This window comes from Juglans microcarpa x Juglans regia, chromosome 2S (assembly GCF_004785595.1).
Source record: "Juglans microcarpa x Juglans regia isolate MS1-56 chromosome 2S, Jm3101_v1.0, whole genome shotgun sequence".
Classification (NCBI taxonomy): domain Eukaryota; kingdom Viridiplantae; phylum Streptophyta; class Magnoliopsida; order Fagales; family Juglandaceae; genus Juglans; species Juglans microcarpa x Juglans regia.
In genome coordinates, this window is record NC_054597.1 from 29,373,482 (window position 1) to 29,445,570 (window position 72,089).

The 72,089-nt window shown below is 35.2% G+C and overlaps 4 protein-coding genes and 1 long non-coding RNA gene across 5 annotated transcripts in view; 3 read left to right on the plus strand and 2 right to left on the minus strand.

The window, feature by feature from the left end:
* The window catches only part of LOC121251581 (probable polyol transporter 6), a 2,269-nt gene extending 397 nt beyond the window's left edge, over window positions 1-1,872 (plus strand). The window contains exons 1-2 of the mRNA XM_041150862.1: window positions 1-183; window positions 344-1,872. The exon at window positions 1-183 is cut by the window's left edge and continues 397 nt beyond it. Of these exons, the coding sequence (XP_041006796.1) occupies window positions 1-183; window positions 344-1,713 (1,553 nt within the window). The 3' untranslated portion in view covers window positions 1,714-1,872. The remainder of the gene's footprint in view (window positions 184-343) is intronic.
* Window positions 1,873-11,734: 9,862 nt separating this feature from the next.
* LOC121251582 (polyol transporter 5-like) lies at window positions 11,735-13,738 on the plus strand. Its single transcript, XM_041150863.1, has 2 exons — window positions 11,735-12,058; window positions 12,263-13,738. The coding sequence occupies exons 1-2, from the start codon at window positions 11,917-11,919 to the stop codon at window positions 13,654-13,656; spliced, it is 1,536 nt and encodes a 511-aa protein (XP_041006797.1). The 5' UTR covers window positions 11,735-11,916; the 3' UTR covers window positions 13,657-13,738.
* Window positions 13,739-22,189: 8,451 nt separating this feature from the next.
* LOC121251583 (transcription repressor OFP8-like) lies at window positions 22,190-23,327 on the plus strand. Its single transcript, XM_041150864.1, has one exon. It carries the CDS (start codon window positions 22,310-22,312, stop codon window positions 23,219-23,221), a length of 912 nt encoding a protein of 303 aa, XP_041006798.1. The 5' UTR covers window positions 22,190-22,309; the 3' UTR covers window positions 23,222-23,327.
* A 10,327-nt stretch (window positions 23,328-33,654) lies between these two features.
* Window positions 33,655-36,937, minus strand: LOC121251585. Its single transcript, XR_005938062.1, has 3 exons — window positions 36,924-36,937; window positions 33,951-34,080; window positions 33,655-33,754 (listed from the first exon to the last, which is right to left on the minus strand). It is a non-coding gene; the product is annotated as an uncharacterized LOC121251585 (long non-coding RNA).
* Window positions 36,938-41,540: 4,603 nt separating this feature from the next.
* Window positions 41,541-44,861, minus strand: LOC121251584 (indole-3-pyruvate monooxygenase YUCCA2-like). Its single transcript, XM_041150865.1, has 4 exons — window positions 43,772-44,861; window positions 42,688-42,936; window positions 42,401-42,523; window positions 41,541-42,296 (listed from the first exon to the last, which is right to left on the minus strand). Exons 1-4 carry the CDS (start codon window positions 44,453-44,455, stop codon window positions 42,132-42,134), a joined length of 1,221 nt encoding a protein of 406 aa, XP_041006799.1. The 5' UTR covers window positions 44,456-44,861; the 3' UTR covers window positions 41,541-42,131.
* Window positions 44,862-72,089: the final 27,228 nt, after the last annotated feature.

Genomic DNA, 72,089 nt, shown 5'->3' on the forward strand with positions numbered 1-72,089 from the left:
AATCGGCTTTGCCTGTGGGAAATGATCTGAAGAATGGAAGAAGAAGAGAAAGAGCCACTGAAAGTGAATCCCACAAATCCAAGCACCCGGAGGGTACTCCTGTTCATAGGAAGGCTTATCTGAACAAATTTGCTCTTTCTGGTGCCATTTTGGCTTCTACAAACTCTATTCTATTGGGCTATGGTAATATTTCTGCTTTTACATCAGTTATTTTGAATTTCCCCGGATCTTTTCTGAATTTTCTGCAAACCAAACCCTTCATAATACCCACAAATCTGAAAAACATTAGATCTTTAAAGTTTCAGTTTTTGTTTTGGAACTGGGAATCACTTTCCATGTGCAGATATTGGGGTGATGAGTGGCGCAGTGCTCTTCATCAGGGAGAATCTCAATATTTCGTCAACCCAAATAGAGATCTTGGTGGGTTCCCTGAATGTGTGTTCCTTGATCGGATCGCTAGCCTCAGGTAAGACCTCAGATTGTATTGGCAGGCGCTACACCATTGTTCTAGCAGCAGCCACGTTCCTTATAGGCGCAATCCTGATGGGCCTCGCACCATCATTCTCATTCCTCATGGCCGGACGGGTAGTTGCTGGCATCGGAGTCGGCTACTCGCTCATGATTGCTCCCCTGTACGTGGCTGAGCTCTCCCCAGCACTCACACGAGGCTTTCTCACCTCCCTCCCTGAAGTCTTCATCAATGTCGGAATCCTTCTCGGTTACATTTCCAACTACACCTTATCGAGCCTCCCACAGTACATGAACTGGAGACTTATGCTCGGGCTTGCAGCTTTTCCGGCCATTGCCGTTGCAGTGGGTGTCCTGGCAATGCCAGAGTCACCAAGGTGGCTGGTCATGAAAGGCCGTTTAGGCGAAGCAAAGCAGGTTTTGATTAAAATATCGGAAACTAAAGAGGAAGCTGAACTCAGACTTGCAGACATGGTGAAAGCCGCTTCTTTCTCCGGCCATGTTTCTGCTTCTTCGTCTTCAAGCAACTGGCATGGGCAAGGTGTTTGGAAAGAACTTCTGTTAACTCCATCTCGGCCCATCCGCCGGATTCTCATAGCTGCCATTGGTGTCAACTTCTTCATGCAAGCTTCCGGCAATGATGCAGTTATCTATTACAGCCCAGAAGTGTTCAGGGACGCTGGAATTCACAACAAGAAACACCTTGTGGGTGTTACAGTCATCATGGGAATTGCCAAAACATTCTTTGTTTTGTTGTCGGCCCTCTTCCTCGACCGGTTCGGTAGGCGGCCACTCTTGCTGTTGGGCTCAGCCGGTATGGCAATATCACTAGCTGGGCTCGGCCTAGGCTCCAAATTTCTCGAGTATTCCAACAGCAACCCTGACTGGGCCATTGCATTGTGTGTAGTTGCCGTGTGTGCAGCTGTTTCCTTCTTTTCAATTGGGCTCGGCCCCATTACATGGGTCTACTCGTCGGAGATATTCCCGATGAGGTTACGTGCACAGGGTTCAAGCCTGGCCATCTCTGTGAACAGGTTGGTGAGTGGAGTGCTGGCCATGACATTCTTAAGCATTTCCAGGAAGATAACATTTGGAGCCATGTTTTTTGCTCTTGCCGGAATGATGGCCGTGGGTACGGTTTTCTTTTACTACTACTTGCCGGAAACGAAAGGCAAGAGCTTAGAAGAGATTGGGGCACTTTTCGAGGATGAAGTTGATGAGAATCCCAAGGCGCTCCTTTCTTAGCACAACGTTTTGCCAATGATTTCCGAAGTTAATTATGTTTTGTTTGTCACTTTGAGGTGTCTTAAATACTTCAAAACGAATTAAGCATTTTCTCACTACCAAACAGTTTCCAAACCTATCGAATAATAGAATGGAGGAAACAGAATTCGAGTTTCTATACGTAATGCGTTACCACAAGAAGACGATTGGTTTCTTCTCTCTCTCGCCCGACTCATCTATATATCAAATCCAGAATTTCATCACTTTTATTATTATTATTATTATTATTAGCGGAGATGTAATACTCTAAGACCACCTTGATGTTGAAGGATTGAAGCTATGCCACTATAAGAAAATTGTATATTTGCGACTAGTTAATTTTAACGAAATGACTATTTACAATTAAAATTAGTTGCGAATAATCTTTTTGTTATAATAAATTGATCACAAACGCTCATTTTTCTTGTAGTATGCCAATAGAATCAAAAGCTATCGATGGATGATAATAATAATAGTTTTTTCCTCTCTAGGTTTCCGTGAGTTATCTACATCGTAGCCATACCATTACCGTCCATGCAGTTTCTGTTCTTTGGTTTGGATTAATTGGTGTTTATTGAGGAGTCTCAACGATCTCTACTAGCGCCTCTCATTGACTGAGAAGGGAAATGCGGATGTGTTGGTGGAACCAGAGAAGTTGGCGGATGCTCCTTTAAGTGTGGGTAAGTGCTTGATTATGAAGGTGTTCACTGAGAAATACTATAATAAAGATTTTTTCAAGAATACGATGAGGAAAGTATTGCATCTGAGGCAGGGGTGAAGTTTATAGACTTGAATTCCACTCTCATGCTTGTTGAATTCGAAGATATAAGGATAAGGAAAAGGTCCTCCGTGAGGGCCCTTGGTCATTTAATAAACACCTGGTCTTAATGTCTGAAGTTGACGGTCGGAGACAAGTCTAGCAAATCCAGTTAACATCGGCTACATTTTGGATAAGGCTTTATGATTTACCTTTAATGGCTCGTACTAAATATGTGGGTCACTTACTGGGTGGAAAAATTGGAGTTGTTGAGGAGGTGGATGCTAAGGAAGGGGAGATGGAGTGGGGGAATATTTGCGAGTTCGAGTTACTTTGCTCGTAGATAAACCATTGCTCAAAGGCTCAAAATTCATGATTGAAGGTGGAGAACCGGTGTGGGTTTGTTTCTCCTATGAGAGACTCCCAAATTTCTGCTACTGGTGTGGATGTTTGGGATATGGCGAGCAGGATTGTGCAATTGGTATTTGGGGATCTTCGATGCTTGCAGTGAAGGACTTTCCATATGGGATGTGGCTTTGTGCATGTAGTGGTTTTGGTACTTGTCCATTTGTAGAGAAAAATAGAGCTAATGGTCTACCAAAATCTTCTACTGCTTCTATTTCTCTGGTGATTAGGATTTACTTGGCAGAAGGATTTCAAGGGCAAGGCGGTGGAAGAGAATAGAACTAACACGGCAGTGGAATGAGGTGCATTTCTTCTGTCAAAAATTCAAACTGCTTCAATGGCATTTATGGCAAGTATGGGTGCTGATTTTTAGGAAAGTGAAAGTGGGAAGTCTGAGGTGGGTGATAGGTTAGGGGTGGTTACTAATGGGATGGATTCTTTGAATGAAACAGATATATCATCGAGTAAGGCTTGCAAGCCTCATGTCCATGGACCTGATGGGCCTCAATGGGAGACAATTAGCAATAAGGTGGACGGTTTTGAGAAGGTTGGTGTGCATAAGCTCGATGAGCTTAGTAGCAAGAAGTGGAAACACATGTCTACAATTCATGAAACGACATCACTTCCTTCTCTGGAATTGATACCTGGGCGAGATCTGTTGCGAGGGAGTTCCAAAAAAAGAAAGGGGATTTCAGAGGAGGGGATTTCGAAAGGAAGGTTAGTTAAGAGTATTCAAGTGGTACAATTTCGGGATGGTGTGACCTGTGATGCAGACTCTACGAGATCGGCGGTGGCTGTGGAACAACACCGCTAGGAGCCATGAATCTCCTCAGTTGGAATGCCCGTGGGCTTGGGAACCCACGTGGCATTCGTACCCTTTGTGACTTAATCAAGAGAGAAGGGCTCGATATAGTGTTTTTGCAGGAGACCAGACTCTTCACTCGTGAATTTGAATCCTTTAAGTATAAATTAGGTTTTCAAAATTGTTTGGTTGTTGGTTCATTTGGTAGAAAAGGTGGAATTGTGTTGTTCTAGGGAGTTGATGTTGATTTGTCTATCATTAATTACTCTGCTAATTATATTGATGTTGTTGTTAAAGATTCTAATTTAAGTATAGGATACTGGTCCTTAACTGCTATATATGGATTTCATGAAACACACTTGAGGCATAATACATGGCCTCTGATTAGATCTTTATATAGAGTTAATGGCAAACCTTGGTTAGTGATAGGTGATTTTAATGAATTGATGTACAATCATGAGAAGAGAGGAGGTCAACCTACGTTTGAAAAACAACTTTATGCTTTCAGAGTGGTTATTGGTGAGTGTAATTTGAGGGATTTGGATTTTTCAAGCCCAAAGTTTACATGGTCTAATAGGAGAGATAGGGATCAATGTATCAATGAAAGAATTGATTGATTTTTTGCCAATTCTATTTGGTGGGACAGTTTTCCTAGTGCACAAGTAACTCATGGTGTGGTAGCTTATTCTGATCATTTACCTATTTGGGTAAATTTTGAGGGTGCAACAGCTTTTCATTATATTCAAAAGTCTTTTAAGTTTGAGGCCATGTGAGTTGGTGAGAAAGAATATGAATATATGATTAAAGGTGTTTGGGGGAGGTGTGCTGGGCCTACTAATATGGAAGATGTTTATGATTTGCTAAAAGAATGTGGAACTCAGTTGTAGGGATGAAACAAACATAGTTTTGGGAATGTTCAGACTCAGCTCAATAAAGCACAGAGAGATTTGCATAGTTTAAATGAAAGGGGGCCATAATTAGTTTCTATAGAAGATTTGAATGTAGCAAGGGATGAAATGCATGTTTGGTTGGAAAGAAATGAGATCATGTCGGGACAACGTTCAAAGGCTTTGTGGCTTAAAGAGGGTGGACCATAATACTAAATATTTTCACATAAAGGCATCCCAGCGAAAAAGAAAGAATAAAATTTTAAAGATCCAAGATGAAGATGCACATTGGCAAGAAGGTGTTCAAAGAGATAGGGTTATACTTGGCTTGGAAAGTTTCTGATCAGATGAATCTGGATTTGATGAAGGTGTTCAATGCTGATGAAGTGAAGGAAGTTTTAAATCAAATGGATCCTACGAAGGCCCCTGGACATGATGGCATGTCTCTAATATTTTTTCAAAAATATTGGCATGTGGTTGGTGACAATATTACATCAGTAGTGCTTCAAGCACTTAGTTCAGGTTTTTTTTTTCCCTTTACGTTGAACCATACTCATATTGCTCTTATTCCCAAGAAGAAGTGTGCTGTTAAAATGGGAGATTATATGCCTATTAGTTTGTGTAATGTGGTCTATAAACTTATTGCAAAGATCTTTTCTAATAGGCTCAAGTCTGTTTTACCTAGTATCATAAGTGAGAGTCAAAGTGCATTTGTCCTAGGTTGACTCATTTATGATAATGTATTAATTGCTTAAGAGTTGGTTAATTTCCTCAAACACAAAAAGAAAGGTAAAAAGGGCTTTATATCCTTGAAATTGGATATGAGTAAGGCTTACGATTGTGTCGAGTGAGATTTATAAAGGCTGTTATGGAAGTAATGGGGTTTCATCCGAGGTTTATTAAGCTCATCATTTACTCCACTGGGTTTGTTTCTTTTTCTGTATTGATTAATGGTGCGCCAAGAGGTCTCATTGTGCCAACTAGAGGATTAAAGCAAGGGGACCCATTGTCCCCTTACTTATTTCTTATTTGCACTGAAGGGCTGATTTCCCTGTTGAGAAATACTAGGCTGGGAAAAGATATTTCTGGTATTAAAATTTGTAGAGGGGCACTAAATATAAATCATCTGCTCTTTGTAGATGATAGTGTTATTTTCTGTCGGGCAAATGTGGAAGAAAACAAAAGGGTACAAATGTTGTTGGAGAAATATGAAGCTATCTCAGGTCAAAGAATTAATAAAGAAAGAACTGTGACAATGTGAGTGTGGATATTCAGAATGAGATTAAGCACATTTGGAGCAATTATGAAGTACAACAATATGAGAAATATTTGAGACTCCACCTGTTGTTGTGAGGTCCAAACACCGGGCTTTTCAGTCTATTAAACAAAGGGTATGTCAAAAGGTTCAAGCTTGGAAAGAGAAGTTGTTGTCACAAGGTGGTAAGGAGATTCTTTTGAAAGCAGTTGCCCTATCCATCCCAACATATACAATGAGTTGTTTCCTTTTACCTTCTAGTTTTTGTGCTGAGTTGGAAGGTATGATGTCAAGATTTTGGTAGGGTCAAAAAGAAAATGAGAGGAAAATTCATTAGTTGAGTTGGAGCAAATTTTGTTAGAAGAAAACCCATGGAAAGATTTAAGAAATTTCAATCTTGTTTTACTAGCAAAATAGGGATGAAGATTATCTCAAGATGACAACTCTTTACTGCACAGACTTCTAAAGACGAAATATTTTCCACACACTAGTTTCATGAATGCAGGGTTGGGTAAATGCCCATCCTATACTTGGATGGGCATTTGGGAGGCATGAAAATAGCTTGTGGTAGGCTGTAGGTGGAGAATAGGGAATGAGAAATCTGTTAATATCTGGCAAGACCAGTGGATTCTAGGGCATAATTCTTTGATATCAGAAAGGGTAGTGGAAAGGGATGGTACTAGATTTGGTTTTGTTGATTCTTTATTTTCTGATAATGAAAGCATGTGGGATGTTCAAAAGCTAAGATCTCTCTTCAATCCAAATGTAGTCTTAGATATTCTTAAAGTTCCATTATGTTCTGATAATGTAGAATATAGAAGGTTTGGGCACATGAAAGAAATGAAATTTTTAGTGTGCGAAGCTGTTACATTCATTTATGCTCAACTTGGTCACCGGTGTGCTAAATCATCAAATATGCAGGCTCAACAAGTATTTTGGAAGCATTTGTGGAAAATGAAAGTGTCAAACAAGATTAAAACTTTTGCATGGCATGCAAACAAAGATGGATTACCTACTGCTATAAATCTGGTGAAGAAACATTTGCTTACTGATGATACTTGTAGATTCTGTTTAGCAATAAAGGAAGATATCACTCATGCAGTGGTTAATTGTGGTGCTGTTCAAGGTATGTGGCGGGTTTATCTACTTGAGTTAATGCTTGATAATAATGTGTCCTTGTTTGAGATGTCCAAGGTTACGCGATCGAACAGCTCTCCTGCCAGACCTTCTCGCCAAGGCTACACGATTGAGCAACTCTCCCGCTACATTTACATCGCCAGAGTTATGTGGTCAAGGCACTCTCCTGCTACACTCTCATCGCTAGAGTTACGCGGTCGAGGCACTCTCCGTTACACTCACATCCGAGTGTCTCCACTTGTTACAACTGCCGCTAGCTGGTCTTTGGGAACAAGCCTCCAAGCTCTATAACCATCTCACACAAGTGTCCTTCAAGAATGAGTCGACGGATTCAGCAACCACTTAAGATGGATCTAGGGAGTCGACGTGCATCCTGACCACTTAAGTGCGGGTTACTACAAACAAACTCTTACATCCACATCAAAACGAAAAAACACTAACAAAAAATCATAGCACGGCGCAAAATCCACTAAGGCCACCAAAAACCCAAAAAGATCACCGAGCATAAAAATATACGCATTTTACTAAAAATAAATGTTCACATACAATCATTACGTAAACGTTCTTACAAACAAACTTCACAAAGACCCATCCTTGAAGGCCCTTACTACAAATTTTACAATTTCTTCTTGAGGACTACTCATGGAGATCTCTATTGCATAACAGTGAAAAACTACGAACCAGCTACCAGAATTTCTTTTTCTACGGGTTACCTCCACTACAGTTGATTTGAAGATTCTCAAGGCCTTTTTGATAAACAAGTTGATTTTAAGAATCGAGGGCATCTGTTAGTGACTAAATTGGTTGGGTCAAACCTTTTGAAAACCTATCGTTAGGGGAAGAGATAAAGTCAAGAGATAAGGCATGAAAGAGATAAGGTAAAAAAGTTGGCTCAGACTCCTAAAAGTTGACTTCTATATAAGGAGCAGCTCCCCCATAAATTGAGGGGGCTCTCTCAATGCATTCTTTGCCAATTCTCTAGACACATCTCACCACGCTTAGACTAAATTTCTCCATTGTATTGAACGATATGTGAGGTTATGAGACATTATAAAATTATCATATGTTATAGTGGATTTTGCTCCCAACAATCCGTGGACGTAGGCTTTTATGCCGAACTACGTAAATTCATGCATTTCTATTTATTTATTTCTATCTAATTATTTATTATTTTATGGATGAATACGAAGAGCATCGTATCAAAATCCCAATCACTAACATGGGTTGGGAATTACTCATTCTCTATTTCCGGTCTCTTGTGTAATTTTTTACATTAACAATATATATTATTAGATTGGATGGATGTAATAATATGATATGATTGGTCTGTATATTAATTTATTTGTCCATCTGTATATATTTTATACATATATAAAATTAACATATATAATTTCATTCCACTAGGCGAACGTTCCCTGTACGTCGCCCCACTACTAGTAATATAATAAGTTGCTGTGAAGTTTGCTTCGGCTTGCCGTGTTTGCATGGTAATTGACACGTGGAAAAGAATATTGAAAGACGAATAAACTATATTTGAGTGAAAATTCGGATAGGATAAGACTGTTGCATTGCATACGTTGGACTTGCGAAGTGGGAGGAGGAGTACTACTCCTGAACAGACACGCAAGATTATCCAAAAAAAAAAAAAACAAAAAAAAGACTGGCGAGAAAAACCTATTAAATTTGGTGCATAAATGATAAAACTTGAACAATAGGAAAAAAAAATATGCAAAACTTGAACAATTAATGATAAAACAGATATGTCTTGTTTAGTTACACAGTTTAAATGAGATGAGATATTTCGTTAAAAGTTGAATAAAATATTATTATAATATTATTTTTATTTTAAAATTTAAAAAAATTAAATTTTTTATTATATTTTATATTAAAATTTAAAAAAATTGTAATGATAAGATGAGATGAGATAGCTTGATTTTGTGTGAATAAACCAACCTAAGGCTTATCATATGATCACACTAATTTCTTTAGTTAATATTTTCTTCACTTTAAATTAAACATGATAAAGATTTTAAATAAAATTATTCTCACGATATAATCAGGAAGCCCTCAAGAATAGCACTCTCTAGAAATATAACTTAACATACCATTTTATGATAATTTCCAGACAGAGAAATTGATATATATATATATATATATTTATTTGTAGGCCGGCAATCCAAATTAATGGTGACTCTATAGAATAACTGAACATACCATTTTATGGAGAAATTGACATATAGGGCAATCCAAGTTAATTAATTAATTGTGACATACATTGCAAAATATTAACCATGGCATCCCTCAAAATGTTCATTAAACCCCATTTAATGTTTACCATCATAATATCTAATTTTGAATTTGGAATTATGAAACTTTTTTGTTTAGAATTATAATGCACTCCAGCAATTAGAAAACATCTAGTTTTCAATCTAATTGTGTTTATGTAACAAACGTATACAATACTTAATTTCTCAAAAGAGAAAAAATAACAAATAAAACCGTCTGATCCATAGCTCCTTGCGACGATGTTTACGTGCCAAGTGCGAACTGCGCCTTATAAATGCCATCCTGTCGTTGACGTCATATACAATATAAAGATCTCTTTGTCTAATAATGAGATGAAATTAGATGATGTATAAATTAAATAATAATAAAATAGATTGAATTAATATATTTTATGGCATTTTGAAAAATGAGAGAGAAAAATGTGAATAAAAATATTATTATAATATAATTTTTGTTTTAGTATTTGAAGAAGTTGAATTATTTTTTGTATTTTGTTTAAAAATTTAGAAAATTTGTAATGATAAGATAATTATTATACGAAAAAGTTAAAAATCTAAAATTGAAAAATATTTTTATTTGGTATTTGGATTAAGGATGTGCATCCGAACCGGATTTTTTTCCGGTCTAGTTCGAAACCCAAAAATCTAGATCAATTCTAGCGGTTATCTACCCGGATCCCATTATTTAATTAGTTATTCGTAATTGGTTATTTTTCTAAACAAAAATGCTATATACAACCGTTCTGAGTAACTTTTGAGAAACCGTTGCACACGTGGATATGAAACGCCTCGTTTCATGTGATGACTCAAACGCCCCTCCCCTTCTCTTCTTCTTCTCCACTCCATTCAAGCAGATCCCTTCGTCTTCTCCACCCCCGGTTGTCTCCACGAAGCCACCATCGAAGACCACTTCATCATCTCCAGTCAGAAAAACTCCTTCTCTTCTCCACTTAGATCTGGTCTCCACGAAGCCACCATCGAAGCTCCCTTTGTCTTCTTCACAAACCCACGAAACTAACCCCTTTGTCTTCTACACTCAGAGCTAGTTTGCTCAAACCCTCTTCATTTCTCCACTCAGATCTAGTCCCCATGAACCCATGATAAAAACCATCAAAGCTCCATTCGATTAATCCACTCAAAGCTAAAATCTATTGAGGTGGGCCCCAACACCTAAGGAAGCCATAGTCACAGACATTTGTGATTTCTCTCCCAAAAAACTAAATAAAAACTCGGCAAAGCAAACCTAGGAATGAATGCTAGGAAGGAGCAAGAGGGTAGAGAGAAGCTAACAAAGAAAAGAACCCAAAAACGAAGAAGGATGAAAATATCGAACAAGAAATCTAACACAAAGAAGATGAAGATGAGGTAGTTGGGTCAGTGAGGTTTTTTTTTTTTTTTCAAGGCCAATTTTTTGCAGAAAGATTATCTGCAGCTAGCATCCATTCTTCATCTCATCTCCAACTTTCTTTTCATTTTATTTAATTTAATAGATTTTTTTTTTTTTTTTACTCTGCATATCATCTTGCATCCATTGTTTGTAATTTGTCTTCATTTGCATATATCTCATCTTCTGCCATAACAGTGTCGCGCTCAAACTTTTAACAAAAATAAATATATATATCGGCTGACTGTTTGATTTCCACGTGGGTAACGGTTTCCCAAAGGTTACTCAGGCAGCTGTATATAGCATTTCTGTTTTTTAAAAAATAAAATTTTTGTTTCAAAACAACATTATTTTTGTATTTGTAAAACGACGTCATTTTGCATGTACAAAAACTATAGTTAAAAAAAAAACTAGAGTTAAAATCGAATACTGGTTATAATACGGGTATTTGATTTTAGAACTGGATACCCTCTTAGTTTGTAACCTATTTTATCCGAACAAGTATCTGCTTGGTTTTAAAAATTTGGGTTCGGATCAGGATATTTATAGATATCCGGATCTGTATTCTGATATATACCCCTAGTTTAAATATTAAAATGAGATTGAATAAGATAAGATAAGTTAGAAAGATTTTACTATCCAAACCGGATGTTAGTTGTAAGGGAATTATTCTAAAATAATATGATAGATTGGAAGGCCTAAATTCGAGTTTCCATAAGATATCTATCATTAGGTACGAGACTCGTATCCATTATGTCTAGTCTAACCTTTATTACTCTAACCTTCTTTCTGTTTTGGTATTTTTTTTTCTTATTAGAAACTTGGAAAGAAAAGTAGGAAGGGATCACGATTAAGGGCTAAAATTTAGGAGGAACAAGATTAAGCATAATATCTACAAATAGTTACGAATTAATTTTAAGTTAAAATGTTTTTAAAAATATTTAAGAAAAGAGAGAGAGAGAGAAAATAAATAAATTTAAAAATGCCTAAAAATATTTAAGAACAGTGAATCCCCAAACGAGCCTAAAGGGCCACCTTGTTAATATCAGTGTGTAAACGTGTTACTCACTCGAGTCCTCAAAACATTTCATGCTATTTGCCTCTATCGATTAACCGACACAGCAAAACCCATTACTCCCACCTAACCGAATCCCTAATAATATTACTCCTTCCTTCAGCCTCTTTCTTCGCTCTCGAAAAACTACCTGATCTGAGTATTCAGAGCAGAGAGAGAGAGAGAGAGAGAGAGAGAGGGTGAGGCGGAGGCTCTCACATGGAGATAACTCATGAAGTCGGTTCCGAGTATAACCATGGACAAAGGTGTGATGTTTTCGATGATTCCGAGGCTCGCCTCAACAAATACACATTCATTTGTGCTCTTTTGGCATCCTCAACTTCCATTCTTCTGGGTTATGGTGAGTCAAATCGATTCACGCTGCTTGCTAGCTCTGTTTTCTCACCTGAATTAATGCACAAAATTCACACTCCTAGGCAAGGCTATTTCTGATCTGCTCATAACCAAAACCCACAAAAGCAAGATTATATATATATATATATATATATATATATATATATATATAACAATAATATTTGGGCTGAAAATCCGCATGTACATGCAGATATTGGGGTGATGAGTGGTGCAGCGCTGTATATAAAAGAAAACCTCAAAATCACATCGATCCAAGAGGAGGTTTTGGTGGGTACCCTAAACGTGTTTTCTTTAGTGGGATCTCTTCTTTCCGGTAGGACTTCTGATTACATAGGTAGGCGTTACACCATAGTCTTGGCCGCAGCAACATTTCTAATCGGGGCACTTCTGATGGGCCTTGCACCGTCGTTCCCGTTCCTCATGGCGGGTCGCATTATCGCCGGCATCGGCGTTGGATACTCTCTCATGATCGCTCCCCTCTACACCGCCGAACTCTCCCCCTCCATGAGCCGCGGTTTCCTTACTTCCCTCCCAGAAGTTTGCATCACTTTCGGCATCCTACTCGGTTATATTCTCAACTATGCCTTATCGAGTCTCCCACAGCACATCAATTGGAGACTAATGCTGGGTCTCGCAGCCATACCAGCTATAGCTATTGGCTTGGGCGTCATGGCAATGCCCGAGTCCCCTCGTTGGCTTGCCATGCAAGGCCGAGTGAACCAGGCAAAGGAGGTTTTGATTAAAACATCAAACACTTTGGAAGAAGCTGAGTCGAGACTGGAGAAAATAACCAAAGCTGCCTCAGTTTTAGTCACGAACCCAGCTGGTAGCCTAGACTCGGCCCACGAAAGCCATTGGAGTGGAAAAGGGGTTTGGAAGGAGCTTTTGTTAAGGCCCTCGAGGCCCATTAAACGCATGCTAATTGCAGCTATAGGAATTAATTTCTTCATGCAGGCTTCTGGGAACGATGCAGTTATATACTACAGCCCTGAAGTGTTCAAGGCTGCAGGGATACATAGTAAAAAACAGCTGTTTGGTATTAATGTGATAATGGGTCTTTCCAAGACGTCCTTTGTTTTGTTTTCGGCCTTTTACCTGGACCGGTTCGGGAGGCGGCCCCTTTTGCTTGTGGGATCGGCTGGTATGGCCATCTCGTTAGCTGGGCTGGGCCTGGGCTCGAAGTTTCTTGATCAATCCGAAAGTAAGCCGGTGTGGGCCATCGTGTTGTGCATCCTGGCGGTATGTGCCGATGTTTCATTCTTTTCAATTGGGCTTGGGCCAATCACATGGGTGTACTCGTCAGAGATATTTCCTATGAGGCTAAGGGCCCAGGGTTCGAGCCTAGCCATTTCGGTGAACCGGCTGGTGAGTGGGGTGGTGTCAATGACGTTTCTGACCATTTCCAAGAAGATAACATTTGGGGGAATGTTTTTTGTGCTGGCGGGAATAATGGTAATAGGCACCGTGTTCTTTTATGCTTTTTTGCCGGAGACAAAGGGCAAGAGCTTAGAAGAAATAGGAGCTCTATTTGAGAACAAAGCTAGAAAGATGGATAATAGGGGAGGGGAAATGGAAGTTGTGTAGCTAAAGTTAGGATTGTTTTGAGGCAAAAATTGCTTAAACGTTGTTACTTACACTAAAAACTCAATCAATACCAAGTTTGGAGTATTTGCATCATCTTGTAGGCTAAGTTATTCTATTCTCGAGCCAGTGTGAAGAACATCACTTAAATGGTAAAATTTAATTTGTAAAATTTAAAATTTAAAATTTATATTTTAAATCAAATTATGTCATATAAGTATCTTACTAGATGTGCTCTACACAAATTAATAGCTTGAGATCTATGTTTGTGTTTCTCCTTCTCTTTTTATTTCTTAAAGTGGTCTACCCTGTGTTTTTATGGTTGTTACAACCTTGAGAATATCAATTGCTTGTAGTTTATCTAATAATTAGAGAGAGGAACTTCGTACTTGGTTTTTATACGGTGGGTTTGATTGTTTTCTTTGTTTTGTATTTAAGGATTGGAATCTCATTCGGCTTTTCCTTTATCTGATTTTTAACTTATGGGCTTCGAATCCTACACAAGGGGAGCTGGGGCGGAATCAGAAAAGTTAATTTGAGGGGGGTCAAACCATATAAAAAATAATAATTTTTATAGAATTTACTTTATAAAAACCCCTTATATTTCATAAATTCTTTTCATCCCGAATAAGATCTTCCTCTTCCACCCAGAAACACTGAGGCTGCAATGCATCTAGCATTGAGTCGAGCTGCAGTGAACCCCTAGAAAAAAGATCTATATGGAAAGATAAGAGGCAAGATCAATTATTTTCTACTTGTATCATATATATATATATATATATATATATATATATTAATAATTGCAGTTGAACGTAAGAAAAGAACATGCATGTTATATGCAAAGAGCAGTGCTATTCTACTGCTCAGAGTAGCCCGCTGCAACTTACTGTTAGGTCAAAATTATATTTTCATTTTTTTTTAATTTTTTTATTCATATTTTTTTAATCATTCTAAAACATTTTTAAAGAATATAAAAAAATATATCAATATAATAATTTTCATATTCTTAACTACTAAGTAAAAAAATAAAATATATAAAATGTGTGTCAAAATAAAATATCAAAGTAGTATTTTTGACATGAAAGGTAAGTGCAAGATAAGTGTTGCAGTAGTTCACGGGTGCTGAACATGCTGGTGCTGGCATAGACTACTGGACAATGGACATGCATTGTAATGGTCCGACGAGTAACCTAGCTAGCTAGCTAGCTATATATTCAGTACTTTTTCCATGCATGGTATGGCCGCCAACAAATTCAGCCAAATCTTCCTTTGAAAAGCATCAACATGTATGTACTCGTGATATCAGTTATCATAAACATGAACGTACGGTTTGCAGTTTGTGATTTGTGTATGTGGCTGGACTACTAATCTTGCAATCTAGTAGAGCACTACTGTTAATCCTACGTATCTATAATGGTAATCATGTAAGAAGGTTGAAAGGTTTATGCAGACAAAATAAACACGACAACCCCACTTGAAAAGTGAAGTAGATAAACCAACCTTACCCAAAAGTCATGACTCAAATGTCAAAATAATTGCCTCTAAATTCCTTAATTGTTTAAGAAGCGGCCAGTTGGAATTGGTTTGAAATTTTCAGAGACTTTTCGCGCATAACAATATATAATATCCATCAAATCAAACAAATAATCTATGAGAGAATTATGTGGTTTTCTCCTCGTCGCTTATAAGCTAAATTCAACTTTGAAAGCTCAAGGAAAACGCCTAATTAATTGTCTGCTAGCTTTTGGCCGTGGGCGCATATTATATATATAGTGAAGTGCAAGAGATCATCTATCATGTATCCAGCTTTGTAGTTTGGTTTGTTTCGGTATTATTGAAAGCTTCTGTGACTTTGAGATGCTCCTGATCTGAGAGAGAGAGAGAGAGGTTTTTGGGTTGGAGAACTTCCTCCAAAGGGTTAGATATTCTGCTACACTTTGTCTTAAAATCGGTGGACGAGTTGTAGCAGACATGAGCACACTGACAAAATCATGTGTATGGGAATTAAACACATGACATCCAAAGATGAAAAAAAATTGACAAAATGAAACTTGCCCGTATCGAAACATAAAGAAGCCGACACTTTCGCCTTTGTCCTGATCTACTTATATATGAAATCGCATGCAACTCTCTCTCGATCGGTTATGTTTGCTATATATATATATATATATAAATATTTTCTGGTGTACAAGAAACATGCACGTTGAAATTAGAAGCATGCATACGATGAGATCAGGACCCCTTTTGATAAACTGATAAATTCATGACGTGCAAGGAAAAACCGAGAGAGAATTAAAAAGAACATCATGCAGACTGCCTTGTTTATTATTAAATACTTTTACACAAAGGGTAAGAAAGAACATTAATAAATTAGTAAAATAAACTTAATTGTAAAAGAAATTAAGATAACATAATATATAACATATATATTCATACATATATTGATCTCAAAACTCTTGATCATGATTCAAATTTCAAATAACTAAGAAATTTAATTAATTACAAGTTGTATTAGAAATAAACACATGTCAACACACACACACGTGTTAATACATGATAGCTTAGCAAGATTAGTTGATTAGTTCTTGATTTTCTTTGTAAGTCTGGAACTCTATAAATAGCAGAGTTCATTTTCTTCTTTGTAACAAGTTGTACAGAATACGTTCATCAGAAATAAAGAGTTTTCCTTTTTCTCTAAATTGTAACATGATATCAGATCATTAGGTTTACAAAATGGCCTTTTCTTCATCATTCTCCACAGTTGACCACTCAACCAATCCATTTTCTTACAGAATGGAGAATCTTCTGGAACGATTCTTGTAACTCACATCCTCACGGGAGACAACTATTACACATGGAGACGGTCAATGCAACTAGCGCTTGTTGCTAAAAACAAACTGGGGTTTGTGAATGGCACAATTATGGAACCAGGTGATGAACCACACTCTTCTTATGCTACTTGGTATTGAAGCAATAACATGATTATTTCTTGGATAATCAATTCTATTTCAAAAGAAATTGCTCAAAGTATGATTGGTCTGAACACTGTAAGAGAAATATGGAAAGAATTGCAAGATTCTTTCACACAAAGTAGTGGTCCTCGAATCTTTCAATTGGAGAATGATCTTTTGTCTTTTACTCAAGAAAATTCATCTATTAGTAATTACTACATTCAGTTCAAAAGTTTATGGGATGAGCTACATGCATACAGTCCACTTCCAAATTGCACTTGTAGTGCTCGACAAATTTCCTTAGAGCATTTCCAGCGAAAGCATGTTATACGATTCCTCATGGGACCTAATGAGAATTTTTCTGAAGTAAGGGGACATATTCTTTTAATGGATCCTTTACCCTCAATTGCAAAAATTTACTCTTTGATTGTTTAAGATGAAAAACAAAGAGAAGTTGGTGCCTCGGTCGTAGTACCTAATGTTCAAACAACATATTTTCTCAGTAAAAAAACAAATGTTACAAGGGCAGATGCTCCAAAATTTGTTAATTCCAAGCAACAACAATACAAAAAAGATCTTCTAGTATGTTCCCATTGTGGACTCAATAATCACACAGTTGAAAAATGCTATAAATTGCATGGTTTTCCTCTAGGGTACAGATCCAAAGAGAAGCTTTCGGCTGCAAATCAAGTGTCTGGCCAGCTTGCTGGTACACCTCTTGACAATAATCTGCCTATGACTTTTTCCTATGGACAATATCAGCAAATCTTGAACTTCCTAAACTCATAAAATAAACATGAAGGCAGTTCTTCAAATCACAAAGCAGCCACAATCTTGCCTTATTTTGCTGATAATGTGCCTTCTGCATCAGGTTTTCCTTATTAAGTTTTTTCTTGCAATAATCTTTCTATTCAAGATTTATCTCGCTCCTAGATCATTGATACAAGAGCTACTGATCATATAGTGCATTCTTTAGATCTCTTTACTACTATTACTTCTATCCTTCAGACTTAGTAAAACTTCCCAAAGGCATAGTTGTTGTTGTCACTCATCTTGTTAATATTAGATTATCAGATTCTTTGATATTGACAGATGTACTTTGTGTACCTTCTTTTTCTTACAATTTACTATCTCTCAACAAACTTACATCTAATCATAAATGTGCATTTGTCTTTTTACCTGATTTATGTTTTATTCAGGACCTTGTGGCATGGAAGATGATTGAGATGGGTAGAAGATGTGAAGGATTATACATTTTGCAACAACCAATTGTTTGTGCACCATCAAAGCCATCCAAGAGTACTATCAATTTCATTTATGCAAATACTGTAAAATTTTCTAGATTTGACCTTTGGCATTGTTACCTAGGTCATCATTCTTTACCATGAATGTCTCTTATTTCTCAAACATTTCTAGTAGTTTCCTTCTCAAATTATCATACATTTCCTTGTACTATCTGTCCTATGGCAAAACAGAAAAGACTATCCTTTCCTCATAGTTCTAGTGTTTCAAATTTACATTTTCAATTAGTTCATTGTGATGTTTGGGGTCCTTTTAATATCTCAACTTTTAATGGTTTCCACTACTTTTTAACTCTTGTTGATAATCATTCGAGATGCACATGGGTTTATTTGGTGAAATCAAAAGTTGATGTTATGCATCTTTTTACATCATTTTACAACATGATAGAAACACAGTTTAAAACCAAAATTCAATCTATTAGAAGTGATAATGGTTCAAAATTTTGTATGACTGATTTCATCTCTTCAAAAAGCATTCTTCACTAAACTTCTTGTGTCAATACACCACAACAAAATGCTGTAGCTGAAAGAAAACATCAACATCTTTTAAATGTAGCTAAGGCACTTAAGTTTCAATCTAATGTTCCTCTACATTTTTGGAGTGATTGTGTCTTAACTACAACATATCTCATAAATAGAATACCTACTCCTTTACTTGGTAACAAATCTCCTCATGAAATCTTATATGATTCTATTCCATCATATGATTATCTAAGAGTATTTGGTTGTTTGTGCTTTGCCTATACTTTTAATCATAATAGATCAAAAGTTGATGTTTGAGCCAAGAAGTCTATATTTCTTGGCTATCCCCTTGGCACCAAAAGTTATAAACTCTTTGATCTTGAGTCCAATAATGTTTTTATATCTAGAGATATTGTCTTCCACGAGTTTGTTTTTCCATATCAACAAAAATCTTCCGCTATGCATTCTGAAAATGATATTATTCTTCCTGTACCCATTCTTGAAATTTCTACAATTAATACACCTTCCAATTCACAAGTCAGTGCTTCAACTTTAATTCCCAATGCTTCAGATTCAAATTCAGTTCTTCTAAATGATCCTAAACACTTTCCACCACTTTGAAAGTTTACTAGAATGCACAAAACTCCTGACTATGTACAATCATATAATTGTAATCTTGATGCATCGACTGCCACCAACATTCTATCTGCAAGTTCCACTCAGCACAACCAAGTACAAGACATACTCTTTCTAATGTTCTTTCTTATTCAAAGCTTTCTGCTCCTCATCATGCTTTCAACTTAGCTACATCTTCCCAAACAGAACCAAAATTTTATCATCAAGCAATTAAGCATTCTCATTGATCTCTTGTTAATCTTCCACCAAACAAAGTTTCCATAGGTTGCAAGTGGGTTTACAAGATAAAATATAAAGCTTATAGTTCTTTAGAAATGTATAAGGCTAGATTAGTTGCTACGAGTTATACTCAGCAAGAGGGTTTAGATTACTTTGAAACATTTTCTCCTGTAGCCAAGATGATTACTGTTAGATGTGTTCTTTCTTCAGTTGCTATGCATGGTTGGTCATTGTCCCAACTATATGTCAATAATGTCTTTTTAAATAAGGATCTAGAAGGAGAAGTTTACATGTCAACATCTCCTTGGTTATCTTGCAAAGGGAGATAAAAGAGTTTGTAAGTTGCAAAAGTCATTATATGGTTTGAAGCAAGCTTCACGCCAATGAAATTTTAAATTTACTGTTGCACTTCTTGCTCACGAGTTTATGCAGTCAAAATCTGATTATTTTTTGTTCACAAGGAAGCAAGGTTTTTCTTTCATAGCATTACTTGTATATGTTGATGACATTTTAATTATAAGTAATGATGAGTCATCTGTTGTTGCTCTTAAAGAGTTTTTGCATAACCAATTTAAGTTGAAAGATTTTGGTGTTGTCAAATGTTTTTTGGGGCTAGAAATAACTAGATCTAAGAAAGACATTTGCTTGTGTCAAAGGAAATATGCATTGGAATTTCTTTCAGATGCATGGTTATTGGTTGCCAAACCAGTAAACTTTCCCATAGATTATCATTCCAAACTTTCTAAAAATGATGGAAAGTTATTATCAGATCCTACTTCATATAAAAGGTTGATAGGTAATTTGTTGTATTTAACTATACCAGGCCTGGCATTGTTTTTTTAGTTCATCATCTTAGTCAGTTTTTGGCATCTCCTCGAGTTCCTCACATGCAAGCAGCACATCAAATTTTGAGGTGTATCAAAAAAGCTCCTAGTCAAGGCATCTTTCTTTCATCTGATTCTTCATTTCACATTAAAGCATTTGTTGATTCTGATTGGGCAAGCTGCCCAGATTTCAGAAGATCAATTTCTAGGTATTGTATATTCAATGGTGATTATTTAATCTCATGGAAGTCCAAAAAGCAACAAACAATTTCTAGCTCATCAGCAGAGGCAGAGTATAGGTCAATGGTACGTTGCTACTGTATGTGAAGTTACTTGGATTTTGTCCTTGATAAAAGAGTTACATCAGGATCATTTTCATGTTGCCCTATTATTTTGTGGTGATCAAGTTGCCCTATACATTGCAGTTAATCCAGTGTTTTATGAGCGTACTAAATACATCGAGTTGGATTGTCATTTGATTCTAGAAAAGATTTAATCTGGTTTATTGCGCACTTTACATGTATATTCACAAAATCATATTGCTGACATTCTCACTAAGCCTTTAGGCTCATTAATCTGGTTTACTTCTTTGCTTTCCAAGATAGGTATATGTGATGTATATACTCCATCTTGAAGGGGACTATTAGAAATAAACACATGTCAGCACACACGTGTTAATACATGATAGGTTAGCAAGATTAGTTAACTAGTTCTTGATTTTCTTTGTAAGTCTGGATACTATAAATAGCAGAGTTCATTTCCTTCTCTGTAACAAGTTGTACAAAATATGTTGATCAGAAATAAAGAGCTTCCTTCTTCTCTAAATTGTAACAAGTTGGCGATGGAAGATCAAAACATGACAAATTAAAATAAATCCACATGATCGATCATCTCTAATCCATGAAATTCGATCGAGTAATACTACTACTACTAGATATCATTGACTTTGATAATGTTGCATACAATCCCTTCATGACTAGATATATTATTTCGTGCATGCATGACAGGGCCCTGCTCCTGCTGTTTCCTTCATGCTAGATAATATTATTTCTAGCTCACAACATTAACTAATTAAGCTGCTGCATGCCCAGGACACTGAAGTTCAAGCTGGATCTGCTAGTTCCAAAAATATTAATGGAAGAGACCTGATCACCAAGGCCGACTAGCAGAGTAGTGGATAAACAAACGACTCAACTAGACTTATCAAACTCAACCGGCCTTTCATGCATATAGTTGCTGAAGTTGAGGAAACCACACCTAAAAAAATTGATTAGATTTTATGCCGTGATGCAATAAGGCTATATTAATAGCACTGGAATATATAATACCTTGAAAGCAGAAAGTAAAAACTTTCTTGAATTGAGTTTTATAGCTCGTATGACAGTATTTTGATCATATATATATATATATATATATATATAATCATGTATATGTATAGTAAAAAATCATCAATAACGTACCGGTATCATATAATATATCCAAGTAGATATTCAAAAATCCTTAAAAGACCCCTATAAGGTATGTTTGGACACTACGAGAATTTTAAAAAGTTCTCGTAATTTCATTACCAATAATATTCACTTAAATACGAAATATTTTTTAATTTTTAATTTTTAAATTTTTCATTTAATCATTATTTAAACACAAGAATCAATACAACACTTACAAACTTTAAAATAAAACATAAAAATTAATACAATTTTTACAAACTTTAAAATAAAAATTAGATACTTAAATAAATACTATAATATGTTTATTTTATATGCATGTCTCTGTTCTACTTAGACTATAATTTTCGAGAATGATGCCTAGTTTAGTCGATATTTCTCCCCAAAGTTTTCTTAATTAAGACTTAAGGAGTAAAAACAAAGTAAAATGGTTGAATTCATATCTTTGGGAGTTCTTGTGGGGATTATAAGATTTAGGAGAGAAATAAGTAAATAAAATACATTTTAATTTATATGTTTATTAAATATTCAATAAGTTATGTTTTCAATTTTATATGTTATTTTTTTTTAACTCCAGATGTCAATATGCAAATAATAATTAAGATAAAGAATCCAAACAGGTATCCTGACAGTCAGATCCTTCTAAAAAATATCCAGATTATACGGTTTAAAGAACTACCACTTTCAATTAATTTTTTCATTTGAATGCATGTGTGGATGCTCTCAAGTACTGATCAACATCTTTGAGTACCGCCATCTCTCTCTCTCTCTCTTCAAAACTCTCACCTCTCTCTCTCTCTCTCTCTCTCTCTCTCATGGAAAACGGATTCAAGCTCCGAGTCTCTCGCATGTTCCGAGCCTCGTTCGGCTCGTGCGGTTCCCGGAACCTCTCCGATGTAGTTGAAAAAGCTGTCTTTCTGCCACAGAACCACCAGAACTTCCACATGATCGAGCCCTTTTCCCCTAGCCCTCGATCCTTCACCTTTATTTGCAGACCCATGGCGTTCCAAACCCCAGAAACCATCAACCACAGCTGCTTAATAGCAGCAAAAGATTCTCTCTCTGAAAAGAAAGTCTCACCGCCTTATTCTCCTTTCGCTTCGACCAACCCCGATGGACGAACCTGCCCTCCTGCGTCTCCAATCTCTCCTTCGAATCCCTTCTACCATTTCGGAGATTCAACGTCTAAACTGAAAAAGAAGAATGGCTCCGAAAGAAATAAGAGTAAGAAGAAAAAGAAGACAACCCCAATGAAGAACAAGCCTACGGAAACCTTTCCCTTTAGCTCATCTTCGCAGGATATGAGTTTTGGTGGGTGGTGGTATAGCAGCGAAGAAGAAGAAGAGGAAGACGAAAGAGAGGACGAGACTGAAAACCTTTTCTCTTCCAAGAGTCTATCTTCCGATTCATCTGAGTCTCGGCGACTTCGTTCTCGCCAGAGACACGGGGCACGGCGGAGAAGGGCGGGGACTCGGAGTTCTGAAACGAGTATAATGCCAAAAATGCAGGGGAAAGTGAAGGATAGCTTTGCGGTAGTGAAGAGTTCCAGCGATCCATACAACGATTTCAGGACGTCAATGGTGGAAATGATCGTCGAGAAGCAGATATTTGCGGCTAAAGATTTAGAGCAGCTCTTGCAGTGTTTTCTGTCTTTGAATTCGTACCATCATCACAAGGTCATTGTGGAGGTGTTCACGGAGATATGGGAGTCTCTCTTTTGCAATTGATTTTCAGAAAAATTGTCGACATATTATTTTCTTCGTGCTTGTCTTTTTAACCAAAATCTTAGTAAGAACTCTCACTTCAAATTAATCTGGTGAATGGATATGCTATTATTCATCTGTATCTTTTTAAATTTGAAGATCGAGCTTGTTGTAGATGGGAAATATGGAAGGAAGGAAGAGCTAGTGAATTCGATCTAACTTATTAGGTATAACTAATATTTATACCTGTTTAACTATCTTAACTTTTAATATGATTATAATTTAAATATAATATCAACAAATATAATTTAAAATATAGAAAAAAAAATGACATTTTTCAAATAGTCTACCTCCAAGTTTCTCCAAAACCTTTTGGCGCACCCGATTCCTTACTACTTTTTACTGCAAATCTTTTCTTTGTACCAAACAGGCGACTGCATGACTGAGATTTTTCTTGTTTGTTTCCCGGGTTTATATTGATTATACAGTGATCTAAGTATCTGTGTTTGAAAACACGTACAATAGGAGAGGAAGTAGAACAGTACTTGATGCTTTTGATTGAGATAAATTTGGTGACAGTTTCAATTGGTTGTTTGAAAAAAGAAAACATTGTTTTAGGGAAATGGTAAGATGATCAGAAAGTCCTGGGTGGTTCATTAGCTTTTCAGATAGGGTTGGACTTATCAATAAGGAGCTTGAAAAGATGGGAGCGATGGTTTGTTGATTTGAAAGTAGATGTAAGAAAACCTAAAAAGGCTTTCCCATTTTCTAAAGGTGAATTGGGTTTGACTTGACTTCTGAAAAAGATAAAAAGCTCATTCTCTAATGTAAGTGTATTTGTCCTCTGATCTCTAAATTTATTGGCTACAAAAATAATTTTTTCTTATTTTAAATTAATACTTATAATGCTCTTAAAACATTTAAAATCTTACTGCTTATAAAATATTAAAGATCAAGATGATATAAGAACTCGATATTTTTCTTGTCTTTTCTCACAAAGATAAATATTTTAGACATAAAGAGATTACATAAAAGTAAACACAATCACAAACTGATGTATTTTGATATAATACGTCGGATTATAAAATTATTTTTATTATAAAATAAATTTAACGGATTTCATAAAATTATATTAGTTTGTGGGTTTACTTTGTGTAATGTCTTTGTGTATGTAGCAATTCTCTTCTCCGAAACAATCTAATATCTATTGCTATAGACAAATGAGAAGGAACATTTTTAATTCTAGTTGAGCAACTAAAGATGCTTGCATAGATAATCAACCACCCTGAATTTATTTCAAGATCAGCTTCACACATATCATGCAAGAAATTGAGAACAAGTTGTCTATTAATAGTATTATCTTTTAGTTTAGCTCAGACAAGATTGAGGTCTTCTTGATGGAAATGAAATTTAGTAATAAGGACAAACTGTTCTTCAAATAGTTTAGCCATGATTGAAAAGAAACAACAATTTAGCAAGTATTCTAAATTGCTGGTACAGATTATAAGGGATAAAGTATCCATATTTAGGTACATGCACTTTTGTTGTGTTGTTAACCACGTACCATTTATTTATATATAGTTTCCATTTATATGGATTATGGGACAAGGAAGCAGCACAAAACCAAATACGCCCCCCCACCACCCGGCCCCTAACATCGAGCAGTCTTATTTTTGTAGTATTATGTCATATTGTTGTTTAACCATTAAAAAGGACCTCAAGACTAGCCCCCAATGATAATAATAATTATAATAAAGGGAAAAAGAAAATAGGCGTTTTGTGTATATCTAGATCAGGTACTGAAAAGGGAATGAAACACGGGATTCTGTTACGTACAAGTAAATTTGCGGATCAATATGCGTACAGATGTTGATGTGGACGATATTGTCAAATGTTAATGTTAAAAAAAATAAAAAATAAAAACTAAGAGAAGAGAGAGCTTCATCTTCTTGTCGCTGAGAAACTATCATCTGCACGTAAGTTCACAAAATCTCCATGTTTATCTCTCCATCTGCTACATATTTTTATCTCCATGATCTGCTGAAACATTTTCTCTGTAGATCTTGTGGGGCTCCTTTGCTTCTTCACTCCATTGCATTAAGTGCACATAGTTCCTCTTTTTTTTTGGATTCTACCTGGTGCGGATAACATGCTTGTCATTCTATTTCAATCAATACTCATAATTTACCAGTTTTTTGCCTCTTAGACGTACACTTTTTTGCATTCTATTTTTTCACTGCTCACTTGAGTAGGAAATGTTTGGAGTGGGAAACATATATTGCAGAGTTTTCGGGAAAATGACGATGGGTATGGTGCACGACCGGAAACAAATTAAGAAGCAAATGGGTTGCATGGCTGGGTTCCTTTAGATCTTCAACCGCAACCAGATTCTCATCGGCAAGTTGAGAAAAACACGACAAAGAAGACAGCTTTGATTTACGATGCTTATCACCGTTAGAGATTGTAGATCCTTGGAATTTAGAAGTTCTGAGATGGGTTTCAGAGATGAGGTTGAGAAAAAGTCTGCGTATGTGGCTAGTTTTCGAAGGTCCGTGCCTTAGTTTTTGGGGCAACCTTGAGCAAACTAAATGAAGCATTTGATTTTGTTGAGAGCAAAGTGGTTCATTTACGAGATAGGAAAGAAGAATGGTTCCCTGGATCATCATCCTCCCTCTTCTATAGCCTCTGTACCTGGTTTGAGAAGAACACCATGGCTTACAAACATATTGATGTTGGGCTGTAGTTAAATGGATTCAAAAATTCGAAATCCCCTGAACAATTTTGCCGCTGCCTTATACATGATCTTCAAATCCGAACCATTATTAAAAACTGACTTTTTGACTTGCCACGTTGGATGGGTGCGCAGGATTGCTTATACGCAGAATCCTTAAAGAAAATAGTTTACATAAAGTTCCATTTTCATGCAACCTCGTATAGTTACGTGTAAAAAAAAATTAAAATTATAATAATATTTTTTTTAAAATGATATTTTTTTTTCCTTTTACTCTCGTTTATCAATGAGATTGTACACGCAGTCCCCCATTCAGTACTGCAAATAGAATTTCTAAAAAAAAAAAAAAAAAGACTTTCCAAACTGAAACCTCATGTGTGTGTGTGTGAAGTCCTTTTCAAAGAATGGATATTTGAACAATGGAAATGAAAGAGAAGACACGTAGAAATAGAATGAGAAAATATGGAAAGTAACTGCTGAGGATTTACACAGAGAATAGGAGCCAATTAAACCTTCTTCATTTGTTGGGGACCATGTCTGTGCTTGATAGCTGTGTTACATTGCAAATGAGAGAGATAGAAAGACAAAAGAGAAATGCATGGGGTTACAGATTAAAGAATGTCTGCTCATGGCAGTTCTGTTCGATCTTCGGACACGAGTTTCCTCTCTATCGGGCAAGCATTCTAATTAATGCACACATTTTTGGGTTCTTGGGCCTCTCTTGTGGCGCACTCATTCACAGCAGACAACAATAAAATAAAGGGAAATGGGTGCAAGTGCATTCGTCTGAGTTATAACTTTTAACTTTGAATTTGGGCCTTTTGTTTCGGTGAGAATCTATAGAAATTCATAGGACCCAATACGGTTTATCCTCCTTTGGAGCATATATAGGGTTGAGCAACCCAAACCCAAGTTGCCAGCCTGAAATTGAATCAAATGATTGTTCGGTTGGAATAGTTTGGGCCATGATCAGTTGAGCTTTCAATTAAACATGATCAAGGTCCAAACATTCTCCCTTTAAAAAACGAGACAATATGAACGTATTAATTGGATCCTTGGAAATTATTGTCTCAACTATATGATTTTGCAATAAGGCCCAAAAAAAATAAGAATCTGAATGGCAAAAATGATGACTACAATGACATTATGGCAATAGGCACTTAAAGCTTATAGTAGTAGAGAGGTATTTGTAGTTATTCAAGTAATTTTTTTGGACAACAAATGCTCTATAAATGATCATGTGAGACCACCCATTTTATGTATCTATCTATCATTCACTCTAGACCATAAAATTCGGGCAGAAACTCTCCAAATTTGAAATGTCTATCATCTTGATTTCAATTTACATGCTCGTGTGTATGAAATAGAAACTAATATATTAGTATAAAAGATATCAAATGTTGTGGAAAATCTTAATTAATAAAAGACACTACAAGAAAAATGACTTTTTGCGACCAGTTATTTCCAGCCAAAATGAGTATGTTTTCATCGTAAATAGGCTTTTTTGTCGCAAAACAATGGTCACAAATAAATGAGATTAAAGGAAACTAATAAATGAGATTTATAATTTGGATGATCAATTATGATGCTTCTTCCCTTGTAGAGAAAGTCAAGGGTGAGGTTGTGAATTATAAACTTGCACGTTGAAATATAGAAAGACTAATACAATACTACAGTCTGCAGATACGTTTCTGAGAAAGATAAACCCACAAATTGACATGGCTTAATGTAATATATTAAATTGTAAAGTTACTTTTATTGTAAAGTATATCTAACGTATTATATGAAGTAATGTTAGTTCAGTTTGTAGAATATTTATTTTTATGAGATCTCTTTGTATCTGTAGTACTAATTATCCTTCTCGAAACATAGATATTTTCTACATTTTCTTATGTTTTTGTTATTAAAACAAGTTTTATGATCATGAACTGAAAAGGCGGTAGTCATGCATGTAAAGGAGGCTGAAAACAATTTCTACAATATCAATGAAGGAATTATAAAGAATATACCCCGAAAGACCTTTATCTATAATGTTGTCTTTCACATGATATATGTCTCAGGCACGTCTATTCCTTTGTCACCGGCATGGCCTACGTACTCAGGTCATTTCATTTAGGAGAGAAAAGATCGGAGGTGCTTTCGAGAGGCATGGTATTTTGATCAATTTCTTAATTTTGTGTTTATGTACTCTATATATTACTGAATTAATATTATCATGATCAGTTTTTCAAACCTAGGCTAGTCATCATGTAGTACTACCACCTCCCTCCTCCGGTCTCCCACTACAAGAAAAACGAGCTTTTGTGATCAATTTATTGTGACTAAAAGATTATTTACAACTAATTTTAGTTACAAATAGTCATTTCGCTAGAATTAACTGGTCGTAAATAAACAGTTTTCTTGTAGTGCCCACACCTCCACTTTAATTTAATTAATCTATCCTTTTTTTTTTTTTTTAATATCGTACGTAGTTTTTCTAAGTACACGTTTTAAGTTACATATTATAACATTATAAACATTCTTATCAATATTGCGTTCGATTCAATATTAATTATAAGTTCGAAATCCTTGTAGCATAGATATTGCCTTTTTAAATCGCAAAATTAATATATATAGCTCTGGACCATATGTATTATAAGCGTATGTATAAAGCAAAATATACGCTTACACTCTATAATTATACTATAAGTTTACATGCTATTTGGTATATATAAATATATATATATATTATATTATTTAATCAGCACATATATTATACTTATAATAATTGCGTACATATATATATATATATATGCGTATACTAATTCAGATGTATATGAATCGTATATATAACTATTAATTAGTATATAAGATGATATAAGCATATAATAATAGACAACACCATTACAACAAGCTGCGTTGGATTGTAAAGCACTAAACAGCTAATTGATCTAACGTTTTCAAATTAAGAAAATTCTCACTATTTTTCGCTCATATTTAAGTAATATTGGTTAATTGGCTTTGTACGTTGTCATGATCTAAAACGTCAGTAATTATGAGGTGCATATATGCATATAGTTACGAAGATCAATATTTCTACAAGTCATAGAGAGAGATCATAGCTCGACACATGATAATGTATATCCCAACATTTATTGTTGCATGTGATTTTTTTGTACAAAGAACATACCTCATCAGGATGTACATATCTTTCTTCCACTTGAGACCCACGAGACAAGACTAAAACTTGAGAGAATATTGATCCAATTATCACTCTACTTAGGCCTGTGCAAGATGCCCGATGGGTCGATCAACTTGTCCGACCCCGATTGAGGCCACCCGACAATAGTCGGGTTCATCGGATCCAGAGCAATTAACTGGTTGGATATATCCTCATATCGATCGAAACCGATCACCAATAATCATTTTTGAACCAACCTATTCTCCTCAGACCCTAGCCATCTCACCGTTCATCATCGCGGTTCTTCATTCTCGTTTGTCATCGTCGTCTCTTATACTTTCTCTTTCTCTCTTCCTTTACGAAGAGCTCGATCGGTTGAGAAAATAGTAAGATCTGGGATGTGCTCGTCGAGATCAACAAGAAGTAGTCTGCACATAAACCCATTTGTTTCAGTAATTGAATCAAGAAATGAGGTTAGTATCTCTGCAATTATCTTTATAAAATTCTCATTTTGGGTGTCGGGCAATATTGATCATTTTCCCATCTATACATTGAGTGTTAAAGACTGTAAAGTCAAATTTGAAGTTCTTCTTGAACATTGGTTTCTCAGCATAAATTTGTTCGAAGCCCTGAGATTTTTAGTTGGTATCCAAATTGATAAGATTTTGTTCATTAATTTAGCCAAGCTCCATCAATTGACTCGATTACATGAATTATGGGTTTGTTCCTCCTCCCCCCCGAAAAATTTTTAGTTCATCTGTATCAGTTTTGGATTTTTTAGATTTTCTTTAGTAATTTTTCTTGGGTTGTAATTGTCTTTTGAATGTTGGAAATCATGGACCATATTCCGTCTTCTGAGATGGATGGAGGAGCAATTCTAGAAGTAGGAAGTTCGAGTTTTTTGCTAGTTTTTAAGAATCTAATTTTTTCTTGAAAATCTCCCACGATTCATGCTCAAGAATCTTAAATAGTTGTGTTGACTTATTTATTTTATTTCTCATTATATTTTTATGTAGATGTTAAAAACAAAAAAACCAAAATTTTTAACCTGACCCAAATGGTTCAAGTCAGGTCAGTTCACTTTCACGGACCGGGTCGGGTCATGCCCAAAAGTTGCTTGGGTAGGTCATGTTGCAGGCCAAGCCTAACTCTACTTACATACGGTCACGTAGGAATCTTATAACCTGCCAGTCTGAATGGTAGCTCAATCCCAAATTGAGACTCCCTTTTCCTAATTGAGGACTTGGGTGCAATTAAACGTTGGTGTTTGCATGGTTTTGGCTCGATTGTGGTTCGAGGTTAAGATCTTAATTCATGTCTCACACAACCATAACATTTTCTGTCAGAAATATTGATCGATTTGTTGCTAGATGTATATACCAAACCTTTTGCGTGATGTGGTTCATTTATTTTTGTTAAGAAAATCTTTAGACCACTCAACTTGACAGATCGATTGATCCCACCAATTTATCATCTCGATCCCATCAACTTAGAGTCATCAAGTTCAAGTTGGAGTTGGATACCAAAATAACATAAGAAATCCAAAATATCCAACAATAAAGGATCATGTGCTTGTTCTAATTTCTTGGACTTGGTATCATTTGAAGCTAGAGAAGATTCCCTCATAATCATTGAGATCCCAAGAATATGGAGTGGAAATCTCACTCAAAAGTATAGTTGACCCTAGCTAGTTAGTTCATTTGGAATATTACTCTCTCTCTCTCTCTCTCTCTCTCTCTCTTCCCTTTATAAGCACCATTTTGACACCTTTCCGGCCACACATGCATCATGTTCAAAATCAGCCTATTGCATTCAAAAGAGGAGATAAGTATAAGTATGCAACACCCTATTCCCGTAAGTTAGGAGTGTCATGTGTTTTTCATAACATAAACCCGATAAGAGATATCATATTTAATAACATGAAATTAGAATTTATTTCATAAAAGATTTGTCTAATAAAATGTCTTCCAAAAATTTAAATGAATAAAATAAATAAATTTATCTCATAGAAGAAATTTTATTCTAGAAAGTTTGAAACTAAATCAACTACTCCTTCTAATCCTGGCATGCTTGCTTGTGTTCATCATCCTCATCTGAGTGGTTTAAAAATATGAAATAAACTAGAATGAGTCGAAAACTCAGCTAGAAATCTATCACAACGTAAACATAATAAATATAAGGTTTTCATAAAAATTTTCATGCTGAGAGCTTAAATTCACTGTTCATACTAATGTTTATGTTATGCATGATTGATTTATTTGAATTAACTGACTGATCTGACTTAACTGACTGGCAACTCATTTAACCCTGTGTGGGAGGTTGTTCACCAGCCACGTCTCGCGGCTGCAAGAGGAGCCGCTGATAGTATTTTGACATACTATGGTGCACCATGCTTGAGTCCGTGGCTTGCATATCTACCTTGATCTGAACTGCATTGATACCATGCATCTAAATGACTATCTAATTAACTAATCTGATCTTATCTTGCACTTGAGCTTAAGATAGCTTACATGTCTTATGCACATGAGATGCATGCCATAATACATACATAATTATAATTTCTGAATCTGAACATGATGCAGAATGACAAGATCCTATACTATGTTGGATGACATGTTTGCATAAGTGGTACATAAAAATGGTTGTCAAAGAATTGGCACTAATAATAATCTATATAAGATGAACTGCGATGATCTTAATTTGTGATCAAATTACTTAACTCGTTGTGTTTCTTCTTGAATCTCACTTCGTAGCTCATCACCTATACGCAATATTAATTATCACTAAATCTATCTACGAACAATATGTACTAATATCCTACTTAATTAAATTCATAATCTAGAAGATGGTCAAATAAATCTTTTGTTTAACACCATAATCAATAGATCCTGATTTAATTTACTTAAATACTAATAATATATTATAATTTAGTAGAATACTTGGGCTATTTTAAATAACTCAGTTTCATTTCTTAACATCATTATTCAAAACTCATAACATATTCCTTAATTTTTCTATTTAAAGTATAACATAATAATTTTATTAAAGTCCTACTAAATAGACAAAGGAAATATTAACTAAAATATTAGGCTCAATAATAAATTTTAAAATACAAATCTATTACAATGATACATGTCTAATTAACCTCAAGCCCAACCCACAAGAAAATTAGCCCACTAGATTTAAACACCAAACAAGTTAAAACTAAGCACATATTACTTTTTAAAACACAAGTCTATCTAAATAAGTCCCGCACACGTATTTTGTCACGTGGGCTTAGGGCTCATACGAATTAAAGGGAGGCTACACTTCTAGAAACACACGAACTAAGAACAATTGAAAGGAGAAATGGCCGTGTAATAACAAGGGACTCACCAAGAGGGGGCATGTGATGGAGATGGGTTGGATGGCAGCTTTGGTTGGCTAGGAGTGAAGGTGGCACAACTAAGGGCTCCTCTATGGTGGTGCGACACCGAGAGAGGGATAGAGAGTTTAGAGAGAGAGAGAGAGAGTATTTGTTTAGCCGAAAATGAGAGAGGAGGGTGGCAGACGACCGTGGCTTATCGAGAGGGAGTGGGTGCGACGAGGTTGAGCTGGTCGGCTGTTTCTGGCATTGTGGGTAGTACTGCGACGTCCCTTGAAGTGGTGTTGGCGTGATCTGGGCCAGGAGGTTGCCGCGGTGGTTAAGATAGAGGGCAGTGCACTGTTTTCTTGAGGAGGCTATCGTGCAAGAGAAACAAAGGCTTCGGCTTCATGGCTCCCTAATGCGAACTGTCCTGCATGGCTGAGAAGATTTAGGCTCACGATGGTTGGTAGCTTGCAGAGGAGTTGTTACGATGGCTTTAGAAGGTTTCTTGTGTTTATTTCAGAGGGCTTAGTGGGATTTTATAAAGGGAAATGGAGGATTGATGATAGGATTTTTGAGTTGGTTTTCCATTAGGATTTATCACTAAGGGGATAAGAATGAGGCTTACGGATGGAGATAGAAAGAAATAAGGCAATAAGAACTCTAGTGGCTATTGCAAAATCTAAGGGTCATACAAATACAAATAGTAATAATAACAATATCATAATAATCCTATTAAAATTAAAAATGTAAAATTTGATAAAATAATAATAATAATAACAATAGAATATTTATAGCTATATGAAAAATACATAAAACTTATTTTATGGCCTAATCTTAGGATCGGGTTGTTACAAACTTCACTCCTTATAAAAATTCTATCCTCAGAATTTGCTAATACCTCAAGCAACCTACATACTTGTCCATCGCATTCTTTTCATGTTTTTATTTTAGATCTTCGATCATTTAGTTGAGCCTAACATTTCAAAATTTTAAACCTCTATCATTCATTCCTAAATCTCGCATATTTTCCTAATCCTTTTACACGTGCACTTACTATCAATGATCACATGGTTCAGAAGTACAATACAAGCCTAAAGTGTATACCTCGACAACAAGATTGATAAAAAAACCTATTAATAATATCACCCAAACCATTATCTTTCTCCAAATAATAGTGAGTAATTGTCTTCACATAAAATAATAAATAAAATTTCCATATAAAATGATAAATAAATCTCCTCATATAATAATAACCTCAAATAAATAGCAATTTAAAATTCTCCAAAGTTCGGAGTCTATAAAATATCTCAATTTTAACTTCGTTTGGAATTTAAAATCATCTCAACTCATCTCAACTCATCATTACAATTTTTTCAAATCCCAACACAAAATATAATAAACAATTTAACTTTTTCAAATTCTAAAATAATAATAATATTAAAAAATAATATTTTAACAATATTTTATCATCTCAACTTAACTCAACTCAGTTCAACATCTAAACGCAGCCTACAAAAAATGAAATACCACAATGATCATGTGCCTATGGTTATAGGCCTACATCTCCAATTATAAGTACCTCAATTATAAGCATAGCAACACCAATTAAATTTCCAGATCACCTCGACATCTCGTGACATTCTCTAATAATGTCGAGCTAATCATTAAAACTTTAATGTGCACGTCTAAGGCATGCGTGTATGTAAATAATCTTCTACTCATAAACCTTAAATTCTTGTACCTCAAAAATATATTAACTTCACAATTTCTTTCTATAACTCTTTTGTTACCTAACTCCGCGACACATGAGATTTTTACTAAAATCTTTTGTCCACTATTCATGCTAGGCGAGAAAATCATATCACCTATAATATACCTTCCATCAGACATTACGAAATACCAAACACCATATGAAAATCTATGCCATAACTCGAAAATCTATTAACGACATCCCTAATTTCCTCAAATAAGACTCCATCAAATATAAGTCATCTTTGTCCATTCTCATGAAGCAGATACACTATCAATCTTAAAAGTAAAAGTTTCCCAACTTCACATTCCTTCAATCAATTACACTGTCATAATCAAATTGACACGTAACTCTAGTACACATCATTTTCATAAAATTCTAGATATCCATGCTACATGAAATTCCTAGAGTCATGTGTCATAATCTAAAGTAACTATTAACTAATATTTCGATACTGGCATAAATAATAACTACAATAGTGCTAACTAGTAAGAGCTATAAAATGTCATACCATAATAAAAATATCTCAATAACTCTCGAGTGGGCCAGGAGCATCCTAGTGACCTTATTCTAGAATTAATGAAATACTTTTTTTTTTTTTTTAAATCTACAGAATCTCTCGAATGGCTCTAATATCAAATTGTAACACCCATTCCTGTAGGCTAGGAGTGGTACGTGCTTTTCATAAAATAAATCTGGCAAGAGATATCATAATTAATAACATGAAATTAGAATTTATTTTATAAAATATTTGTCTAATAAAATTTCTTCCAAAAACTTAAATGAATAAACTGAATAAATTTATGTCACAGAAGAAATTTTATTCTAGAAGGTCTGAAATTAAATCAACCGCTCCTTCTAATCCTTGCCTGCCTGCTCGTGTTTATCATCCTCACCTGGGTGGTTTAAAAACATGAAGTAAACTAAAATGAGTCGAAAACTTAGCAAGAAATCCATCACAACGTAAACATAATAAACATAAGAATTTTATAAAAAATTTCATGCTGAGATCTTAAATTCATGAGTGTTCATACTGATGTTTATATTATGCATGATTGATTTATCTGAATTAATTAACTGATCTGACTTAACTGACTAATCTAATAGGCCAACACACTTAGCCCAGTGTGCGAGGTTGTGCACCGGCCCCATGTCCCGCAGTAGCGGGGGGAGCCGCTGATAGTATTCTGGCATACTATGGTAGACCACGCTTGAGTCTATAGCTTGCACATCCACCGTGATCTGAATTGCATTGGTACCATGCATCTACATGACCATCTGATTAACTGATCTGATCTTATCTCGCACTTGAATTTAAGATAGCTTATATGTCTTATGCACATGAGATGTATGACATAATACATACATAATTATAATTTCTAAACCTGAACATGATGCGGAATGACATGATCGTATACTATATTGGATGACATGTTTACATGAGTGGTACATAAAAATGTCTGTCAAAGAACTGGCGCAAATAATAATCTATATAAACTAAACTGTGATGATCCTAATTTGTGATCAAATTACTTATCTCACTGTGCTTTTTCCTGAATCTCACTTTGTAGCTCGTCACCTATATGCAAGCCTATGTGTGCCGAGATGAGGACACTAAGAAATATATTGATTTGACACTGCAAAAACTCCCTTTGATCTTAACTCAACTATGCATTTTGACAAACCTAATCTATGAGTATGAATGCATGTCAAACAATGAGCAAATGATTAAGATAACTTGGTTGAGACAAAAAACCAAATACCTGGCGGGCACTACTTGAAAACCGAGATGAACAATATCATAACCCACACAAAAGCCATCTTTAATACATGAAATCAGGATATACCCACAATTAGAGCAAATATAGACAACTCAACTATAAACAAAATCCAATCCGAAACCCAATATACCACACTGGCACCTCACAATCACACCACGAGAAAATCTCAAAATCAATGCATAACTAAGCCCTAGATAAGATAAAGGAAGAGTATGTGGTACTTACCATATAGGCGAGGAAGTTTGTGCGATTACTAAGCCTCGAAAAACTCGAATATGATAGGATTGAGAAGAGGGGGTTCGGCTAGTGCACACGAAGAGTACTGAGGGTGTCGTGTGTGTGGGTGAGAGAGAGTATCAGGGGGTTTGGAGGGGTCTGGGCCGTGTGGGTCTATCACATGCTATATTACTTAAGTGACTAAGTGACTTCTCATGCCGTGCATGAGTACATATCTTAGTGTTCCACTAGGACTTCAGCCATTAAAACAGAGACTCACTCCCAAATAAGCAACCACCAGTTTTAGGCTTATGCACAAGAAGGTAAAATAGATAAAAATTGACATAGACCAGATAACCCAACGAAAATTTAAAAAAAAATATATACAAAAAAAAAAAAAAGATTAGATTGACCAAAAAAAAAAAAACTATTTTCGAAAATTCTTTTTCCTCTTTTTTTTTTCTTTTATTTTTTTTTTAAAAATTGAGTCAATGTACATGCTTGAGTGCCTCACAATTCCAAACATAGTATCACTCACATAGCCAAAAATAAAATACACTCTCTTATTTGCAACAATCATAATGGTTGTTCACACCTCATAAGTTCATCAATATCAAAATTCATATGAATGTGTGAGTAAAAATACTTACTTCAATAACTCATATATATGAATTTTTCATAGATACTCCCAAGAGATTATCTCTCACCTTAAAAGTCACATTCTTGACTTATCTAAAACATTATCTAATAATTTCTAAATACACTTCAAAATGTTTATAGATAAAATCAAAGTGATTTACATTCATCCAACTTACAAAGTATCAAATAATCTTTATCTATGTAGTCACCTCATACTAACCAAAATCTTGCATTTACACATATATGATCTACCTCACCAACCACCGGGAAAAAGAGATAACTTCAGAAGACTTTTGAATGAAGGAAAAGTATACTTTACTTCATGCATGGTTTCTTTGAAATGATAAGAATTATCATGGGGTTTGAAGCTATTTAGAATCTGATAGCCTATATGTGTGTGTGTGTGAGAAATTGGTTGTCTTGATTAATGTTAATTAATCTATCTATAACCTTTTTTCCTCCAATAATGAAGAAAGGAAATCCCGAAATTATTAATCCAATAAAGCTAGTTTTCGTCGCTCAGATTTCTTGAAGGGATGATCGTCCAATGTGCCTAGCTAGCCGGCCCTATCGATCTATGATCCGTATATATTGTGAATGCAAACGCTAGCTAGCTAGCTCCCCAAAGACAGATAAAATTAAAATAAATAAATAAAATATCATCGAACAGTACTGAAGGAAAGCGTACGTAACGTCCGATCAATTGCATGATGAGTTCAATCGATCAGCGGGCATGCATGCAGTAGGTAGCCAGGAATCCCATAACATGTACTGGATTGAGTAAGCTGGGATGGTCTAATGATTGAAGAAGACAACACATTGCAGATTCATGAAGTGGTGCATCATCATCATGTGGTCCCTAGCCTTCACGCTTTTCTTTAATATATTCATTCGAAAGAAAAGCCAAAGTCATCTAGTATTTGTAGTAGTTGTTGTACTGCTGCGTCCATCGATCTCAAACATTCCTTTCCCGCCTCATGACTCACGACTCTGATCATCATCAGCATCATCCGATCCAATGCTCTCTCACCGTCCTCCATCATCGACCATCCCCTAGCTACCTAATTATATATATATATATATATATATATATATATATATATATTTATATATAATGCTTCTGACGACGACTCGTCGTGTTCTTGTCATGCACTCTCCCCTCGCGCCTGCATGACTTGCCCTTTTCAACTACGTACGTAATAAATAGTGCACTCTGATTCCGATTCATTTTACCACCTTAATTTAATTTCATACCGGCGCGCGGCCTTCTCGATGATCTAGCTAATTAATTAGTTACTATCTAGGGAATTCTTCTACAATAAACAATTAAACATCTCATGGTTAATTTATCAGGTCCGCAGCAAGCATACATGCAGCATGCATGGATTAATTAGTTTCCAAATTAAAAGATCACTTGGTAATTAAAGCATGTGACTTAAAGGATCGGTTGCATGCATGCATGTTTTGGTAGATATTTCCAATATTAAAACAAAATTTAATATTCTTGATATGAAATGAATGCAGTGATCGATAATTGCGCGTACATGAGTTCATTGAACAGTCCTAGCCACTTGTGGTTGTGGGTTCCTTTTCCTGAATATCTTTTCACAATTATATGAATATATATAAGGCAAAAAACATACAATTGTCCAACAGATAATAACATTCCTGAACTTTAAATGCAATCATTGGAATATCAAAATCTAAACCAAAGCCACCTTAGCTGTTAGATATATATATATATATATATATATATATATTTATATATATATGCAGTGCACTTTTATATATCTTGATCAAGCAAGCAGATCAGGCAGATGGTCCTGAAAGAAACTGTAGTAGAAGAAAATGATTATTGGTCTATCATGAGCATGCAATTAACAGGTACAGTTACCACAATAAGTTTTAAAGGACCACGAACCATTAATGCAGTAAAATCTAATAAATAATATCAAAGGGATTGGTCCAGAGTAAAACCCATTAGCATGTGAAGCAGCATGTGTACGTACAATACTGTGGGGAAAGCTACGCCGGGGTGGCGACATGTAATGCCGCCTTTCCGTATCACGTGCTTTCTGGACCATACTACGCTGTCTTTGTACATAGCCCTCCCAAAGTCTCAAAGTAGTTGAGACGTCATGTTGATCGATCATCCATCGATCTGCCTTTCGATTGATCATGTACAGCTACATGAGATCGATCGATGTAGAAATATTGCAAGAGTATCGATCCCAAAACTCAAAAAGAAAATGTCACAACATTGACGTAAATATTAATGTTTTCTTTTTCTCGAACCAAGATTTTCATCCCAAAAGATTATTTTGGTTGGAAAAAGTTGTAGATCAACAACTACTAGCTATAGAGCTTGTGCCAAAGTATGTGACTGATTGACATAATTCCCGACCTCTAAAATAGAGATATGAAGTTTGAAACTTCTGTCCACTAAAAAATAAACTAAAGAGCTTCTTGATTACTTCCTTAAATAATTTTTTCTTTTTTAAAAACGAGTGGTATTAACAAACATTAACAGGATAAAATGGCAGAGACATTCAGCCCCATTGATCTTAATTGCTGGGCGTTTTTCTTGAGAATTGTTTCAACTTTTGATGATTAAAGGAACGTTAGTGGGAGAATGAGAAACATGCACCAACCCAATAGAGAGCGTATTCATGTTTTCCAATGAAACTTTTCTTTTTAAGAGAAAGATATATATAAAAGAAAGGGAAGGATCGAGCACTAGTTTGAAAATTCGGATACGTGGTATATAATCTTAATTATATATAATTGAGTGCATGTAATTATATATATTTTGATCATTTAAAATGTCAATATGTTATCAGTTTTAATATTTTAAAGAGCAGATCATGATCATAGTAATTAATTAAAAAAGTGCCAAGTAATTATTTTTTGAAAAAAAAAAAAAGAAGAAGAAGAAAAAAAAGAGGAAATTAGATCAGTCGGCAGCAAAAGGAATTAAGAGGCCGTTAAAGTGGAATGATGCATGGGATCTGGATGGGCCAGGCAATTATTAGTAGGGCACCATTTGCTGGTCCTAAGTGGGATTTTTGCAAGTAGAAATTTCTTGACGGTGATAGTGATATCAACCTTCCGTTTATTGTCTGTATATATATATATATATATAATATATATATATATATATATATATGAGGCCAAACATTCCATTTTTTTGTATTGCTCATCAAACTCCATTCGGTCGGGATAAATCCTACCAAAATAAAATCACTAGGAGCTGAGAAACCAAAAATAAAAAACATTAAAAAACTATTAACTATATATTAATTCCTTCCATGTGGTAATTATATTCAATGTTCATTTGCAAGCAATAATGTATAAATTATTATATTTCTAAATATTATTTAATTTCAATACTACAATTTAAAAAAAAAAATGGCCGCACGCCACGTATACAATGCTTCGATATTATATAGATGTAATATTTTTCAATAAAGAAAAGAAAGAAAAAAAATGTGTGCGCGCGCCAATATTTATTTATTTATTAAACAACCGATTTGGTTATAAATTAATTGTAATTAATTGGATCTATTGCTTTCGTAAGAGATGATGATGATGATCAGTACCATTAATAATTATTAATCATATACCAAATGTCCTTAATTCTCTTTTTTTTTTTAATTATTAATTCGAGCTGGCTAGCTCTTTGTGCAAAGTACGGCCTGTATATTAAATTGCTGATCATCATGTGCTTAAAAACACTTGTGATTCCCCAGCCCCATTTTCATCATTCATCTCTTTTCTCTAATCGGTATATATATATATATATATATATATATATATATATATATATAGATCGAGCTTTGATCTTCATTGGCAAAGTCTTCATCATAAATACATGAGACCCCATCAAGTTTTGAGGGGGTTGAAATTGTGGTTGGAAAGCTTAAGCGTGTATGAATTCCAAAAAACAAAAAAGGTGGTCTCCGAGTTATATATTAATGCTGATATATATATATATATATATATATATATATATATATATATATAGTACAATAAGAATAAAGATTATATTGATGTATATCATATCGAAAAGCTAGTCTACAAATAAAGATATATATATATATATATATATGTATAGAGAGAGAGAGAGAGAGAGAGAGCTAGGGCCAGTTCATCTAGTTAATTCATGCATGGGACCTTTTACAAGGCATCTAAAGGAACTTTCTGATCTTAATCACGTTTTTTATAAATTACTTAATTTTGAATGCCTTCTTTTGGTTTTCCACAGTCTAAGACATGATCATGTAATGGTCTCTAGAGCGCTCATATTAATGGTCAAACCTGGCTAGCTATAGACTCAATGCCAATCAGGCCAAGTTTTGTTCTCTCAACCCATCTCATCAGTATCATCATAATAACTTTTACAAATTTTAATATAAAATATAATAAATAATTTAACTTTTTCAAATCTTAAAATAATATTATAACAATATTATTTTATTCAACTTTTAAAATTTATTTCAACTTATCTTATCTCAATTCACTATCTAAACCTAACCTAACCTAAGTTTTTGAATGTCTCTTCAATTTGATAAGATATATGTAATGGTCCCTAGTTAGCTACTCCAGGCCTAGCTTGTATTATATGTATATCTGGGAGTACTCTACTCCTGAGAGTCACTATAATTAAGGATGATCAATCATAATACCTCGGAGAGATGGAGACAATAATACAAAGTCAAACTCATGGAAAAACATCGTTATTAATGTCGCAATGTACAGTGATTACAATAATACTACATGCACGTACGATCACCAGTACTGCTACCATGCCACGGCCAGTAAAAACACACACATATATAAGGGTAAAATATCCTAAATTACTCTTTTGGTTCTTAATTCCAACCTCTCTAAATTTTTAATGTTTCTAATCACATCCCCAGCAGTGATATTAACACAGATGGCACAAGAAATGAAAATTTCTCTCAGCACTTCAATCTTCCAAACTTCTTACCCTATATGTTTACCTAGCTAGCTAGCTAGGTCGATCGAGTGCACGCAATTTGAATGTTTTTATCCTTATCGATGCTAGTACTTTTTTCTAGCTGTTCTTTCCCTGCATGCATGCTTTCCTGATCTAAACAAATGGGGCACCTTAATAATTTCATGGGACAATCATCTTGTTCATGGCTCCATGGAAGAAGATTATACACGGTTGATTGCATCGATCTGTAGTCATTTTTATCAGCTCATAAATATTGTCGTGGTAGTATAGTGCACGAGCAAATGGAAGCCATATAATTGGATCATGTGTGTGGCCTCAGCTTTCCAGCTATGCTCTAGAGTCTATATCTTCTGCAATCTTCCGGGCATCGGCAGACGTGCCTAGCAGGCCACGTTTGGTGAATCCCGCGGCGTACAGCCCGCATCCGCCATTCCATCCTTTCGGGAATGGTTCCCGAGGCAATCCATCTTTCTCGGAGAACATGTCGCTCTCCTGATGACAACAAAATTTCAACTTCTTACAATTTCCTTTACCCTCGTGAATGAACACATCCTTGAGATTGTATATACATAAATTATATAAGCACATGCTCCTACCTTTAACCAAGATGGGACATTACTTTTGTATCCCGTGGCCAAAATGATAGCATCGAACTTTTGTACTTTCCCATCAACGAACTCCACAGCATGGTGCGTTAGTCGCTTTATTGCTTTGTATACCTATATCCACGATGTGGGGGTGAAAGTTAGCTAGGTTTCTAGTTATCAAGGTGACATGTTTGATCATGCTACAAGACACAACGTATTTCATAGTTGTAAAAAATGCCTGATTTATATTTAAGGACTAAGAGTTAAACACACACACACACGCGCGCTCAATGAACCTTGATGTTCCCTGTCTTGATCTTGGCGAGTGTTCCAACATCTAACACGGGCGTCTTGCCAGACTTGTTCTTGAGCTCAAGAGGACCAAGCTTTGGGCGATTTAGACCAAATTGAGCGGTGTCCCCAAGCATCATGCGTGACATCAGAAGTAAGAATTGATCCACGAGGGGCATGGGGAGCCACTTGAGCAGCCACATGGACAATCCAAAAGTTGATCTTCCCAGCATCTCCTGGGGCAAGACATGCACCTGCAACATAATTTTAGGAAAAAGATCTTGTGGTTAAAATAATGGAAATTAAAGGGCTAAAGATGTTGCATGGGACCTCTGATGATCAGTCCCGAAAGCTCGTGTTCATTTGTGCCTCTTCTAGGACATGACTTCCATGCATTTTTCCATACCTAAAAATCTGCAAAACTGACACTAACTTCGGAGTAGTTTTTTTTTTTTTTTTTATTAATTTTGTAGTGACAATTTTATATAAAAAAGGTACAGTATTAGGCTATATGACATAAGATTTTGTTCTGCTGGCCATTGTTGCGCATGCCAACCAGTAGCAAGAAAGTTAGAAAATGATGACATTTTCTCCTGATGAAAAGTTCTTTATGGACAGACTCTCGATTTTTCTGTTCTCTTTTTTTTTTTTTTTTTTCATGGATTTTACTGTTTACGGACTTCCGTTTTCTTTTGAGTAAAACCCTCGCCAGAATAGAAAAATAACAGTCCATTAAGTCAACACCAAACAGGTAAAAATAGTCGAGCACAAAGAAAAACAGGAAATTATTAACTGCCATAAATCAATATTAAAGTATCATTTCCGCCCATACTTATAAAGCAATGAGAAGAACCGCTTCTGGAAATGTTTGAATAAACTTCACAAAGCTATATATTGCTGTTTAACAGAGGTTTGAAATGTAATATTTTTTGTGTCGGAAGACTTCAAACTTCTTAATTTAATGGTTTCCTTTCAGCTAATTTTGATGCTGTGAAACAAGAACAACTTGCTCATGATAAACTGATCAGCTGCCTGTTTATCAAATATAATAGTCTGAGTTTAGTTTGATAAGAATTTAAATATGCTCACCGAATCTCTAACCACTAGGGAAGGGCGGGCATTATAGTTGCAGAGATCGAAGCAGACCTCCATGCCTGAGTTCCCGCAGCCAACCACCAAAACACTCTTTCCACTAAACATATCCCCGCTCTTGTACGCACTTGTGTGGATCATAGTTCCACAAAATTCATTCATTCCCTCAATTTGTGGCACAACATTCTCTGCATTCTCTCCAGTTGCAACTATCAGCCATTTGCTCGCGTACTCTGCTTCTTCATTTTTCAAGCTCTTTGTCTGAACCCTCCAGAACGCTCGAACCTGATCAAACTTTGCACTCACCACTGTTTCGTTGAATACAGGTTTTATCTCAAAACGATCTGCGTAGGCCTCTAAATATGCCACAAACTGTTGTTTAGTTGGGTACGTAGGGAAACTCTTGGGGAATGGCATGAAGGGGAGCTCACAGAATTGCTTTGGAAGGTGAAGACGGAGACGGTCATAGGTCTTTTGCTGCCATAAGGAAGCTAGGCAAGCAGCTCTTTCGAGGATTAAGCTTGGAATACCTCTTTGTTTGAGACAAGCTGCTACAGCTAAACCTGAAGGGCCAGCCCCAACTATGACAGGCCCTGGCACCCACTTACACCTTGGTTTCGCCGTCTTTTGGTCGAGATGGTCATGGATTCGCTTGCCTCCCAATTCTTTCAAGTACTCCATAAACAGCTAGCTGGTGAGAAAAGCCAAAGGAAAAGAGTTGCAATAAGATTTAAACTGATCACTTGGCTTCAGAGTGCCATGGGTCGACGTTCATGCAAAAGAAGATAACGGAGGATGATATCGATACGTGATTATGACAGAGACTCAACTAATAGAATAGAGCTCGGGAACTCTGGCGCTCTCTTTGAGTGAGTATTAGGTGAGATTTTGGACATAACATATTGGGAAGTCCTGGATTTCTGGAAATACGGATCATCAGGAGGGTTTCAGACACTTTTAGGAAATGTGGGCTTGGTCTTTCGGCTTTGTCTGGTGGAGCAGAAAATGGAGAGCCAGATCAGCTGCGGAGCAAGAAGAGGAAGAGCTTTAATTTGCTTAGAGAGCTGGAATGAGAGAACAAAAGAGGCTATTTCATCGTGGCAGTAGTATAGTGGGCTTGGGGGTATATATATCGGTGGCTTATGGTTAGGTTTTCTTTTTTGTTACTTTTCTGTGCAGAAAAGGACAAAGAAGGGAGGGGTGGACCAAAGATTAGAGTTCTTTACAGAGAAATCCTTGGTGTCCCGAATTCGGGACCCAAAAAATCCGAATGGAATTTTATTTTATTTTTATCGAATGATTAAGAAAATATTTTTTAATGATATTATAAATTTTTTATTTTTTTAAAAAAATATTTATAATAATAAAAAAAATACATGAAAAAAAAATTATACTATTTGGGATATTTTTTGGATCCCAAATTCGGGACCCATAATAGTACTCATCCATTTTATCTCTTACAATATCTAAATATTATTTAAATATAAATATCTTTCAATTTTAAATTTTAAATTTTAATTATTTTCTAATCATTACAAATTTTTAAAATTTTCAAACAAACACACAAAAAAAAAAAAAGAATTCAACTTTTTCGAATTCTAAAACAAAAATTATATTATAACAATATTATAACTTTATAAAAAATAAATAATTAATCATTCGAATAATCTGAATAATTTTATTCAAATTTTTTTCTCATTTTTTAAAATTCTATAAAATATCATAAAACAAATCATTTTATTACTATTCATAAATTTTTTATCATATTTCAACATCCAAACGATCGAGAATGAGTAAGTAGAGAGAGATATAATAGACACGAGTCTTATTTTCTTAGCATCGTGCCTATAATTACTCGAATTCATGATCCATGCACATCCTCGATCAAACCTTATAAACTTAATCATCAAACCAACCAATAGCATCCTCCTATGTACACATATACTTGACACCACAGGCACAAATCATAGAGAGAGAGAGAGAGAGAGAGAGAGAGAACGTACTTGTTGCGACGACATGTTGCTACTCCAGTCACCCATTGATGGCACTGCTCAATCAAAAGCAGTGGGCGTTGGGGATGAAATGCAGATCATGGTCAACCAATTTTGTTCTAAGTATGTTATATATATGGATGTCTTGAAAATGTTTGGGGTGATTTACAGCTAGGTTTACAGGCCCCAAACTATATAATATTCTGACAGAGAGTCTCTTACGAGATCAAAGATAAACCCTAGAACCAGATGTTTGAATAATAAGATGAGGCCAATTTGACATTATCGATCGTGTCCCAAAATCTTATGATCTCTAAGTGGCTTATCGATCAGCCTAACACATTTATTACTTAACTTGTTTTACTTAATTATATTCATCTGTCACTCAATTTCACTTAAAATAGATAAATTCATTTAGATTATTTTATTTGATGATTTCGTAGTCACTTTTATTTATTTATTTTTTTTTTAACGTTTCTATTGACATGTCTTTAATTTCTTAATTTGATTATGTCATAATCTCTCCTCGGTATGACTATAAGTTGGACAATATAATATAATTTATAGTGCAAATTAAAAATATTAAAAAAAGGAGTACATGATATTTTGATAGTAATGTAACATATCATTTCTGTTTTCCGGGCATTTACTTTTATAATATATATATTGATAATTGTGGTCCCTAACTTCTCACTTGTGCGACCAGTCATCCATCCACGTGCACACGCACTAATAAAAGTGTTAAACACATTCATTTGTTATTTTAGTAACTAATTGATATGCTGCTTGATTAAGGTGATGATATCCATTCTTCTTTCACAAGAAAAGCCAGTTGCAAGCTAGAAGTGTGCATATAGTACCGGTACTTGTGGGGGTGGTGGTGTCATTCGAAACCATCATGGGATGTCAAGAGTGCCTTTCAGATTACTTTGGGGATCGAAGAAACTAATAATGAGGTTGAGCAGCAGGCGTTACTTCAAGGAGTCCGTTTATACAAGGAGTTGGGCTGCCAGTCGGTGATTCTTGAATGCGACTCGAGAGTAGTGGTGGATTGGTTGACAAGCAAAATATGTAATGTCTGGTATCTTTGGGATTGCTAGGAGGAGCTTATGGGGGCTTTGGAAGGGATATGTTACGAAGTGGTGCATCAATTCCATGAAGGAAACAAAGCAGCAGATTTATTGTCATGTTGGGGTGAAGATGGTCTGGTATGCAGGTGGGGGGGTGAATAAGAGTTTGCCTACAGATTTGCGTGGAATCTTGCGGATGGAAAAGCTGGGTTTCCCGAGCTTTCAAAAATAGTTTGTATAGTTGTTATGTTTTTCTCTGGTTTTATTTTTTGGTGCTTAGGCGTTGTCTTTCTTGATTTTTCATATGGGGTTTTTTCTTTGTTGAGTCATTGTTCCACGAGTTTTCCTCCACCTTAATGAGGCTTGATTAATAAAGAATAAGACTTGTGGGCTTCTTTTTTATAAAAATAAAAAATAAAAAAGCCAGAAGTGTGCATGGTTGTTTTATATATAACAACCATTATGCTGATCATCCATTAATATTGCTAAAAAATAGTTAAGGACATAATGACATTCTGAATCATATATACCTATCTTAATGTCATATATCGACTAATTTCAAAGAACATGACTTCTCTACACAGGAATCATCCTGCGATTCGCCACGTACTATATTAATTAGTTGATGATGATGATCATGTTGTGGAGAAAGATCATTGTTTTGTGGTCGGAATTAATACTTAGTTTGGCGTGCAGAAACTAGTAATATGGGTATTATTTTTTTAGCTCCGCAGCCTCTTGTTTTGATTCCCCAATCATTTACGTATTTCCTCAATCATTTAGTGTTATGAAATGTTGTGCAAAATACACACATTAACTATGGCAAATAAAGTAAAAGCAATCACAATCAAGCACACGACGCACAATGTACGTGGTTCGACAAATTGCCTACGTCCATAGAGTAGCAAAAATCTTATTAATAGAAGATATTACAATCACTCAATCTCAACTCACACTCTTTAAGACTTTTTGCTCTCTCACAAAATATGCACTCACTAAACAATTGTTCTCTCTCAAAATATACTAAAAGTCGTCCAACACAAGTGAAATATGACAAATATATAGCAAAGGACGCCAGAAACCCTAATTGGCAAAATCTGCGTTCTTCGCTCGACCGGATTGTCGAGCGCGTATCGAGCAAATAGCCAAATCAACATTGGCTCGAGCGGGGTGTCGAGCCAAACACTAGCAAACACTAGGGTTTGTGTCTCGTTCGAGCTCACTGTCGAGCGGTACTCGATTGAACTCACGGGTTGAGCTTCGCCCTGTGAGCTCGCTCAAGGGCACGTTGAGCGCACATCCAGTAAATACATTTTTCTCAAATTTTCAGCTCCAAAACCAGTCTCCATATTCACCCCAACAATCTCCCACTTGGAGATTGCATCTCCACATGCCGACCACTGTTTCCAGCTAAACCTTATCATTTTTGCAGCTTATAGCTCCCGTCTTCAAGCCAGAAAACACATTGAAGTCAAGCCCGACTTCAGTCTTCCACATACATTGCCCTTAGTCAACACATCCACAGGCTGACTCACAACTCCCACTGCATCAGGAGTATCTGGTCTTGAATCTATTTTGGCAACCTTAGCCAACTTACCCAGGCTTTCATGAGAAACGACAAAACTGACCCTTTTTTGCTTCCTTACATATTTTGCGCGACCAAGTATGCCTTTTTTCACTCTTGTATATTCTTGCACATCACTAGATCCTGATGTTAAAAATAAAGAGTCAGATCTTTTACCATGCGCTAGAATCAATGCACCCTTGGTGATCTTCTAAGCTCTTCCAGAGAACGCTACTACAAAACTGTTGTCATCAAACTATCCCACAGAGATCAAGTTTTTTCAAATTTGGAACATGTCTGACCTGTTGTAAAGTCTACACACCCCTGTTTGGAAGTGTGATGTGCACATCACCCACTCCCACTACATCTAGTGTCTTTCCATCAGCCGCATACATCTTCCTAAAATCACTAACAATATAATTATGCATGATTTCTCGATGTGAGGAGCTATGGAACTAAGGCCCTGAAACCAATACCCAATCGTCAATCTAACTGTGCACTACAAGAAGTAAAGCATCATGAATTTCTTCTACCACTACGTTCATAGCATCATCCTCAGCATTTTCTTGATTCTTGCAGTTTCTCTTGATGTGGCCTGGTTTGCAACAAAATCAAAGCTCTGATCTCATCATCATCATCAAACTCTTGATGTGGCACGTGTCTTGAGCGAACAACCAAATTAACATTGGCTCGAGCGGGGTGTTGAGCAGGACTCGAGCAAACACTAAGTTTTGTGTCTCACTCGAGCTCACTGTCGAGCAGTAGTCAAGCGAACTCACGTGTTGAGCTTCGCTCGAGCCCATTGTCGAGCACATGCTGAGCGAGCTCACGATTTAAGCTTCGCTCGAGCGCATGTCAAGCAAACACTTTTTTTTCTCGATTTTCAATTCCAAAACCAGTCTCCACATACACTCTAATATTTAGTAGGAATAGTAAAATGAGAATCGAAGTACACCATTTTTAAGCCTCAAAGACAAACGTCCCCTGTTGCCTCATCACATAATTCAAAATGCCCACTATATATATATATATATATATATATATATATATATATATATATATATATATCATGTTGTTTAATTGGATGCAGAGAACCAACCAAGAATATACCCTCCAGTCTAAGTCCAATGCCCCTCATGAATTATGGAGTATCTCTTTCACACCTTATTCGACCTTTGGTTTAACAATATGTATTATTTTAGCCTTTCCAACATTCCTATATATATATATATATATATATATATATATATCTTTCCCAAAAACACTTAAGTAACTCGCGTGCACAGAAGATCTTCTTTTTCTTTTGGTCTCCACATGATACAGTATAATGTGTTCTCTTTTCAAGTTTAAAGCCACTTTTTTGAAGACCCTTGGAGAGATCTAGGAGCTTTCCTTATTTCTATACATTTTTATAATGCTTTTTCTTTTCTCCTTCGGAAATACACCCTCACCCAATTTCACCAGTTCGATCGATCGCCATTGTATAGTCTCACTTTATTTTATATATTAAATATGTTTGAACTTTGGGTCGTGTATGGAGCTAATATTCCAATTAATGGACACCCATCTACGGGCGCATGAGCCAATTGTTAGCTAGATATATCAAGTGGCCATGTAAGGATAGCTAGGCCGGTTATTACATATTGATTGCTTTTCCATCATCAATATTCACGTTTTATGAATATATATGATTTATACAAACGAAGACCACATTAAACAAGCTGAACACCTTTGCTTGAACACCAAGATTATTATTTTTCTAAAGTACATGAAATGATAATGATTTGAAACTGAAAAAGAAATTCCTTGTAGAGAAGAGATATATAGACCTATAACTCTTGAAGCTAGCGAGCAGTTTATTGATTGGTACTTTCCGCATAACCAAATTCACCCTGGATATCAGAAAGATAGAGCCATGCTCTTCACTTCTGTCTCTCCAACCGCGTATGTCTGATCTCTTTTCTTTGTTCAGACTTTCTTCAAAAACATACGAATCATAAATGGGAAAAGCTATAAATTTCCTTTTTGTAGCTTTTCCATGAGTTATATTGGAATATATATAGTTTATCCCTTCCTATATTATATATATAAGCTGTTAGGGACATGGTAAAACAGCCTACGAGTTGGCCATGTCGATTAGCAATATGACGGATTTGGCTTAATTGATGTCATTAATCTTAAGCAAGCAATTAATACTCTATTAATGGAAGTATCATGAGTTGATCAGCTATATTAATTAATGCTACAAAATTGTACGTTTAAGGTGATTGGCTCTAGCTAGCTAAGAGCCAAGACGTACGGATACTGCTTTCACTAATTCGTGTCAACTCCAAATTAAAGTCCTCCGTTTGGAAAAGAGAGAATAATATATGCAAACGTCTTCACTTAATTTTATGCAGATCAACTTCATTTCGACTGCGCGCGGTTCGGTATATAGAATCGTACTGCCTTAATTTTTATATCCCATCAACATATATATGCATGCATTAAAAAAATGATTAATGGCGTTGGTGCAGAACTTTATCAAATACTCAACCGACTTCAGAGGCTTTCTTTATATTATACAGCAGTATTCTAATTCCAAAGATACGAAGAGCGCAATATTGCGCATACAGCAGTCTATTTTTGCTAAGATAAAGGAATTAGCGCGCGTTAGAGCCTTTTATGCATAAACTTCCCCAATTTGGTGTGTTGGAAAATGAAAAATTCTATACACAATACTACCATCCCATTTTTATCCTAATATGTAAGATGTGCTAAGTACTATGAAAGAAAAGAATCCAATTGAAAAACTGATTTCCAATATTGTGCTTCAAGTATTGTCAAGTAATTTGACAATGTACGTGCTTTTTAACTTATTTTTGAATGAAAGAATATGGACTTATAAACTTACAAATCGATACAAAAGGGGGATAAAATATTCCAGCCTAGATAAATTAGGTCCAACTCATCAAATGGCTCCCACTAGAAGACATTAAAGGGAGAGAGAAGGAAGGAACAAAGAAGAGACAAGAGTAAAGAAATTGTCAGAAGGAAGGGAAGGTGGCCACAGAAAGGAAAATGAGAGTTAAGAAAAGAGGGGTGTCAGACACGCAAGATAAAAGATTGTCATTCCTCACCACACCCAAGGCAAGGGATAAAAAGGGATCAGACCAAACGAGAAGGGACTTCGACTTCTTGAGCTTCTTCAACCTCGCGACAAGAGCTCTAGCGAGGATATCTCTTCCAGCAAATAGATTTTCGACTTCCATTATACAGGGAGAAATGAGAGACCATGAGATATTGCAAAATATTCATGTTATATTGAACTTCCCCTCCTCAAATGCTCGTGAACGTAGGTATTATACTGAACCATATAAATCAGTGTCTCAACCTCTTTTATTTTTTCTACATATATTTTCCATTCATTGTCATGAATGTGTGCACAGACACCATACAGCAGCACTAGAAATGACTATTTCTCCCATTTCAACCTGTTGTGTGCTTTTTCGACATTTACAAGTACGATTATAGATACGGTATATATAGCAAACTTGATGTGAATGTAATATGTGGAATTTGAGAGGCATGAGAACATAGATCTCTTGCGAGTCGTGACGGTAGCCTATTGTACTTATGAAAAATGCTATTTATCATCTTTTTTTACAATAATCTCTAGTGTGACATTAAATAATTGATAGATAAATGAAAAATAATAAATAGTTTTTTAATCATTTGATGCTACATCAGGAGCTCATGATAAAAGGACGTTGGAAAAAATGATGATATTAATATCATTTGTCTCTATATATATATATTGATTGGGACCAGTTGTCCGAAAATAAAATCTCGACCAATTCCCATTATTTGATGGTTGAATCAAGTTTCTCAAACCCCCATTCCATTACAATATATAATTTTGAAAGCTTTTATTCTTGTTTCTATAAAATGATTTACAGGATTTGAACCTATAATATATCTACCACTCATACCTCTTTTTTAATTCTTTGACTTGCTAGCTAATTGGTAGAACAAATATTTCCCCGAGTTCGAGTTTGCAATTACATAAAGCTGGCCGTCATTACAAAGCAACACAAGGCTGACTGTGGGCCTGAAAATGGTAGTACCACTGCTGCATGCATGACTTTAAATAAAGCGCGGCACGTATAGTACTCTTAGGTACATAGGCAACACAAAGCTTAATCCGGCCCAATCAAGCTACTGGGTTTTGTTGTAGGAAAACCGAAAACCCTGCTTAGCATATCAAAGTAGACTGAATGTGTATTGACTTTTATTTTTTATTTTTTATTTTCATTTTTTAGATTTTATTTTAAAAACAAAATAGTTATAAAATGATAGAAAGTGAAAATAAAAAAATAATATTAAAAAAATAATATTTTAACAATATTGTTTTCAAATTTTATCTAAAATCATTTCATCAACCCTTAATCAACAAACATGAGAATTAGAAAAGAGCATTAATGGATGATGAAAGGTTAATGCTGGTCGTTTGCGATTAGCTGATGATCATGATGATCGAGTGCCCAACATTTGAATATTGTGGTACTCAGACGTGTCGATCAGGTTCATTATTATTTTATGTACATATATTTTATAGAGACCAAGCCAACATTTATTAGAGAAATAATTAAAAGTGAATTAGGTATAACATGATTTAGATCTACGAGAGATCTCTCTTTGTTATCAAAAAAAGATATACGAGAGATCGATCTGAAGACTTAACTATCATTCATTCAAACTTAATTCATACCATTAATCGAACTAAAAACAGTATTTTTTATTAGACATAGGACCTTGTCTCTCTTTGCTTAAAAAAAAAAAAAAAAGAAAAAAGAAAAAACAATACTCTTTATGTGGAAATTAAGAGAAGTTAATTAATGCGCTTAAAATCTTTCAGAGAAATTAAGTCCTTTTCCTTAAAAGGTGTCGTTTATCATTTTTGGTTCTGTATAATAAATATGGACGAATATCAAATTATATATAGTAATGCTTTGTTACTTTTAAACCAACGCACTACAATTTTGTCCTCAAAAGTAATTATCAGAGATGAAATTTAAATCGTCTCAAAAAATAGATGACTTTATAAAAACATTCGAACGGTTAAAAATCTGTTTGAGCCAGATCTTCTGTGATGAATTAAGTCATCTCAAAACGTCAAAACTGTTCAAATGGTTAAAAATACATTCGAATCTAGAATTAATGTTTGTTCGAATGGTTTGTTCGAATGATAATCTTGATGGGAAAGTAATTTATTTTGACGGAGAAAGTTTAAATCCGTTCGAATATAAACTTGTTCATTCGAACGGGAAAGATTTAGTAGGAAAATTTGAAGGGAAGGTTACAAGCTAATTCAAACACAACATTTATGAATTTGAACGGAACATTTTATGGGAAATTAAGTTAAAATTGGTGGGGATTTTTTTAAACCTTGTTTGAACATAACATAAAATATTTACGAATTCATAAATTAATTTTATGTAATTAATGTAAAAATATTTTAGTGATTTATTTTATGTTAAATAAATATTACTTATAGTGTCATTTTTTATACTATTGTGAACGGTAAGTAAAATGGAAAAAAAAAACATAATTAACAATAAACAAGTTAGCAAATACTAAAAATAAAAATCATATATTAATTGCATCCCAAAAATATAATGTATGACAGGAATATAATGTATGACTATTTGAATATTTAAATTAATTATACAAAATACAAATAGTCATAATTGTCCATACAAAAGAGCACATTTAATACAAATAAAAGATATACACTATTTGGCCAAATCGTGTAGCACCCGCCTCGACTCCAATAATGTGTGCCTCAACATCAATCACTCGAGACATGAGCTTCGACTCAGTCTCTGCAAAGGCGACCCGGACTGTATCAATGATCTCTGATGTTTGTGCGCGCATCTCTACAAGCACGATATCTGTAATCTCCTCACGAGTAGCACTGTGTGATGCACCTTATGTAGATGCCTCACCAGATACGCCCTGTGCGCCTCCTTGAGTGTCAACCACCACCTCTGTAGTGGGTGCACGAATATAAAATCTGGAGTGTCCGGTGCTAGGAGACATGGTCGTCGAGTTGATCGGCTAATCGGCTCCCAAACACACTCAAACTCATCTAGCCTGACTCTTTTCGCTAAAAGCATGAGCATTAGGTTTGCAACCCGACCTAGTACAACTGGGTTTGTGCCCGACCCAACTCGAATGCACCCATTTAAGGCGCCAAACCGATCCGATCCGGTCTGAACAAACCAAAAGTCAGGTCGAACCCGTACAACCCAGAATATATATATATATTCTTCTGCATGTCGATTTACAAAATCTCTCTTTCATACAAAATCTCTCCACGATCTGAATCTCAGATCTACAATCATCCTCAAATTCAAGAAAAGACTTAAAAAATACTTGCAAAATGGAAGAGCCACTTGCAGAAGAAAAAACGAAGGAAAAAACAAAAATAAATAGAGAAAAAGGGAAACGAAAACATCACCATCGCCATCATCAACATGCTGCCTTTGGAGTTTCTCAAAACTCATCCCTAACCTTCACTTCATAGCTTAGACAGAAGAATAACATGACTTAGATTTAACGATGTTAGTTTTGGAAAATATCTGAATTTTAGTATCATACGTTGTGACTGTGCAATAATTCAACCGTAGCAGCAACCACTCCTTTTCCCTCCATAGAAATGTCGAACCCTGGTTCCTCGATCATTTTATTCAGAAGCTTATCGAGTTCCCCTCTGGGTCTTCTAGGATGAATTCCAAGACCATTTTTGTGGCCATTGTCTTTCTCCGATGATAGCAGAGGGGGTATTTGCAGGTTGTTCTTCTTCTTGTTGGGAAATGGTTTTGGGCTTAATGGAAGTAGCTGCTTCAGAAATGGTTGCCACCATTATAGGGCTATTTTGTAAAGTTTTTTTTCCTCACTCTCACCCCAAATCTCTCACATTGCCTCTGTAAGAAAGGGTTTCGATTTCAATCCCTCCAAACCCCACTGTTTCTCATGGCCAAGACCGAACCCACAAATAGAGATCAGGGATTTTTGAAATAACCTAAAACGGAGAAATAGATTTATCTAAAATGGAGACCAAAGGATGACGAAGAACAAGACAATAATATTCAAGGAAGGTTGCGATGCCATCTCGCTAGCTTGCTACATAGATCCAAAACCAAGTCATGCGGAAAGGGAACAGAGCATGAACAGGGAAGAAGAAGACGCAGGGGCTAGGGTTTGTGTATAAGTGAAAGAGAAGTTAAATAGACAGGTTGCAAATTATGGCCCGACATTCATCAGATCCGACAGTATCAAAACTGACTATTGGTTTCAACCCGACTTTATCGGGTCGGATCCAATCTTGTAGGATGGGTTAATCTGCCCATCGGACTTTTTGCACAGGCCTAAAGAGCATGACTCCAAATGGCAATATATCTTTCATAAAATTTTTTGATAAGTACAAGTATTATATATATCAAAATGAGTAACTAAGTACACTGAATAAAATAAAACTCTACCTGTCGTAATATAGGTGGCATCTGATCGAATCATAGCAAATATATATCTCGCTAGGTCGATAGGCACTCCACGAGTGACCCGTAACATAAATTGTATTCGGTCCATGCTTACCTCAGTCTTGTGCAGTCGAGAATCGATGTTGCTGGCTATTATAATGTTCATTATCTTGAAAAAACTAGATAAGTTCACATGTTTGATGCTCTTGCTCCCATCATAGAAAAGAACATTTGGACCCACAACCAACTGATGAACCTCATAATTAGCGAGGCCATCGATCTCATTAGGCATCATAGTATCATTTTCCTTTGCAGTCTCTCCATCGCCTGCAGGTGTAGACTCTCTAGGCACCACGTTAGGATATGTAGTGGGCAGTCGAAAGATACCTAAAAAATCAGCAACTGCATCAACTAAAAATCGTACTGAGAAGCCTCGGACGGAGAAAGTGTATGCATCATCCTCCTAGCTGGCACGGCCAAGTTCTCTATAGAACTCAAATATAATATTGATGTAGGAAACTATCTTATCCATCCCTTCGTCCTTCTGATCGATGATTGGTGTCCAACCACGATCGAGAAAGACAAATGCGAGAGAATGTCTCTCTTACAGAAGATCCCTAAAATCATCTATCTTCACCTACCTCTCCAACAAAATAGTCCTCTCTCATACTCCTTCTCTAGATGATTGCCCTGACGTAACCCGCTTCTTTTCCCGAGAAGCCATTGAAATGATGCTAAATTTATGATATAAAATTAAGGACAATGATTACAAAATATCATAATTATAATTGGATCAAGGTAATTATATCTATATAAAAAAATTAAAATAAAAATGTACCGTTCGAATGCTTAACAACATGTTCCAACGATGTTATAGTGCTTTCGACCGGTAATAAATATACATTCGAACGCTCATAGATTTCCATTCAAATCGTCTAATTGTGGTTCGAACGATTACCAATTCTATGTCATTCAAACGTCTACGACACATTCAAATGGAGATTTTTGGTTTAAAATCAGCAATGACCATTGCCAAAACCGTAAATAATCAATTTAGAACTACCTTTTTTCCTCCCGCAACAACAATGAGAGGCCGAGATGACCATAGAGTCATCTCGTCCTCCATTTCTATCCAACTACAAGATTGAAATAGGATTTTTTTCAAAACCCCATTTTCAACCGATTTAAAACATGTTTTAGGAGAAATTAATCGGTAAAAACGGTTGGGAGAGGACATACCTATTGCGGGTTGGAGAGTGGTGGTGGATGGTGGCTTCAACGGTGGCGTTTGGCAACTCGTGGCACTAGAGCGGCAGAGTGTGAGAAAGGATTTTGCGTTCTACTTATACTTAATTATTATATACTTATATTTATACTAATACTTATATACTACTTATATATACTTATGTACACAACTATATAACTATATACTACTATAATTATAATATACTTATATAGTTATATATATTGGTGACTTATATTATAGTTAGATATACAACTATAATATATAATATACTTATATATTTATAACTATCATATAATATACTTATATAATATACTCTTATATAATATACTTGTAATACTTATATGGGTGTACTATATAAGTATATAGTCTTGTACACTACTATATCCTTATCTTCTACCATATGTTTAGACTTATATATATTCTTAACTTATATTATACTTATTAACTTGTACTTTATATATATTCTTAACATAAAATTAGATATATATATATATATATATTGTACGTTCGAACTACCCATAATTCATGTTCGAACGGTTTAATACGTTGGCGCCATTGATAAGTTGTGGCGGAATCAATTTGCGCCATATTACACTTTCAATTATCCGTTCAAATGTCTATAATTGACGTTCGAACGGGTGTGAGCTGAATTTATCCAGGCAGGAAATGTTTCTCGCTTCCCTATTTTCGAGTTTGAACATTTAGTAAATTACGTTCAAACGGGAAAATAAGAAATAAGACCTCCAGAAGCACAAACGTATTGGACATTTGGGAAAATTGGTTCCTTAAGATAGAGCGTGAGAGAGAGAGAGAGAGAGAGAGAGAGAGAGAGAGAGAGAGAGACCATAAGAAGGACCGGGAGAGGGCTGGACATCAACTCTTTCTTTCTCTTCAAATTGGTAAGTTCTTTTACTTTAATATTCTATTTCCATGGAATTGTTTTATTAACAAACTCAAATTTATATTCTCTTTCACTCAAATTAGTTCTTTTCTCTTGTTTTTGAACAAAAGATTAAGGTTAGAAGAATATATTTGTGTTTGGATGTGAAAAATATGTAAATATATTTGTGTTTGGATGTGAGAATATATTTGTATTTTTTAACAAATATGAAAATATATTTGTGTTTGGATGTGAGAATATGAAAATATATTTGTGTTTGTACAATGTTTGTGAAATATGCATCTTATGAGTTTGTGTTTATCTCATGAATGTGTTCTTTGAGATTATGTTTGTCTCTGTTTCATGTCTAGAATCTGAGTTGCAACCTTTCAAACACAATGATTTTCCGTTCGAACGCATTATCCTGTTCGAACAAATCTTGAAGTGTTCGAACAGGTGTACTCCTATGTTGTAATACTTAAACTCAAATTTAATACTTAAAAGATGATTTATTAAAAACTATAAGGTATAATTAAAAAATAAGAAACATAAGATGGACATTAATACTTAAAAGATCACTTATTAAAAACTATAAGGTATTACTAAAAAAATAAGTAAATTTAAATTATAATTAATACTTAAAAAATGATTTCCAAAAAGATTTATTAATACTTTAAAAATAACTTATTAAAAACTATAAGGTATTACTAAAAAATAAGTAAATTTAAATTATAATTTATACTTAAAAAATGATTTCCCATCAGATTTATTAATACTTAAATTAGAATTAACACTTAAAAGATAATCGGGATAAAAGCTATAAGGTATAATTAAAAAATACCCTAATTTAAATTATAATTAATACTTAAAAAATAAGAAACATATGAATTATCTCTCACTTAAATAATTATTAATACTTCTACTTATATATATTATTGGTGATTTGGAATGTGATAGTTGTAGGAGTTGGTTTACTAGTTAGGAGTTAGATGGATTTCAGAGTTATTTTTATATGCAATTGAACCTTAGACTCATTTGAGAGTTGTGACCAATCATTCTCTTAAAGAATGTTTGGGTACAATTCTTGAATTATCCAAAGTGGATAGTTTGAGATTTTATCATCTATATGGCATATATATTCAATTTAAACTCTTGTGTTAATAAATTAAAATTTTGGCTTAGTGTTTCCTTACGTTCTTCGGGTATGCTGTCCAAAAGTTGTTCACCCCATGAATAGGGTCAATGACATATTGTGACTAGCATACTTGGAGAACTGTAGGAAAATGTCGCCGAAATTTTAACTAACATTAAAGTTTAAACTGAGTATATATGCGATATAGATGATAATCTCTCGAATGGGATAGGGCCAACTACCTTATTAAAATAGAAGCAATATCCATGAAAAGACTCTTGTAAATGTTTATCCCATAAATTAGGTTTTTTTTATAGACAGATGACGAGTAACGAAAATACAATAGAGAAAAGTTGGATGTTGTTGGAAGATAGACTTTGGCGAGACTATATGAAGTATGCACAAGCGGTGAATTTTTTATAGAGTTTGCTCACATGAGTGTTGACAGTCGAGGATTTATAAGATGTTCGTGCAAGAAGTGCAAAAATCTCAGTTCTTATAATTTGGTGGTAGTGCAGGATCATTTATTTGTAAATGAAATCGGTCTTAAATACTCACATTGAATCTTACATGACGAACCATTTCTTAAAGGAGTTAGATTTAGCAGTCAGTCCAATCAAATGGAAGAGGGTAATGACATCGACATGGACAAGATTAACGTGGATGCTTCTGATGATAGTGATGATAATAGATAGGATATGACTGAAATGTTAGGCGATCTAGGTGCAGGAATATTTGGGATAAGGGATGGCGAAAGAACATCTGCACAAGCATTTGAGGGAAATGGAAACTTTGGAAGACTGTGGGAGGATGTACAACTCTCCGAGGGGTGTACCTGTCATAGCAAGTTGTCTTTTACGGTGAGGTTGTTTTATATTAAGTCTATTTGTCGTATTTCTGTCAAAGTTATCGACATGTTGCTAAAATCATTTAAAGAGGCTCTCACTCAGGATAATGTAGCACCTCGTAATTTTTATGAAGCGGAGCAATTGAAGCGAGGGTTAGGATTTTATTATAATATCATCCACGCTTGTAAAAATGATTGTGTTCTCTTTTGGCAGTAATATGTAAAATTTGATTCATGTCCAGTGTGTCATGAGTCAAGATAGACATTCGATAAGCGTAATGTACCTCAAAAAGTGCTAAAACATTTTCCGTTAATTCTTCGACTTCAAAGATTATTTACGTCCCGGTTGACTGCGAAAGATATGTCTTAGCATCACACAGAAGTAGTCCAAAATAAAAATTTTCTCTTGCATCCTCCATATTCCTTATAATGGAAGAAATTTGACATCGAATATCCATGGTTTTCCGAAGAACTTCGTAATGTATACCTTGGTTTAGCAACAGATGATTTTAATCCATTTGACAATATCAGCACTTCTCATAATACTTGGCCTATCATATTAATGTCTTATAATTTGTCACCGTGAAAGGGTATGAAATATCTATATTTTATGATGACTCTACTGATACTAGGGCCAAGTTCACCAGAAAACGAATTTGATATATATCTGCAACCACTGATTGCAGAGTTGAAAGAATTGTGGGATTAGGGTGTCAGTACATATGGTGCAACCTTATCGCAGGAGTTCAAGATGCATGCTGCGGTGACATGGACAATGAATGATTTCCCAGCATATGGAAACTTGTCTGGGACGAGCACAAAAAGTAAAATGGCTTGTCCTGTTTGCAATAAAGATACACAATCTCAGTAGTTGACAAATGGTAGGAAATTATGTTTCATGGGACACCGTCGATATTACCACATGATCATAGATTGCGTTCAAATAGAGCGATGTTTAATGGAAGGTTTGAGCGCAGATCATCATTTCCAGAATTGTCTGGAAATGATATTATTGTGCAGTTGGAGATGTTTTAGAAAACGGATTTGGAGAAGATGCAAGAGTTCAAAAGAGAAAACGACAAGCAGTGGAGTTGAATTAGACAAAAAAATGTATTTTTTTTGAGTTGTCATATTGGTCTACCTTGACACTACTCCACCATCTAGATGTTACATATATTGAGAAAAATATATGTGAGAATATATTGGGTACTCTAATAGCAATAAAAGGGAAGACAAGAGATACAACTAACTCTTGTAAAGATTTAAAGGAGTTGGGGATAAGATTGAAGTTGCATTTGTAAGATAATGGGTCGTCTGTCTATATGCCGATCAGATGGTATACTCTTTCAAATGATAAGAGAAGGAAATTCTGTAATTGGTTTATGACAATTAAATTACCCGATGCTTATACTTCAAACATGCCAAGATATGTTCGAACTCATGATTGGAAGATAACTGATCTTAAAAGTCACAACTGTCATGTATTTCTACAATATCTGTTGCAGCTTGGTGTGAGTGGAAATCTCATAGAATTAGAGTGATTTTTCAGGAATATTTGTAGTAGAACATTGAAAGTTGATACATTGGTAAAAATAGAAGCCGAGATTCCAGTGATATTGTGCAAATTAGAGAGTCTGTACCTGTCTTCATTCTTTGATGTAATGGTTCATCTGGTTGTGCAACTACCTCGTAAGGTTTTAGTCGTTGGCTCAGTTCAATATAGATGGATGTATCCTATTGAACAATTTTTGAAAAAACTTAAGCGATCCGTGGGGAATAAAGCTTGTTCGGAAGGTTTGATTACAGAGTCATACATTGATAATGAATGACATACCTTTTGTTCAATATATTTCCGTGAAGTTGATACTTGATTTATGAGACCGAATCGAAATTATGAAGGTGGACAAATGGGAGTCTCATCGACATTTATCGTGTTTTTCCAGACTGTACGTCTCATAAGCGCACAAGGGAGTTATGACCTATGTGGGTGAGAGTTTGAAAGAGTTCAACGGTATGTCTTGAATATCTGCGTAGAGATTGAGCACTACTTGAGGTTAGTGATGATAATTTAAATCAATATTATTTTTAAGTTCATGTATAATACTATAGTATAACTTGAACTTACGGTATTACCATAAAGCCCTATCTTATAATACGAATTACATACTACTAAACTCCACAAATTTCAATCTAAAATTGATATAACTATTATAATATTTATTGATGTAGGTTGTATTGAAATATGGTGACAATTCAGAAGAAATCTCACCAGAACTGAATGATCTGGCACATGGTCCTTCCAGGCGAGTCATCCAATACTCAGGATGTTTGGTGCGTAAATATATATTTCACACAGCTGACAGAGAACGATATAGAAAAACTCAAAATTGTAAGGCCGTTGTCGAAGGAAGCCATGAGAATGATAACATTGACTTCCACAGAATTGTGGAATATATCATAGCGTTAAAATACGTTAGGGGATATCTGGTCTGGTTGTTTAAATGTAATTGGATGGATGTCTCAAATCCTAAGTTGGGAGTGCGTAACGATGAATATTTTATGAGTGTCAATACATCTCGTACATGGTATGAGGACAATCATTTCCTTCTCGCTTGCCAAGCGAATCAAATTTTTTATTTAGATGATTTGGAGTACAGAAACCCATGGTGGGTAGTGGAGAAGTTTGTACCAAGAAATGTATATGATTACACTCTATAGGCAGACGAACCACATGAAGAAGATGATAGTCCAATAAATAAAGAAGCATATCAAGAAAATGAATCATGCATCAATATATTTGTTGATCTAAGTTAATATGACATGGTCCCATTGCATAGAGAAGATGTTCAACTCGAAGTAATTAAGAGTGAAATGTCGGAAGAAGATGAATCAATTGACGTGTCTAGTGAGTATGAGGGCGACTGGTCGAGCAAAACCGATAGTGAATGAATTTCAAATCGATATTTTTGTATCATTCTTTTAAATATCCATAACGTTTGTTTAACATGTAATTTATTGCGATTTCAAACAGATATGTCTCCCAAACACAAAGCAACACGTGCGCCATCCTCATCCATTACTGACTCTCCATGTGGTTCACCTGCCATTAATAGTGGGCCAATATCACCAGACAGAGAACAAGGTATAGTATATCAAATTAAATATAACATTTTATGCTCAATTTAAGTAATATATATCTATAAAATAAAAATAATTTAATTCAAATATATGCTTTAAATACTGTATATATAACTGTTATAAGCCAGCGTCGAGGCACTATGAGGGGTGTCTGTATAGCTACATAGAGAAATTAAAGAAAATAGGTAAACTTAGTTGATATTCCTGATGATCACACCGGTAGCTCCGGAGACTCGGCCACGTGGCTTACTTCTTGTGTTGGTTTGCTTACTCGCACGTATGCACCGATTGCTACATCCTCCTGGTTTAAAATTTCCCAAGATATGAAAGACCATATCAAAAATTATTGCTCGGTAATAGCCTACATTCCAAACAACCAAGTATATAACATGTTAATTTAAAGTTATTTTGTATTTATACTAATTGTTTATAATTTTTGAAATAATGAGTTTGAACTTAATTTTGACTGACAAGAGGATCGATTAACGGTCGAGGAACTGATATCGAATGCATTTTGGAGGTACAAAGGTCGATGTCATGCACATTATATGAAATTCAGTACTATAATAGAGACGCGTTAAAATCCATTCCAAGCAATACCACCAAATGAATGAGAGAAAGTTTGTAACATGTTTGAAAATCCTAATTATCAGGTAATTTCGCTGCTATATTTTAATAGTATATGATAGATGTATTAAACATATAGACATAATATTTTTTTTTTAGCAACGGAGTACTATTAACAAAGCAAATAGATCAAAATTAGCGATACATTATCATGCAGGTTCTCGATCTTTTCATCGTTTGTCTATCAAAATTGTAACTTATTCTAGTCCGTGTTAAATTTTTTTTTGTAACAACGAACTCATTCCATTCATTAATGGAGGACATACAAAGTTGACTTAAAAAACAAGTCAATTACAAACGTGAGTAGTTTTCCAATACACTTTCGTGACTAACATTAGTCCATGTTAAATATTAACATATAATAACAATTTTCTAATTTAAATTCTAATATAGATTTTTCTTTTGCAGAAAGAAGAAAGTCTTGCGAAATATGATCTGGTCTAATTGTATGCTAAAGCACATAAAAATTGTGATGGTGTTTGAATCAGTCCCAAAGCAGAAGCAAATTATATAAGTTTAAATTTCTTTAATTCTATTGTCTAATAATATTTTTGTTACTTATACTAAATTTAATATTTTTATTTTTGTAGGACAAGATGATATCTCTTAAGGAAACTGCTACGGATCCATCTGATGCATCATCTATCAACGATGCTCAGATCTTTTCTCAAGTTCTTGGATCACGATTTGGATATTTGAAGGGCTTAGGACATTGCATGAAGCCATCCTCAATATCATCATCGTTTTCTTAAGTCAGATTGAATGACAACAAGATTAAGGAATTAGTGGAAGTAACGCTTGAGATAAAACGATTGAGGTCTAAAAAAAAAGAGTTGCTGACCCGATTAGATCAAATAGCGGATCTTGATACGAGATTAGAAGAGAACATGCAAGGGAGACTGGGGACGAAGGTACAAAAAGTTGTGCTTGAACAGTTGCAGTCAATTATGTCCCAAAACTCTATGTCACTACCACACTTTTAAAATTTATTTTTTCTTTAATTGTCTTTCTATTATGATATTCCAAAACATTTAAACAATTGTGATGCTTGAATTACAATTTTTGTAATATTAGTATTATGTTTTTAATTAAATTTTGTATTGTATGATTAATACCATTCAAACGTCAATTACCCTTATTAAATCCATTTGAGCAAAAACAGACCCATTCGAACACATAATAACACGTTCGAATGACTACCATGAAATACAGTTTGTACATCCATTGAAACAATAAAATATTTATTCGAACAACATTAATTTCTAAAATCCCGTTCAAACGGAACGAATTTCAAAAATAAATAGTTGGTTTGAGTAGACATAATTTATATTTGAACGCAAGTTATTTGATAAATTTATTGGTTCAAACGCATAAAATCCATTCAAACAAAATCAAATATGGTCATTTGTTTGAATGAATATTTTTTACATACGAACGATACATGTCGGTGCAGACCTATATTTTTCCATTCGAACGGATTTTTGAGATGATAATTTTTCATCTTAAAAAAAATACCCGTTCAAACAGGTTTGACTGGTTCCGCTAAATTTTGTCCCTAAAAATCCAATCTCTTGTAGTGACGTGATGTCTACCCAAGCTTCTATTAGTTTCTAGCTTTACTTAGTTAACAGAATGCATGCGTGCTGCGTGCCCATTAATTATATCCATGCATGCACTGCCCATATAGAAAGAAAAACATACTTTAAGAATTAAACTTTAGCGAAATGTATATTTTTTTAATTATTTTTTTTCTTATATGATGAACTTGTGCCACTTAGGTTGATTTTTTTTTTTTTTTTTAACGAATCTACTAGTATTTTTCTAGAAACATATAAAAAGATAAAAGTTATATTTATCAGATGGCGTGAAATTAAACTGATGGTTAGGCAAGATTTGATTTACAATTTTTTTTTTAGAAATATTTTTATGTTGGAGACATAAAATGCAAATATGTTGTGATCTATACCTTGGGTACGTAGCAATACATGACACAACTTATGAAGTCAACATGAACATGACATCAAGTTTTAAATTTGATATAAATGAATTTGGATAAAAATAGATTGATATGATAAGACATGATTAAAAGGTTGAACGAATTAAAACAGGTCAAATGGGTCTTTCCAAAATTATTAAACAGGTAAAACAGATTATATCGGGTCACCTTTTATTTATATGGCATGAATAGTGTTAGAGCTTTAGAATGATCTGGCTACTTTAATAAAACGGTTCGTATTGTTTGCATTGACCAATACTCATCACAACATAAATACAACCCGCAAATATAAACTACGACGCATATCTATACCGATTTGCAAATAGAAATAAGAATGCTGTATGGAGGCAGCCATGGGGAGGTAATCATGCTGAAAATGTTCAGGGTGGATAGTGTTTTATATATATATATATATATATATATATATATATATATATATATATATATATAAGAGCTTCTACTCATATTTCTTTTTCTAAAGACACCTCACAAAACTCAAAACTGAGATGCGACTTTTTTATCTTTTTTCTTTTTTTAAGGAAATGCTTTTTCTTTTTCTTTTATTTTTTTTATTTTTAATGAAACACATGCATTTCAGTCAGACCTTTTAATATCTAAATACCCATATCCAAATCACAACACCACCGTCTGCCAATGCGAACAAGTGCTTGAAGCACAACAAAAATGCAAAGAAAAACTCACCCATCAAGTCCCTCCCTTCCTCCAAATATAAAAGCGATATGAACAAAAACCTCAACAGAAATTCATTGTACTGGAAATGGACATGGTTCACAATCACAAGCATTGGGGACTAAATGACCAATACCCAGATCAAATTTCTCCTCTTCAAATCCAAATCCTTAGTCAATCTATAAACCCCATACAACATACACAAATCAGACAAGACTTCAATGATTCTCTAGAATGAAACCACTGTGTTGGAGCTATAGTTAAGGCCCTTTTGTAGGTGAATAATTTGGGGGTCGATAAGGTTGACCAAAATGGAGAGGAAGCGAAGAACGGAGGGCAGTCAAGAGTCCAGGGGTTGGTCTCGTCAGAGTCATTCACAAGGGGAGAGATATTTGGTAAGAGATTTCTCATAAGGGGAGAGAGATTTCTCACGGGGGGAGGGTATATTTTGGTGAGGGATTTCTGAAGGAAGAAGAGAGATTTCAAATTTAGGGAGGGAGAGGCTTAACGAGAGAGGGACTCAAGATTTCGTTTTAGTTAGACCGGTTTGCCGCATTAGATTCGTGCTGCGTGTGATGCCCAAACCGGACTAAGAATAGATTTTCTGATATATATATATATATATATATATATATATATACACACTCTATTATAATAATAAGTGATTAGTTAACTGTGAATAATAATTTTTGTTATTTTTTCGTTAATTTTTATTATTTTTCCGTTAAGTCCGTTAAATCTTATTTTACCAAAAGTCCCTTAAGACACTTGATTATTTGACGTGTAACTCCCTTGTAAAATTTAATGAAGGATCCTATTTTATCAAAAGGTCCTTAACACCCTTGACCATTTGACGTATAGCTCCATTGTAAAATTTAATGAAAAATCATGTTTTACCAAAAGATCCTTAATAGCCTCGTAACGCACATGAATTAACGTCTATTTTACAAGTCCTTTTTGTTCTTATAGTGTATTCATTTTCCTCTCTTTTTGTTTCAATTTTTTTAAATAAAAATATTAAAATGACTTTACTCTTTAGAAATAAATAGGTAATCTAATATGAATGCAGACCAATACTCATACTTTGTTGAAATTTAGATTTTTTTTATTTTATTTTGATTTGTTGTCTTCCTTTAGTTTTGTTTTTTCTTTTTTCAGAAAAATAAGTTACTGATTTTTTTATTTTATTTTAATCATTAGGTTAGGTGCATCCCAAAACTAACACACTCAGGACCGTTCCCTAACATGTATGTATATATATATATATATATATATATATATTTTTAAAGAGCAGGAAGTCACATGTCCAATAGTGACCCCTCTCAAAGTTTATTAATAAAGCTCTCACTTATGACGGAGGAATAGCGTAGTTACAAGAAATGACCATGGAAAAACAGGCCCATAATCAAGAAAAAATCTAGAACAAAAATAATAGACCACTATTTAAACAAAACCCACCACAATCCAAAACCAAAGGCTTACAAATAACCCCAACTTTTACAATCTAACATCTCAAAGATGGAAAACCCAAAGAATCCAAACGGATCAGGCCTCTAAGAACCCGAGGCAAATTATAACTACTCGAAAAATCCCACTCAGAACCTAAGGCCCCTGTCTTTGCTAACCAATCCGCCACCCTATTACCTTCATGAAAAACATGCTGAAACCGACATTAAACCGTGCAAGCTAACACAACAATTTCCTCCCAAAAATCCTCAAGGTACCATACTCCACATCTCCCTCTACTCCACCAAGAAATAACTACCATAGAATCCATTTCAACTATCACATTTGAGAGATTCAACGTTTTGCATCTTCTCAACCCATACAAGAGAGCCATAAGCTCCGCCTTATTATTAGATCCAAACCCAATATAAGAAGCATAAGCCTGAACCATCCCACCAGAAGCATCCCGAATAACCCCACCAATACCACAAGAGCCCGGATTACCAATACTGCTACCATCCGTATTCAATTTAAACCACCCCAGCGGCAGTTTATCCCACCTCATCACTTTACAACTTGGAACTTTCGGAACCACCGGAACTATCCGCAAAGCTTCCAGAATCATACCATCTCGACGAGACAGATTTTTATTTTGTTTAGCCGCCTGTGAGATGGACCCTAACCACACACATACAGAATGAACAACAGAATTATGCGATTCCAATATACCTTCCATTCAAGCAAGACACCTCCTTCTCCATAGGCGCCAAGTAATAATAATGGGAATAATGCCAACAATAAAGCCCACCTGTGAGGAAGAGCTAGCCCGCCTAAACCAAATCTCAACATTCTGTCTCCAAGTTCTACCAAGAGATATGCCAATAAGATTTCCAAAAAAAGACCACATTGTATGGAAATTCTCCCTCAAAAAGCACATGATTAATATCTTCAATATGACCATGATTACAGCAATTACATTTAGATACAAGAGGAATACCAATACGGCGTAATCTGTCATCCACACTCAAGGCCATAAACCATGTCCTCCAAAAATGGATAGACATTTTTAAAGGAAGATTCTTATGCCAAATCCATGCATGCCAAACCATAGAATTACCTCTAATACGAATACAATTCCATGCAGATTTTGTAGAGAAAATATCTGTATCCGTAGGAGTCCAAACTAGAACATCCTTTCCATTCTTCAGTCCAGCTAAATCAGTTATTATCTCATCCACCTTATCTTGCCCTACTAACTCCTCCAATAACTCCACATCCCAACTATTCGACAACCTACAATCTTTAACTTTCAAAATAGGAGAACCCATAACATTCATTTCATTAATCAATGGACCATTATCCCTCCATTTGTCATACCACAAAAAAAGATCACCCTCTCTAATTTTCCATTTTGAATTATTTAACAACAACGGAATACAATTAGCAACCATTCTCCAAAATCGAGATCCTTTATTATTTTCTATAAGATACCACGGCCGGGTTCCAACATATTTGGTTTTGAAAAAATTTGCCCATAAAGAATTACCTTGAAGAAGGTTCCAAGCGAAGCGCATATACAAGGCTTTCTGAACATCCTCAAGGCTTTGTAACCCAATTCCTCATTCTTCCACCGGCTTACACATCTTATTCCAAGCGAACCATTTCTTTTTGTTCCGTCCATCAGCTTCTCCCCAAAAGAAAGAACTCATCAATCTATGAATCTTGGCAATAGTAACTTGAGGTACCTGTAAAACAGCAAGTAGATGAATATTCATACTAAATAGAACATGCCTCAAAAGAACAAGTTTTCCTCCCGAAGAAAGAAGCCTCATCTTCCATCCACTAATCTTTTGCCTCACTTTATTCACCATTTCTTCTAAATGAGCCTGTTTCAAACGCACTCGAATTATTGGCACACCTAGATATTTGAAAGGGAAAGTTCCTTCCATAAAGCACGTCTACCTTAAAATCCATTGCTTACGCCGATTTGGAATTTTATTAGAACAATACAAAGCAGATTTCTGAACATTAATAGTTTGTCCTGACCACCTCTCATATTGAATCAAAATTTTTTGAAGAACCCGCACCGATCTTTGACTTCCATTAGAAAAAACCATAACATCATCAGCATACATCAAATGAGAGATAATAGGCGTACCTCGGGCTTGAGAGAATAGGCCAAACTGATTCTGTTGCACACTCCTATGAATCAAACGGGAAAGAACCTCTTGTTGGATGATAAACAAATAAGGAGATAGAGGATCACCTTGATGGAGCCCACGACCACCCGGAAAAAAAACCCTTAACCGTTCCATTCATCATGACTGAATACCAAGGGCTAGAGATACACGAATAAATCAACTCACAAAATTGAGAAGAGAAACCAAACCTTCTCAAAACCATTATCAAGAATCCCCAATCCACCCGATCATAAGCTTTCGCCATATCCACTTTTAACAAGATATTCCCCCCATGTATTCTTTTATTAATAGACTACACCAACTCCTGAGTGAGGCTAATGTTCTAAAAAAGACTCCTTTCAGCAATAAGGGCTCCTTGCTCCAAAGAAATCAAGCGAGGTAAAATACCAGTTAAACGAGAAACAATAATCTTGGAGCAAATTTTATAAAATACAAAACAAAGACTAATAGGGTGGAACTTATCAAAACCTGTGAGTGACTCCATCTTTGGTACAAGAAGCAAATATGAGGCCGTGAAAAATCTTGGAAGATCCTTGATCACAAAGAATTCCACTACTGCCTTCCAAACATTAACCTTAACCACTTCCCAATAATTTTTATAAAAACCCGCTCCAAACCCATCAGGACCCGGAGTGATTTGATTTGGGATGGATGATACTGCCTTAAACACTTCCTCTAAAGTAGGCGGCCTAATCAAAGAAACATTTTCCTCCTCTAGTATGACCGTCTCAATAAGGCCTTCCAGTCTAGATTGCTCTATGGGCGGTTCTCCTCGAAGTGAATCTTGAAAAAATTCCACCGCCCCTTGATGAATACTCTCTGGGCTCTCATAAGTTATTCCATTCGATCTCATCTCCAGCACTCTCTTCCTTCTTTTATTGATAAGACAAGCATGAAAAAATTTTGAATTACTATCTCCCTCCAACTTCCATTTAAGCTTAGCCATTTGTGCCAATCTCATCTCTTCCTGATGCCTCCAACCAGCTAGATTTGAGACTGCCTCATGTAGTTCTCTCTCCAAATTTACCTCCCAATTTGATTGAAGCTGTAGCTCAATCTCTTCAATCTGTTTTTCAAGGGCATCAATACGCCCTATTGTGCGACCAAATACTCTTTTATTCCATTCCCGAAGCACCACCTTCGTATGTTTTAATTTCTTACTTAAACACAGGATCAGAGAACCTACCATCTGTAAATTCCAAGCAGCTCTAACACAATCCAGGAAACCAGGATGATCCACCCACATTTGTCGAAACCGAAATGGAGACAGCCCATAGGAGAAAGGATCTTTCTTGAACTCAATGATCATGGGGGCATGGTCTGAAGTAGATCTAGACAAGTAAGAACAAATAGTATTAGAGAACAAATTACTGAATGAATTATCTATTAGAGCACGATCAAGCCGAGCCCACGAACAGGCCAATCCTGACTGCCTATTACACCATGAGAAACAACTCCCTTTCGTAGCCATTTCCATAAGACCCATTTGATGAATCCAATCATTAAAATCATCCATAGCCACATTTGGCCGAGGTCTTCCTCTTCTCCTTTCCGAATCATTCCTGATAATATTAAAATCCCCCACAACAACACAAGGATCTACACCCACATGATTACTACTGAGCTCTAGCCATAGATAGCGCCTCTCCACCCAGGAACATTTAGCATAAATCACATGAATCAAAATTTTATCTGCACCATTCTCTACAACAACGGAAATAAATTGCATACCCAACTTATCAACTTGCACCTTATAAATACTATCCCACAAAAGCCATATTTTCCCCCCTTCCACCTCATTAGAAATAACCATATCAAAATTTAGACTTCTAGCCAATTTACGAGCACCCTCTAAATTTTGAAAAGGTTCTAAAAGTGCAACAATCTTCGGTTTATATCTTCCCACCAATGTCTTTAGTCTGGTTCTAGATGTTCCCACCCCTCTAATATTCCATACCAAGATG

Excerpts from the sequence above, each read along its gene's own strand:
- LOC121251583 (XM_041150864.1), top strand. The coding sequence starts at position 22,310 with ATGGAAAACGGATTCAAGCTCCGAGTCTCTCGCATGTTCCGAGCCTCG.
- LOC121251584 (XM_041150865.1), bottom strand. The coding sequence starts at position 44,455 with ATGGAGTACTTGAAAGAATTGGGAGGCAAGCGAATCCATGACCATCTC. Across the intron at positions 42,937-43,771 it reads CCCTAGTGGTTAGAGATTCG|GTGCATGTCTTGCCCCAGGA; the intron begins GTGAGCATATTT and ends ATTATGTTGCAG. Across the intron at positions 42,297-42,400 it reads ATGTCCCATCTTGGTTAAAG|GAGAGCGACATGTTCTCCGA; the intron begins GTAGGAGCATGT and ends TGTTGTCATCAG.
- LOC121251582 (XM_041150863.1), top strand. The coding sequence starts at position 11,917 with ATGGAGATAACTCATGAAGTCGGTTCCGAGTATAACCATGGACAAAGG. Across the intron at positions 12,059-12,262 it reads TTCCATTCTTCTGGGTTATG|ATATTGGGGTGATGAGTGGT; the intron begins GTGAGTCAAATC and ends ATGTACATGCAG.